Source organism: Miscanthus floridulus, chromosome 11, assembly GCF_019320115.1.
Source record: "Miscanthus floridulus cultivar M001 chromosome 11, ASM1932011v1, whole genome shotgun sequence".
Classification (NCBI taxonomy): domain Eukaryota; kingdom Viridiplantae; phylum Streptophyta; class Magnoliopsida; order Poales; family Poaceae; genus Miscanthus; species Miscanthus floridulus.
The window spans coordinates 67863021-67934726 of record NC_089590.1 but is presented as its reverse complement, the minus strand read 5'-3'; the positions used below and the strand labels follow the sequence as shown (position 1 = coordinate 67934726).

General features: G+C 44.9%; 4 protein-coding genes, 1 long non-coding RNA gene, 1 other non-coding gene and 2 pseudogenes across 11 annotated transcripts; 7 read left to right on the top strand and 1 right to left on the bottom strand.

Moving 5' to 3' along the window:
• Positions 1 to 14434: 14434 nt before the first annotated feature.
• Positions 14435 to 17359, top strand: LOC136492119 (rRNA 2'-O-methyltransferase fibrillarin 1-like). Its single transcript, XM_066488247.1, has 7 exons — positions 14435 to 14738; positions 15069 to 15166; positions 15881 to 15976; positions 16080 to 16157; positions 16240 to 16406; positions 16973 to 17063; positions 17183 to 17359. Exons 1-7 carry the CDS (start codon positions 14435 to 14437, stop codon positions 17357 to 17359), a joined length of 1011 nt encoding a protein of 336 aa, XP_066344344.1.
• On the top strand, positions 15645 to 15719 carry LOC136495071 (small nucleolar RNA snoR60). The gene has a single exon (XR_010768858.1). It is a non-coding gene; the product is annotated as a small nucleolar RNA snoR60 (small nucleolar RNA).
• An 823-nt stretch (positions 17360 to 18182) lies between the features above and the next one.
• On the top strand, positions 18183 to 21044 carry LOC136493317 (uncharacterized). 5 transcript variants are annotated; one of them, XR_010768340.1, is made up of 5 exons: positions 18183 to 19511; positions 19607 to 19780; positions 20180 to 20259; positions 20348 to 20722; positions 20875 to 21044. It is a non-coding gene; the product is annotated as an uncharacterized lncRNA (long non-coding RNA). The 5 variants fall into 5 exon arrangements; XR_010768339.1 differs by having other exon boundaries at positions 19607 to 19871; XR_010768337.1 differs by having other exon boundaries at positions 19607 to 20259; positions 20348 to 20539; positions 20630 to 20722; positions 20875 to 21043.
• Positions 21045 to 30647: 9603 nt separating this feature from the next.
• On the top strand, positions 30648 to 32020 carry LOC136492118 (uncharacterized; annotated as a pseudogene).
• A 1644-nt stretch (positions 32021 to 33664) lies between these two features.
• Positions 33665 to 34162, top strand: LOC136492117 (uncharacterized). The gene has a single exon (XM_066488246.1). It carries the CDS (start codon positions 33665 to 33667, stop codon positions 34160 to 34162), a length of 498 nt encoding a protein of 165 aa, XP_066344343.1.
• A 490-nt stretch (positions 34163 to 34652) lies between these two features.
• On the top strand, positions 34653 to 35503 carry LOC136492116 (uncharacterized; annotated as a pseudogene).
• A 17940-nt stretch (positions 35504 to 53443) lies between these two features.
• LOC136494449 (protein CANDIDATE G-PROTEIN COUPLED RECEPTOR 7-like) lies at positions 53444 to 55122 on the top strand. The gene is made up of 2 exons (XM_066490615.1): positions 53444 to 54378; positions 54496 to 55122. The coding sequence occupies exons 1-2, from the start codon at positions 53527 to 53529 to the stop codon at positions 54994 to 54996; spliced, it is 1353 nt and encodes a 450-aa protein (XP_066346712.1). The 5' UTR covers positions 53444 to 53526; the 3' UTR covers positions 54997 to 55122.
• Positions 55123 to 64531: 9409 nt separating this feature from the next.
• LOC136493538 (E3 ubiquitin-protein ligase WAV3-like) lies at positions 64532 to 69129 on the bottom strand. Of its 2 annotated transcripts, none has more exons than XM_066489636.1 (2): positions 68611 to 69129; positions 64532 to 66632 (listed from the first exon to the last, which is right to left on the bottom strand). In XM_066489636.1, the coding sequence occupies exons 1-2, from the start codon at positions 68848 to 68850 to the stop codon at positions 64782 to 64784; spliced, it is 2091 nt and encodes a 696-aa protein (XP_066345733.1). In that variant the 5' UTR covers positions 68851 to 69129; the 3' UTR covers positions 64532 to 64781. The 2 variants fall into 2 exon arrangements, with proteins under 2 accessions (XP_066345733.1, XP_066345734.1); XM_066489637.1 differs by having other exon boundaries at positions 64532 to 66629.
• Positions 69130 to 71706: the final 2577 nt, after the last annotated feature.

The window sequence follows — 71706 nt, the reverse complement described above, 5'->3', positions numbered from 1 at the left end:
AAACAGCCCCCCGTCCAAGCGAAAAGGACATGCGGGGGACGGACAAAAAAGTCAGGAGGACCCCTGACCACCCTCTCGCTCCGTGCGAAGGCTCTGGGGCTCTTCCTACACCCAAGATAAAGACAAGCGACCCGAGCTCGTTACGGTCCAGGGGTTCGAAGGCTAGGCCCCCAGGGGTTTCGACAGCTGCCCTAGGGCAAAAGAGTCAGGGATGACTACGGGCGAGCCTGTACGAGCATGCCCTGTGTCGTGTCCGAGACCGGCAGGGAGGTCTCCGAATGGGATCCCACCGTAGGGAGGCACCGAGCCACCGAGGCCCAGCGAATGGCCTCGGCACCCACTAGAGAAACCCACCGGTACTCTTGGAGCGCATCTCTGGACCGCTAGCCGACCCCCAGCGAATGGGGTACGGGCCTCCACTCGGACTTACCCGATAATAGCTCACCGGAAATGCCGTCGCTCGCGCCCACCGAGGGTAGCATGGCATCTTCCACCCCTCCTTCCAAGAGAAAAGGAAGCACGAGGGTCGTACAAAAAGCCGGGGGAACCCCTCTCGCTCCAGGCGGAGGCTAAGGGGCTCTTTCCGCAGCATCGTCGAGGCCCTGTGATCCGAACTCGCACCCACGGGCCCGGCAAACACGATGAAAACCCCTCACTCGAGAGAGAAAAAAGCCCCTGAAGAAGTGAAATCACTCCTCCAGGGCCTCGGGGGCTACACCCGGCGGGTGCGCTCGCGCGCACCCACCGAAACCTCGAGTACAAAACACCATCCCAATAGGAACTATCAAGAGCCAATTCTCATCAGAACCTTAGCGGGAGTGCCTCCACTCCCCCCAAGGCTCGGGGGCTACTGTCGGATACCGTGAGAAGGGGTACCCTAAGCGAGAACAAAAAATGACTGCTTAGACTTCGTAAAAGTCGAAACCAGCTAAACACCACTGGCCTCGGCCGATTCTCCGACTCGCCCGAGGCCCCCTCACCGCTGATCTCGGCGATCCCCCACCAAAGGCCTCGGCCGACCCCCTCTCATCGCAGGCCTTGGCCGGGCCACCGACCCTCCGTCTCGCGCGAGGCGGGCTCGGCAGCACTCCGCTGCCTCTTCCTTCACCCGTCCCTCTGACAAAACGTCATGTCGCATTAACTTAGCCAACTGCTGCCCCTGACCTCAGCCGCATGCTCGGCACAGTACAGCAGAATGGCCGACGGGACAGGAGGCAGGACTGGGCAGGGGTTACCCGCCACTGTGCTAACCACTATGCACATGGTTGACGCCCATGCCTCACTGTGCTACCAACTCCTGTTCTGAGAACAACACAGCGTGGGGAGCCATGTCTGGGATACTATGGCCTCGGAATCAGTACCCAGGACCAATAATTCCCTCCAAGGCCTCGGCAGTTTGCTTCAGGGGCTCGGCAGCCTGAGGATCCATGTCCGCCGAGCCCCCCCACGATGGCTCGGCCTCGGCATCTGCAGAGCCACAGCTCCCTACGATGTCATCACACGATGATGGGGTTACCCGCCACTGTGCTAACCACTATGCACATGGTTGACGCCCATGCCTCACTGTGCTGCCAACTCCTGCTCCGAGAACAACGCAGCGTGGGGAGCCACGTCTGGGATACTGTGGCCTCGGAATCAGTACCCAGGACCAATCATTCCCTCCAAGGCCTCGGCAGCTTGCTTCAGGGGCTCGGCAGCCTGAGGATCCATGTCCGCCGAGCCCCCCCACGATGGCTCGGCCTCGGCATCTGCAGAGCCACAGCTCCCTACGACATCATCGCACGATGACCAGCACGTCACCCGCCATGTCCTGCATCAAGCTGTATTGGAGCCCCACGACGCACAAGATCAAGTATGACCGGCGCGTCACTTCTGCACGACAAGGACGGGGCCACTCCATCGACCATACCACTACAGTGACCGGCTACAGGGCTCGGACACGCCACCCCCATTTATAGAGCGCTATGTATGGACATCCCTAGTTCTCCCTTAGAGTATAAAAGGGAGGGACTGGGGCCATTTCTAGGGGGAGGAAAAAGACGAACACACTGATAGAACTACACACTTCTATGCTGCTTGAGAACAACGCCTCAAGCAGCCCGCACCACCCTCGCCGAGACCTGGGGCTAGCTCCCTCTCTCACCTAGCTTGTAACCCCCTACTACGAGCACTCCGGTGCAAGGAACATAAGATCGATCTCTCAGACTGGACGTAGGGCCTCGATTGCCTGAACCAGTATAAACCTTGTGTCTCTTTGCATCACTATCCGGGATTAGGGGTACGCAGCACAAATTCACTCATTGGTTGAGGGACCCCCGGTTCCAAAACACCGACACCCTTGTTCTTTGATGATGATGAGCTAGCCTTGAATGCTATGCTTTTCTTCTTCTTGTCTTCTTCTTCCTTCTTGTCATCCTTGTCATCCCCCTCCCTTTCCACATGGTATGTCTCTTGTGTCATGACATCACCTAGTACTTGGTTAGGGGTAACATCCTTCAATCCTCCTCTTATGATGAGCAATCTCAACAATTCAAATCTTGGAGGTAAGCACATCAAGAATTGATGGGAGACATCATCATCCTTGATCTTTTCTCCCAAAGCCTTCAAGTCATTGACAATTACTTGTAGCCGATGGAACATCTCCAGAATGCTCTCGTCATCCTTCATCTTGAAACATGTCAACTTGTCCTTGAGGATGTACAACTTAGCACTCTTCACCGCCGGTGTGCCCTCATATGTTTCCTCCAATCTTGTCCACACCTCATTAGCTCTTTCACAATCCTTGATTTGCTCAAACACCTTGAAATCAATGGCATTGTATATGGTGTTGAGAGCCATTGTGTTGCATTGCTTGTTAGTCTTGTCTTGGTTGGTGGGATTGTCGGGATTGATGATAGCATAATCATTCTCGGTCACTTCCCATACTTGATCATTGATTGAACCAAGATACATCCTTATCTTTCTCTTCCAATAATCATAGCATGTGCCATCAAAGAATGGTGGTTTGCCCCCCACATGGTTGAACACAACTTGAGCCATAATTTGACACCGAGGTTGTTAAGCCTTCAATCAAACGGTGACCGCGGCTCTGATACCACTTGAAAGGTCCTAATATGGCTAGAGGAGGGGTGAATAGCCTATTTAAAAATCTACAAATTAACTAGAGCAATTTGATTAGTATGACAAATAGCGTAATGCAAACTTGCTCTAGCTCTACAAGGGTTGCAAGCCACCTATCCAACAATTCTAGTTGCAATGATTACTTAGGCACACAAACTTGCTATGTAATTACCCACTAAGAGCTCTCAATCTTGCTACTCTAAAGAGCTCAACTAGATGAATATAAATAATAAAGCAAGCTCTCAATTCTAATTACACTAAAGAGCTTGTATCAACTAGTTTGCAAGAATGTAAATAAGTGAGTAGGGTGATTATACCGATGTGTAGGGGATGAACCAATCACAAGATGAATATATAGCCAATCACCGGGAGAATGCCAAAGACAAGAGACAATCGATTTTCTCCCGAGGTTCACGTGCTTGCCAACACGCTACATCCCTGTTGTATCAACCAACACTTGGTGGTTCAGCGGCTAAGAGGTGTTTCACAAACCTCGTCCACACAATTGGACACCACAAGAACTGACCCACAAGTGAGGTAACTTAATGACACGAGTAATTTACTAGAGTTACCTTTCGGCGCTCCATCGGGGAAGGTACAACTCCCCTCACAATTATCGGAGACGGCCATGAACAATCACCAACTCATGCCGATCCTCCACCGCTGCACCGAGCCATCTAGGTGGTGACAACCACCAAGAGTAACAAGCGAAATCCACAGCGCAACACGAATACCAAGTGCCTCTAGATGCAATCACTCAAGCAATGCACTTGGATCCTCTCCCAATCTCACAAAGATGATGAATCAATGATGGAGATAAGTGGGGGAGGACTTTGGCTAAGCTCACAAGGTTGCTATGTCAATGAAAATGTGCAAGAGTTATTCCTTGAGCCAGCCATGGGGCTATAAATAGAGCCCCCATCAAATAGAGCCGTTATACCCCTTCACTGGGCAAAGCGCGCTCTGATCGGAAGCTCCGGTCATACTGACCGGACCCTGGACACAGCGTTCTGTCCACAGATGTAAGCCACGTGTCATTCTAAGTTAAACTTGAGCCGCCAGATCATAATGGCTATTAACTGACCGAACGCTCCGACAAAACTGACCGGACGCTGAAGCCCTAGCGTCCGGTCGTTTCTAGTAAGCTCCCCGAGGCGTATTTCTTCGACCGAATGCGTCTGGTCCACCTTGACCAGACAAAGACCAGCGTCCAGTGCTAAACCCTAGTCACTGTGTTGCCATGTCAGTTTGACCGGACGCAGAAACCAGCGTCTGGTGCATCTCAGGTCCAGCGTCCGGTGCAATACCCTCAGTACTGAGTTTGACCAGACGCATGCTGCCAGGGTCCGGTGCTTTCAGACCAAGCGTCCGGTCAGTTGACCGATGCCAGCGTCTTCGCGATCAACTCATTTTTACTTCTAACTTCTTCACCCTTGCTCCAATGTGCCAACCACAAGAATTTGCATCCGGCGCAATAGAAAATAGGCATTTCATTTTCCTGAAAGCACTGAATCCCACCGAGAGGGACCCAAACCCATCTCAACCCTACAAACACCACCTCCTTTGTAAATGTGCCAACACCACCAAGTGTATCACCTTGTGCACAAGTGTTAGCATATTTTCACAAACATTTTTAAGGGTGTTAGCACTCCACTAGATCCTAAATGCACATGCAATGAGTTAGAGCATCTAGTGGCACTTTGATAACCGTATTCTGATACGAGTTTCACCCCTCTTAATAGTACGGCTATCAATCCTAAATGTGATCACACTCTCTAAGTGTCTTGATCACCAAAACAAAATAGCTCCTATGGTTTATACCTTTGCCTTGAGCTTTTTGTTTTTCGCTTTCTTCTTTTCCAAGTTTAAGCATTTGACCATCACCATGCCATCACCATTGTCATGATCTTCGCCATTGCTTTATCACTTGGAGTAGTGATACCTATCTCATAATCATCTTGATAAACTAGGTTAGCACTTAGGGTTTCATCAATTAACCAAAACCAAACTAGAGCTTTCAGGGGTCCATCCCCATGGGACATCTTGCTCTAGGTAGTTAAGCCTAATTTAGGGAGCACGAGGCTCTGATACCAATTGAAAGGATCAAGATGCCCAAAAGGGGGTGAATTGGGCTAATTCTAAATTTTTGCAGTAATTAAGCCCTACACTTAGCCTATTTCACCCCTTGTGTCTAGAATGTGTTTCTATTATTCTCCCGTACAAAAGTTTTTCACCCTAGGTTCTAATCCTACTCTAGCATGGAAATTCTAGGAATGTAAAGACATGAAATGAGTTGGTCAAATGTAAATGCTCAAAATAAAGGGAGGAAAAGAAACATGGCGATGTTTTCTCAAGGTATCGGAGAGTCGCCACTCCCCACTAGTCCTAGTTGGAGCACCCGCGCAAGGGTGTAGCTCCCCCTTGATCCACACAAAGATCAAGTGTTTTCTATGGGCTGATTCTTTGACACTCTATTATGGTGAATCGCCCACAACCGCTCACAACATGACTTGGGTCATCCACAAGCTCCACCGGATGATCACCAAGCTCCCAACCACCAAGTCATCTAGGTGATGGCGATCACCAAGAGTAACAAGCACAAACTCTTACTTGACCAAGACAAGCCTAATGAGAAAGGTGGATGCACACTTGCTACTCCCTATGCACTAACGAGGTCCTTAATCTTGGATTATCAAATCTCAATCATCCCACTAGGCTCTTGCTCTCCCTTGCACTCCAAAAGTGTTTCTTAGCTGAACAAATGGGCAAGAGATCTCAAATGGATGAGTGGGATATGTATTTGTACCCCCCCATTCAAAACATAACGGTTGAGGTCCAACTCAGTAAGTATCGGGATGACCGGACGCTCCAGTCAAGGTGATCGGAAGCACCGATCTATGTAATACGTCAGCATGTCACAAAGAGCCATTTGCTCTGACCGGACTCTGCCCTACGTCCAGTCAGCACCCACCGGATGTGTCCAGTCATCAAAAACCCTCTTTGGAACCTTACTATTGTTGACCGGACGCTGACACCTAGAGTCCGATCATTTCTCTGTTCAGCGTCTGGTCCGTGGTCAACAGCCTATCCACGCTGCTATAAATACGACTAGCGTCGCGTCCGGTGAGCACTGGTGTCTAGCGTCCGATCACACTTTGACTGTTGCTGCCGATTAAATGAGCTGACCGGACTCTCCAAGGTGCGTCTGGTCACAACCAAACCAGCGCCCGGTCAGTCATTTGACTCTCCATTTACTTCCAATTCGAAATTCTTTGTGAATGAAGTTGACTTCTATTGATCTTAGGACTATTCATGAGCTACCTAGTGCTAAGTTTAACAAGTGTGCACCACACCTAATCCATTAGACTCACCTAGGTTAAGCTACTAGTCCATACCCCCTTAATAGTACGATCAAAGGAAAAACAAAGTCCTAAACTACTCTAAGTCTCTCCAACACCAAACGACACTCAGAACTAGTCCATCCTTAACCTTGTCATCCATCCTTTGAAAATTGAAATGATTTCCATCAACAGGGGTGTGACAACCATGATTGCCCAATTAATTTCCATTACCATGACATAACTCAAATTGCCTCTGCAAAATACACATTAGTCATAGTAATCTCGTATCATCATTAATCACCAAAACCCAACTAAGGGCCTAGATGCTTTCAGTACCATCGTCGTCCACCACGAACCACCCTGTCACGTCATTGTGGTAGAACCACCCAAATTACATGGCCCACATACACACATCATTGTCCAAAAGACTTCTGACTACTACAGATAAGAGCCAGATAACTCTGGTAGTCTGTCAGGAGTCCTCGGGGAATCCTGAATCGTCCACATTTTACAACTCATACAGGATCAACATGGAGTTACCACAACATTACAACATTTGGTACAAAAATATCTAACATCGGAGTGTGGAAGATTTATAACAATAGTTTGCAACACAAGTTCGAGTAAAAACTTAACTTAAGTTCCAAAAGATGAGTAAGACTACAGAAGCATCTTAGGTGTAGCATCTAAGGTAGGAGAGACAGCCAAATCATGTCGAGCCCACTAACACGACCTCGATTAGCAGCACAAGTCAGATCCTACAACAGGGGTTAACAAACCCTAAGTAATTGAGGGTACTCAACAAGTCTTACCCGACTAAAGAAAAAGTCTCCAAAGGTATGCAGGCTTAAAGGAAAGGTTTGAAGCAAGAGTAACTTTTGTAGAAAAGCTTACTACAAGTGGATCCTTACTTTCAAAGTTTTAGTTGCATATTAAGTTCCTCAGTTGTATCCAGTTTGCACCTGATCTAAATCATTCACTTCATTAAACATCTCATCTCAACTCATATTATACCAGCTCGTATCCAATAGTACCATTATTTCATTAATTAATCTATGGTGTAGGGCAGAGGATTGAGTTTTCTTTTCTGATAAGCAACGGCGATTCGAATCAATTTGGCCTAGCTGGGGTTTCCTTACCACACGACATATGCAGGTCTCGGACCTACATATATCAATCTTCACTCGAATCCTCCAAAATGTGAAAAAGTCTACTCTACCCGAGAATACAGTACTCCACCTCCCTACGCCATCCTAGATGGATCCACAGGATGGGTACAAGCTACTCTTGCCATCTCCCACTCCCAGTGTGCAGTTGTCTTTTCACATAATGGAATAGTCAAGGTATCAGGCTTACTGGAGTATGTGGCTAGTACTAGTAAAGTCTCGATCACACACATGCCTACAACGAATGGTCCTCAATCGACACAAGCGGGACGATGCACAATAGGCTATCCCCACCTCCCTACCCACCAAAGACATATCTCATGCTTCGTACCAGGACATTACCAATATCCCATATGGACACATAACCATGTCCCGCCCCTATCTCAATTTAGATATTTAATATTATCTGGGTAATCTCATGAGCCATCAATAGAGCTGAGAAGATCAAGGTAAAACCTATTTCTCGCGAACGATGAAACCATCATTCGACTTTTACCAAAATCTAAGCATTACTAAGCATTAAAGGTGCCGACCTATTTATACTAGCAAGGTAAAACTAAGGATGCCTGGATATCAAGGTAATCATGCAGCAATGGTATTGACCAACTCCTAATTACTTAATGCACATCTCACAAGACTTAAAGTGTAATAAAGATTTGTAAATGCTAGAGAAGGGTGATATGCACCGGGGCTTGCCTGCGTTGCAGAGAAGGTTAGATTCTAGAGAAAGATCCAGTAGTCAGACTTGGCATCTATACCACTGGTGGATGGACCTTGTCTAAAACTTGATAAACATGAACTTCCCACTCTCGTTCACTACACATAATAAATGATGCGTGTTCAACATGATTAAATGCATGCCATGATGTATAATGAAAGATACACAAAAGCATGGATGAACTTATCAAACTTTAGAAAGTTGAGTACAACTTTCCTTCACCAAAGAGCTAGGGTTATTATCATAAAAGCACTTTAGTTTATTTAACTAACAAGTTAATTAGATGTTATTATGAAAGTAATTACACTAACATGGTCTAGCAAGTGATTAACATTTAACTAACTCATGATCATATAAGGAACTCATAAAACTAAACTAATTATTTAAATAAACCTTTTAATTTATTACCTAAACAAGTTGATTCAAAGCATATCAAACAAGTAATTAACTTGCCAAGGAACAATAGGGGTTTGGGTGTTCTAATGTCCACCAACAATGTTCAAATACCCCAAGTCATATAAACGTTTATACAAATCATTTCGGCATTTATTAAATAAAGAAAAAGGCATTTAAACACGCTTAAATTAATTAACCAAGTTCCAATTAACAAAACAGTACCAAACTTTTTGTGAAGGTGGGTATTAGCATGTAAAGCATACACAAAAAGTTTCATGATTAAAGCCTAATTATTTTAGCCTATAAAAATCATATAAGTTCCATTTTATAATTAAAAGAGGTAATTTTTAAGCATACTAAAACTACTGAAATGACCAATTCATATTTTTCTTGGATAGAGAATATCGTAACAAGGCTACATAGAAAATTTCACATTTTTATCATACTCCAATAATTAGTTATGAAATATACAAGAATCAACACATAAAAGCATTTTCTAGAAAAAGAATAAATCATTTTCTGCGTAAAAACCTTTTCTCACCCCACTCTCCCTTACCCATAGACACTAATAGAGGGGCCAGGGGTCAACCAAACAGTGCCCTGCACGTGGCCATGGGTTCCCAATGGTTGACCGCCGTTTCCTCACCGACGGTGAGGTCACTGGCGACGAGATCTACCCGACGCCTTCCCCTTTGACTCCCGCACACATCCCTGCTATTGGTTGAGCGAAAAGGACACCCCGGTGAGCTCGACGCCAGCCATGGCAGCCCGGCGGCGCCCTAGCGCGGTGGAGGTGACTGTCGGTGAGCTCTCCAGCCATGAGAAGGTAACCCTCGCACTCTCCAAACTCCTGTCATTACATCTAACTACTGGTTGATCAAATTAGGGCTCGCAGCGCCATCGGTCGTGGCCATGGCGGCATGGCGATGCATGGCATGGCGATGCGACGGTGGACCAGCCACTGCCGGCTTTATCTAGTTCGGCTAGGAGTCAGCACACCATGAGGGAGCTCACCGCGTCATGTTCCTGTCAGCGCAAAAACGTGTCGATGCACCAGGCACATAGCAAGCCGAAAGGATCTGCTTGATGGAGCAAGGCTGGAGATCTGCTTGGCTTCAGCGCAGGGCTAGCCGATCCTGCGAATTCCTTCCGAGGCATGCTAGTCAATTGACAAAGAGATAAAGTTTATCAGTAATTTAAGGTGGAACATGCCGGTCTTTGCCCAGACAGTTCCAAGTGTGCCGCTTCAGGAGCAGCCAGACAGTAAAAATCGACTAAACGGCCGATATGCGAAGAAATCGGTTGTTTACGGACTATAAAGCTCATGGATTGTGATTGATTTTATGTTGATAAGTACAATGCACGTGGATATAAGCAAAATCATCAGCTAGGTGGGTATTACCAGTGTAAAGCATTGAGCTGATAAATCTAACGAAAAAGGATATAGCATGCGAACAAATCGACTAGTACAAATGGATCAACAAATGCTCTGAATCTAATCTATTACCATCAACATTGAGGTTCGACCGGATCGATGATAGCTATGATGATAATAACAAACCAAAACCAAAGAATCCGTAAAGCCATCTATACATTGACAGGCTTTTCGAAAGACACGCTATATGTGTGGACGTTCGAGGGAATCAGCTGAAATAGCTTATTCAGGTGAAAAGGGACTACAACATGTGAACAATCGACTATTTAACATGGATAAATCTATGAACTCATTAGACTTAACATGTTATCTCTAATAGTAGGGGTCGACAGGATCGATGGCAGCCATGATAAAGACAACAAATCAAACCTTTAAAGTACACAGATCTATCCACATCTAACAGAATCATAGAGACACACTATAGGCGTTAAAGCATAAGCGATCAGCTATTTAGCCAATGTAGGCATAGCAAACAGTTAAGGTCATGTCTGATCGAGAATAAATCTACCGACTAGCATACTCCGAACTAAAGTGCCATCAGTGGGGATCGACCGGATCGTTATAGCCATAATAGCGAACTATAGACCAGATTTAACTAGCTAGCAAACCTCTTTAAGATTATATGTACCTTAACCGCGTACTATGCATGATCAAGATCCAGGTAGAACAGCCGATAAAACGTAACCCATCACTCATTGTAAGAAATATCGTATTGTAACAAAGCAAACGATGGATTAAAAAGGATGTGAGGCCAATCTAGATCGATCTCGATCGGGCAGATTGATGTTGCTGAAAACTAATAACAATAAGAACATCAGCAAGATCGGTAACTTAATGAATCTACCCGAAGGACGCCACCCTTAGGTAGAGCCGATAACTTAACCTTAATCTAATTCGAGCAGTGGAGGTCGAACTTAATTGATGCAGCCGTACTTGAACTAGATAAGTGTCAATAACTAGCTTATACTAGAGTTCGCAGTGGAGGTCGAACTTAACTGATGCAGCCGTACAAACAAAAGTATAAGCCATGACGATACTTATAGACAAGCCGAAGGTCGGCCGGACCAATGCAGCCCTACTTGTTGAAGAACTCGTCGAGATCTACACTACTCTTACTCCTAAGGGTTGGCATAAAGCCAAAAAGTAACTTGTATTGATTGATTGGATGTATTTTTTTATAATAGCCGGGGTCCAATATTTATACCTGGAGCCTAAGCATGAATCCTACTCAAATACGACTCATTACAATCTTTGGTATAAAAGAAAATATTCCTAACTTAAGATAACTTGGACCCTAATCTTTCCCTTTTTGTAGAGTCCAACATATATTTCCCGACGCCAACCGTAGCTCATTGTCGTTATCTGCTGACGTCATTCAAAGAGAGCCGATTCCAATGCCGCATCTAAATTAGCTGATATCGATCCTTATGCAATCGATTCCTTGATTGACATGATCTTGGAAGCTTCGAGTTCCTGCGTTCTTCTTCCTAAATTTTGGTGTAAGCAGTTCCACATGATGGTTGAAGCAGAGGAGGGGCAAACGTGCCTACCGACGGAAAGGATGACGGTGGCGGAGTGGACATGACGATGAAGCGGCGTTCCGAAGCGTCCGGTGCCCTACAGTTAAAACCGAGAGGCCGATGAGCATCACCGTAAAGCGAGGAAGCCAAAGCAAGATAAAGGAGAGAGGGAGATGCAGCAGAGCGAGCTGGCCACGACGAGGTGGAGCTCGATGGCGCTGCAAACGGCGAGGAAGAAGAAGGTGGCCTCCGGCCAGCACTGGCGGACCTAGACAGCGTGGACGGACTCAACGGGTTCGCAACGACGAGACAAAGCTACGCGCGTGAGGAATTGGGCTGGGGTGGAGTAGACGTGATGAATTACGCCGACGACTGGAGCTCGGCCGATGGCGAAATAGAGAGAGAAAAGGGAGGAGGCAGCGACCGAGGCAGCTTAAGTTGACGCGGACGACGGTTCCGGGCACGCCAGCAGCTGCTGGCCATGCCACGCTGGCAGTTGCGTGCCCGCACACGAAGAAGCGGCAAAACAGGGGCGGCTGCCGTCGGCGGCAAGCAGGCAACCTGCTGCCGGTGATGAAGCCCTATTCCATTCGTCAGACTGAACCCAGCCCGTTCCCCTCGCTCGTTCTCTTCATTTTGCATAAGAGCTTCAAAAACTGTTTTAGTAAAACTTTTGATTTGATCAAAAATCTACAACTTTGCTTTAAGTTTCAACATCCAAAGATCAAAGAATTTTGAGATTAGGAGTTTTGAAAACAGATACATTGAAACTGAAAAACGAGATTCAGTTAGGGTTTTGGAAACAATTTTGATTAGCAATCTTTGGCATTTAATTAGTGATCAACCATTAATCAAACATTACAACCAATTGCACAGTATCATAGCTTAAACATAGCATCAAGCAATGGAACAAGAGTTGAATAAATTTTATTTATGAAAATTCACTTGATAATTCACCAAAGTTTGAATATAAATATTGATTTCCAGGGACTTAGGCAGAAATTGACTAAGTATCAAATTCAACATTGGGTCCAATCTTTGGGTTCAATTTTAAACATATTTGACTTGTAAACATCATCAACCTTTGATTTCATATGATAGCACACACTTTGCACTACAATGTTTATTTTAACAAAATTTTAATTGTTTAAGCAAATTATCATATATAAATTCACAAAGACTCTTAATTGAAATCAAGGATAACATTTCATGCAACATATAAAACATAACATATGCAACATATGGATGCTATAATTTGAAACATAAAATGGACAAGTGACATGTTACTTGGTGATTATGCTTGATGATGCTCATGATCAAGTTTTAATATCTTTTTAACATCTGGGATGTTACTGGCACGGTAGGGTCTCACAAGAACTCCGTCGCCGTGGTTGCGCCCGCGCCCGTGGCGGCCTCCTTCTCCCCCTCTCTCCGCCGCCATCATGGCCATGGGCGTCCCCGCCCTGATCTGGTCCGGCCGCCTCCACCGCCTCTAGAACCCTAACGCGCCCTCCTGCCGCCCCCACCGCCTGGCCAGCATGCCTCCCCTGAGTCCCTCCTAAGCCCACCGGAGTTGGGGAAGAAGAGGGCGGATAGACCGGAGATGGAGAAGAATAAGAGGGAGAGAAATCGAATGTTGAGAGGAAGAGGAACATTGTAGTGTCATTTAGCATTACTCAATAATAATATAATATATCTGTCATTCTCTACAACTCGAGCTCCCACTAGTACTAGTCCGCAGATCACTTCCGGCCGCGAAAGGTAGATCGGTTTCCTGGTTTGATCGTGTTTTTTTTATTAAGGTTTGATCGTGTTATTGGGCAGGTATGTGATTGGTATGCTCGATCTTGCCAAGACATGCCAACGATCGAACCGGTCATTAATCAATTCGGACGGGATACTACAGTTACAACATTTGCTGCCCGGTCTCAAGTTTAACATTTATCAATGTTCCGGCAGTATCAAAGCGGTAAGAAAATACGTCTTCGATAGGAATCTAGGCCTTACAAAGGGGAGCTAAAGAAACACACAAATGCATGGTTGGCATTCGCCGTGAAGGCACCAAGTCCTTGGGGGCAATTCTTGCTAGCTAGGCGACGTGAAAATAAAAAACAAACTAGTGGTATCTGTTCCATCTTGTACGCAGCAGCCTGATCCCTCCACGAGTACAGGGCATCCTTCAGAACCTTAAGCGTAAAGTGAAGCAAGAATCATGGTGTCGCCTGTCGCGAGATGTCTAAACAGTGAAACATGCTTGATTGCACGAACCTCACAGTTCATCCACAAGCACAAAGAAGTTTTTTTTTTTTTTGAGAATAGCACAAAGAACAAGTTGCCCCAAGCGTCAATTGCCTTTCAGCGAGGAAATGCTATCCTTGTACTTACCAACCATGCTAAGCACACGTCCACAAGAGAATATGTACCTCAAGGCCCAAAAGGAAAATAATAATGGATCCACACCAAATGTAGGCCCAAAAAAATGTCTGCCGCCTCATATAAAAAGGATAGTCAATCTCTATCTCTACAACTAAAACATTTGTAACTATTCCGTCCACATCTGCGACACCAAACCCGCTCACCTCGTCGGTCTAACCCCTGCGATCCTCACGGTAGATAAGGAAACCGCCATCCCTGCGATCGTCCGGCCGCCTGCCCGCACGCCTGGCTCACCTCCGCTGTGCACGCGCCGCACCCGCTGCGCCCACAGCGGCTGCGCCCACGCGCCCACGAAGGCCACGATGACTGCGCTGCCGCCCTCGCTGGGATCCATCTCCCCTCCGTCCTCGCTCTGCCCTCGCGCTTCTCATGTCTACGTTGTCGCCCGTGCCATTGTCCTCGCCCGCACCGTCGCCCTCGCCGTGAGAAATTGGGCCGGGGCGCCAGCGACGAATCCTATCCCTATCTCCTTCGTGCAAGGAGCGCACCGCGCCGTCGTCCTCACCGCGGGAGATTGGGTCGGGCGCCTATCCGTGCCACCACACGTCGCCAACCCCGTCGTGCCCATGCTGCTGCGCCGCCGTCGCAAGGCCATCCCCGACCTGTGTTGGCGCCTCGCCCATCCTCGATCCGCGCTCGACATTCCATGCTTCTAGGATGGAGCACTGAGAAGAAGAAGGTGCCGCCGTCGCACGCCAGGTGCTCAGGTCTTCGTTGGACCCTTCGTCGGCGACGAGCACCCAACAGGTATGCTCACCCTTCTCCTCTCTTTATGCTGTGCGAGACCGAGCACCCGAACCCTGTCCTCATTTATATTTAGATCTGATCTAATTACAAATGTATACATGTATCCCTTTCAAAGATATCAGAGGTACATGTGCACGCTCAATGTCCTTTACCGGATCTGCACCTGTGATTCTGTGTGCTTTGATTTAGTGGACTTGAATATGATCGAAAGAGCGTGCCTGTGCAAAATGATTTGCTGTGTCCGAAGGAGAAATGGAAAACTGAGAAAAATGGCTAGAGAAAATGTGGCAAGTCCATGTTGCTTTATAATTGTAATAACCATACGTTATTCTTCTGATATATTAAATATCCTAAAATTCCATTGTTCTTATCCTTTTATTCTTATTTATCTATAGGTGCCCAATTTTAACTAGATTGTGCTGCAATGTCTATGTATATTTGAAATGTAAATTCTCATTGTAATAGGGCAGCGTCAGGATAGCAATATGTGCAAAGAGACAGTGAGGAGTGAGGAGTGAGGAGCCACCTACTGTTACATGAAATATATTGGTGTTTCCTATTTTCTCCTTTTATTATTGGATAGATATTGCTTGTGTGTACTACGAATGAGCTAGATATTACTTGTGTGTACTACGAATGAGCTGACCTGTTTTACATAGTCGACCGCTGCGTTTTCAATAATTCTGTATATTGTCAAAGGTCAACTCTTCTGTTTTTGTGTTATGTGTTTCTATTATCTTGCGACAACATTCTAGGTTTGGAGCTCTGTAAATGATAATCTTACTCGGATTCCCCTTCAGGACATCTAAATGGATGATGCAAATTCGAGTTTCTGATGCCCTCATGCCCAAATGATATGTAGATTGTTTAGTTTCCCTTTCTATTTCTAGGATAAATTACTAGTCTAAATAATTGTAATGTCGTAGTTTCTTAAACTCATCCATTGGGATTCGGTTGTAGGACTGATTTATTTCTACTGTTTGATTGTTTGGGCATTGTAGAATGACGATGGAACAAAGGTTGAATACAGGCTTTGGAACCCCTTCCGTTCCAAGTTGGCTGCTGCTGTGCTTGGTGGCATTGACAACATCTGGATTGTAAGTTGATTTGCTTATCTTGAATGTGCAAAAGTTCTATTTGATTTCTTGTAAGTAAGAATATGTGGCGATGTTATAGCTGACAATTTGTTAATACGTTTAGGCTCCTGGTACTCGGGTGTTGTATCTTGGTGCTGCTTCTAGCACAACTGTTTCTCATGTGTCTGATATTGTAGGACCGGTGAGCTCTCTATCACAAAAGTCTCTTACTGATTCTTGGCTTTGTTTAGTGTGTTGTCTTAAGAATTTGGATGCTGTTGCAGGATGGACCGGTCTATGCTGTTGAGTTCTCTCACAGGAGTGGAAGAGACCTTGTCTACATGGCAAAGAAGAGAACCAATGTGATCCCCATTATTGAGGATGCCAGGCACTCGGCAAGGTACCAGATGCTGGTTGGCATGGTTGATGTTATCTTCTATGAGGTAGCACATTACTTTTTATTGATTATTGATACATGTTTCTTGATAATCTTATTTGCTATGTTTGTCAACTTGGATTCATTATTTGGAACCGGTAATGCCCTTCTATGTTAGAATCTTGAATCGTCTTTGTTTTTCACACATTTGTTATTGATCATAAGTTTCATTTCATGTTTGTTGTCCTCTGGTGCCAACTTTGTTGATTTTCTCAATTTATACGATTCCAACTGTGTATATGATATTTAGGAATCACCTGTCTTTGCCCTGTCTGGACCATTGTAGTTTAGAATAGTTCGTTGCTTGATGGGTTTATAATACTAAGTTTCAGTTTTGTTTTTGACATAGAACAGTAACATTGGCAGCACTACCTTGATTTGGTCATGCAACTGTGCATTGTTTGGTGCTGTTCAATATGCAGTTTGAACGAATTTGGGGATCCATGGTTATATACTTATATACATATGATTTCTCTTTGCTTCGTATTCATACACATACACTAGAAATTTCGCAATGTGAGGCAACCCTTTCTGTTGGGGGAAGGGAAATTGTAACACATGGTTTACTGCTTCTAAACGATGCGTGATTGTGTCATCCTGCAGGCTAGGATCTTAGCCCTTAATGCTTCATACTTTTTGAAGCATGGTGGCCAATTTGTCATTGAAATTAAGGTACTTTGCAGCTACACAACCAGGAGTTGGCTTTTTCTCATGTTAATTCTGTATCATCGGTTTTAGATACATAATCATGGTCCGCATTGATCTAAACAAGAACAAAATATTTTGCTCAGGCGAATTGTATTGACTCCACCCTGCCGGCTGAGGCCGTGTTTGCTGCTGAAGTGGAGAAGCTCAAGGCGGATCAGTTCAAGCCTGCCGAGCAGGTGACCTTGAAGCCCTACGAGCGTGACCATGCCTGTGTTGTGGGTGGCTACAGGATGCCCAAGAAGCAGAAGGCTACCTCTTAGAGCGGAATCGGTGCTTGTCTTGCCTACCAAAGATGCTATGTTGTATTGGGGTGAAAGAAACTTTGAAGTTTTAGGGTTTTATATAGCATCTACTATCTTGACAGACCTGCAGTGATGCTGGTTTAGACACAATTGTATCGGCCGTGAGGACCTGATGCAGTGTTGCTGGTTTAACAGTAGTTTTTTTGTTGATGCTAAACGTTTGAGCGATCAGCTTGGATTTGTTGCCCTTTGGTTTCCTTGTTACGGACTGAGTTATCTTTCCGGTATGGGCATAACTTGGGATCCGGGTCACAATCCTTAGCCTGCTCGAGGATTAAGAGTTGCCACAATGGCTCTTTTTAATCAAGAAGAAGGCACTAAACTCCACTCTAGCCAAGTCGGCGACGGTACTAACATTCGAGCTGGAGTCACATAAGCTCTATATAACAAACAATGTGCCACCTTGTTGAAATATCGCGCTCGCAACATCAACAAAGCATAACAATTTTTTTTAATTCGGTTCATAAAGTACCTTTACCAATGAAGATTTTTTTCAGAAAAAACAAAAAAGTTTGGTAAAACAATATTCTTAGAAAAGGTAGTAGAGAGAGAGAGAGAGAGAGAGAGATGGAGAGCTCAGAGAAGCTAAACAACAGCTTTATTTTAGAAAAAAATATCAACACCTGTCTAGAAAAACGGTTTTTTGCAAAGGTAGAGCAAAAGCAAAAACTGCCCGCCAGCTGTTGTTGGTATTATTCGGCCTCCATCCGGAAAATCAATGGGCTCAACCCGGTAAGGTTGCAAGGATATGTCGTTCTGTCCGGGTGGGGGGTGAAAAAAAACGTCTCCGCACGCAACGCCAACAATGCCAGCTTGGATTTGGATTGCTTTCCCCACCTCCGTCTCCCTCTCCTCCCGATGACCTCCACGACCGCGACTCCACCGCCTCCTGAGAGCAAGCAACCGCCCCCGTCCCCTCCCTCCTCGCTGGTACGCGCGCCTCCTCTCCGATCTCCGCACTTGTGTAATCGCGGATCGCAATCTCCAGCAATCACGCTGCTGTGGAAACGAATAGGAAACCAACCGATCGTCTCCTCCAATCACGTCCCCACACCATCGACGCTCCCTTCAAATCGCCGATCGCGCCCTCTCCCTGATCCCCTCGCTCGCCCACGCCACAGCTCGTTCGTTCGCTCGATCCCCCGCGACGCCGCTGCCGACACTCCTCGCTGATCGAAGGCCGCGCCGTGCCGGTCTGCGGTCCTAGACTCCCAGGTCAAGCGCCGTCCGCCGCCGCTGGAGTCGACCGCGCTCGTTCTTCTTCAAGGAAACACCGTCGCCCTGATCTCCATCATCAAGGTCTAGGACCTTTCATCGCTGGGCTGGCCAAAGAAACGCGAGAAAAAAGAACGGCCCAGGAAGCCCACGTGCGGTTGCGCGCTCCCCCTCACCCCGCGCTCGCTCCCTCTCTTGGCGTGGACTGGGCTACCCGCCGCCCACCTACGCCTGTTACCGAGGTCTTCGTCACTCCCTTCACCGGCAGCGGGCACCCTCCAGGTATTCCCTTCCCTTCGTGCCGTGCCAAACCGAGCACCCAAATCTGTCCTTTACTGGGTCTGCCTCTGAGTCCCTGACCACAGAGGCTTCCAGCAGACACGTAGGTCAGGTGTTTGTCGAAATTCCCGAGAGAAATGCTCTTGCAGTTTTTACCGTGCTCCTTATTCCATTTCATGCTTCTTTTTTCTTCCATGAATGATACCCGACCTGGATCGATCGATGTGTTGAATTAATGTGGCACTGTAGTGAGTCCCTCCCTGAATATATATGGTGAGTCGGGGGGCAGTCGTGATTTCTCAGGCCTATGGCTAGGACAGCACAATTTGCATTTGATGTGGGATGCATCGTTTGCACGTTGATTATTTGTCCATGAAAATATGTATGGTTGTTTATAGTATATAAGAGAACGAACGATTTTTGGAATGTCGTATATGTTTACAGGTTCTGCAGGTTCATTTAGTTCTGACAGAGTTTCACTGGGAGCTCATCACAAGTTCAATCTGTAATGTCGTTGCCACTTGCGCACCCTGTAACTATAAGTATCCAGTCTATGTAAAGAAAAACAATTGTAAACATTCTCTTGGAGAGGTGATCCTCTGCTTTTTAACTACAGGTATGATAACTTCAAAGGGACACAGATTGTATATTGTATTTTTCAATTTATAACCGTCTTGATAAATAGAAACTTACTATACTTCATCTCTGTAGATTAAATTCTAAGTGTCTTGTCAACCTGGTTGATTCCTCAGTACTATCAAATGAGGAAGACGCTGAGTCACATTGAAAGGGGAGTCCACCTTCGAGGCATTCTAGGAGAAGAGTCACGAAAGTCAACGGTACCGCTGTTGTTAACCATGCCTTCCAACAAATTTGAGTAGGATGGTATGTAGGGCACAATCAACGGAATCTGCACCTAGAACATGATAGCATTCCAATTTTAGAGGCTTTGCAGACGTGTTTAAAATGTGTAGAGGTACAATATTAAACCTATGAGTATTAGACAATTCTCAGACTGATCACATGTACATATGAGTGCATAGATACATGCATAACATATTATTTCTAATTTAGCAAAATAGGGTATATCATCATTTTGTTTTTCGTTTGAGAAAATATGTCATCATTTTGTTTAACTTGCTAGCATGAAATAATTTATAGCCGCTTTGGTTTCACAGTTTATTGTTTACAACGGTAAGAACGATCACATTTTTAGAAGATCGTTATTTCTATATCTAAAAGACTTTTCTTTTTTTAAAAAAAATTGTCTTCATGTATTTTTAGACCTCTTTCCTGCATGGAGCCTAATGAAAATCACAGTTGTCGCATGCCATTGAGAGACTTGTCAAACCAGATAAATGAAGGTAAATACTGATGTCGATGTGTATATGTATGTGAAAATTTTAACATATGATAATTAATGGTGTTAAGTCTGTCTTCTAAAAAAAGCAGGTGTTGAAAGTGGATCTAATCCACTTACACAAGTCTCCGATCCTCAGGAACTTAAAATGCAAAGGGACAGAGCAAGGCTTACGGAGCGTCGTGCGGCAATTACCGAAGAACAACGGAGCAAAATTAATAGAAAGCGACGTGAAGCATATCACAAGAAAAAGGCCAATTCTAAAAACGATAAACTATCTATAGGTGACATTCTTAGCTTTATTATGTCACACTACCTGTAATGCCTGTGTGTGTAATATTAATAATCTAAAATAGCGTGCAACTTGTTTGTAGATGGTGACGTTGCAACCGACATTGAAAACACAGTTGACACCGAGAATAATGATGGGCTCCATATTAACCAGTCGTATCAACCTGTGCAAATTGGTAAGGAGAACACAATATATATATATATATATATATATACACACACATATACATACTAGCCATTGCTGCCCGCGCTTCGCTGCGGGTGATTTGCTTGGTATAGAAAAAGACTCATATGTCTAATATGTTTTCTCATCTTGTTGGTACATAAGGTTGGTCTCAATGTTACATGGTGCCTATTCTAGGAACCCCACGGCAAATGCCGCGAGCGCTAAGCACAAATAACTGGTCATCTTGGAAGAATTGATTCATTCATTATTATTGTGTAAAAGGAGCATCAGAACAACAAACACATAAATATATATTCGTTAATCGAAATACTAATTAATGTTCAAAGTATTACAAAATATATATTCCGCTTAGAGGTTACCCTCACTTGCATCGATTTTTTTCTGATAATATCGATTTGGCATGGACTGGGTCTTGTGATTTGCAGCATGATCTTCCACAAGCTTTCACCAAAACTGATGACAATGTATCCTTTAATTTGGACAGTCCAAACTACAACAATATAGTAACCCTGATAGAATTCACTCGTTTAATTCTACACTGGGGTTGCGGCAGAGAGAACGAACTGGATTAGCTCCAGCTTCTTTGCATGTACCATCATTCAAATATGCTGAGTACTTTGGGGTATGACAAGCATCCTGAAGGACCCAATGCCAAATATACGAAGGGCCTATTCTCAAAGGTCTTCAGGGGTGATAGAGAAATTAAATGTTGTCCTTGCACGCACACCCACCCACATATATCTCATCTGCTTCAAATATGATCGATGATGGGGCACGGTTACTATTACCCCAAATTGAATATGAAGATGTTGTCGTGGCAGTATATGATGATGAGCCCACCAGTACTATATCACATGGCATGACATCAGAAGAATATGTACAACAAGTAACACACGGACTGAATTCCAGTTTGAGTTTTTCTCATCTGCCAAATACTATTGAGATCAGTAGCCATGGACTTGAGGCGTCGTCACCCTCTCAACAAGACCATTTGCATTCCAAAGGAACTCATTTTAAGTTTTCCTTTGATGATGACTCACCGATTTCTCCAGGTAAAACAAAGTTCTCTGTGATCTGCTATTTTGAAAAACATTTTTCTGCGCTTAGAAAGAAATGTTGTCCCAAAGATATTGATTACATACGTTCTCTAAGTCGCTGCAAGAGATGGAATGCGCAGAGTGGAAAAAGCAATGTTTACTTTGCAAAGACGATGGATGAAAGGTTCATAATCAAACAAGTCACGAGAACAGAGCTGGAGTCTTTTGTAGAATTGACAGTTTTGACAGATAGGTTCTATGAAAGGCACATTAGCAGACCGTCAAAGCAAGATTACATAGTAGGCATACGGATGCAACCAAAATTAAACACATAGAAAATAAGGCAAGGCAAAAAACAGATAACTATTCGAAGTAATTCTGGCCATCTCCAGTTATGAACAAATTATTTACACCAAATGTAAATCGAATCTACACCTAAACTAAAATAGTAAAAATAATATAATAAGATGTAATATGCTATGCATATATAGGAGCGAGTTGAGGTGATGTGATGGCCACGAGTCCCTGCAGAAAGCGACATGCACCTGACCAAACCCTAAGATTTTAAAATAGCTTCATCACTTGTATCAGGTAGTTTCCGTGCAACTGCGAGGCACTGCCAACAAAAAACATAGTTATACATTGCAAGTTATATCCAAGACATCCCTAATAAAGTAAGAAACAACTTTCTCTTTCCAAAGAGAAGAGACTGTATAGACCTACCTCATAAGGCTCTAGTAGTTTTCCATCCACTGTCTTGTTTATGACCTTTGGAGGTCCAATCATAAATTCATATCCTTCTCTCCGCCTACAAACCTCACATTGTTCTTAAGACAACCAAAAGTCACTGAATTAATGAAACTACCAAATTTAAGTTCTTACATATTCTCTATCAATATTGTGAGATGTAGTGTGCCTCTTCCACTAACAAGAAATGTATCAGCAGTTTCCCCATCTTCTACTTTCATAGCCAAATTCCTTTCGAGCTCGCGATACAATCTGTCACAGAGATTTCGGCTAGTAACGTATTTCCCCTATAATAAAGGGAATGAGAAGAAACAAATTTGTCAGTATTCTAGAAAGAGAATAAACCAAACTATTGCATTATATTTAACATGGTATAGTATTTCACAAGTGATGTAAGGACACTATCATAGAGGGCAATCATTTACACAATTCATTAGGACATAGAAGAAATTTAGCTTAACAATAACAACTTTCGATTATTAGGTTCCTTATTGTAGTTAACAAAAACTATTGAAGCATAACAATGCCAAAGTACTTTTATGGCAAGCGTACAAAATACCATTTTAACGTGAAAACTGAGAAAACCTTCTATCTGTAATTATGGCTTCTAGAAGGTTGACTGCATGAATCTAGAACAACGAATACAGAGTACAAGAGATCATATGGAGTAATGAGGGTACATTTTATGGATTTCCCAACTCTTTGACACAGAAGACCATGTTAGGAAGTGATATAACATATTTTTTGTTACCGTGGAGGATAGACATACCTCCCGTCCAACAAAAAGGTGATGTATTGATGGACAAAGATATTCTGACTGTTGGCTCCTCCACTTTGATAGTGGGCAATGGTGTTCCTGTAATTTTATCAGCTATAGTTTCCCCAATCTGGATAGTTCAAAGCATATAGAATCATGTTATAAGTATAAATATGAACTGGAAGATTGAATAATGCATATGAATGCACAGACACCTACCATGATACCATCCATTCCACATACATCACAAATGTCACCAGCACTAACAGATTCAACGGGGACGCGGCTGAAGTTCTGATAAACAAAAAGGTCACCTACTTTACTAACCCTGCAAACATCATCTGGTGTACAAACCTGAAAAATATCTTAATCAATAGAAACTCTACTGCAATAATACAATAACAGGTGAAGAAAGTTTAGCAGCAAGGCCCTCTAGTGTGCTATTACTGATATTTCTTGACTGTTCAATACCATTTTGATGTAAACTGGGATGGACTTCGTGTACAGTACTTCCAAGATTGACCCCAAGGACTCCACATAAGGAATGCATTTCATTTATATACTCTAGAACCTTGCAAAGACACTCAGACAGGAAAAATGCAAACAGGGATCATAACTGCATATAACAGACTCTTCATAAACTGCACCCATAACATTCAGAAGATATATTTTTCTGAGTGAAATGTGACAACTTATAGATGACCAAGCATTCTTTAGCATCTGTATTAGCTCTTTCTTCTTCTGTAATGTATGCAGAAGAAGCACCTGTACTAACTCTATCAAACAGGAGCCATGCAATTAGCAATACTAATACCAAAATATTCAGGAAAACACATTTGGGAAAAGAAACTTCAAGAAAGCAGACAGGTAGACTCAGGTTGTATACCTTATCTTTCTGAAGACTTAATAGACTTTGGAGCCAATAGATAAAATAAAAACTTGACCAACAAGGAGGAACCATGTGGCACTATATATAAGAAGAAATATGTAACCGAGTTTGAGTCGAAGAGGACCCAAACCTGGGTGGTGCAGGGTTAAGCCACACCTTCCACGGATTGAGGTAGACTCAGATCCTTCAATAGATGAAATACATATAACGAGAAACTGAATCTGAAGACCCAATATATCACAATACTTTCATTTATAAAACATAAAAATATAAAAAAACCTAACCCCAAGGGAAGACTGCCCCAATGGCATTGTTTGAGAGGTAGAAACCATAATCACTTTGGGCCAGCAAAGGGCCCCGAAGGCTGCATACAGCGAGGGGCATTTTTTAGTGCAGCATCCGGGCACAAACTCGACCAAGGAGCACTACTATTGGGCACATCTAACCACCGCCCACCACACATATTTGCGCACCCACATGCAAGTCTGGGAGCCAAACTCACAACCGGTTCGTTGCACAACAGTGGACCACCAAGCTATCAGTTCGTTCACATAGAACACAATAATTTCTGACTGTATCATAACATGTGCTCACATGCATGTTGGGATTATAAGGATAAAATTCGAAATAGAATGCACCAAATGAGCTTCTAAAATGTAAGATAAAGAGATGTGGAGGCTGCTCAGGCCTCAATTAATCCCAGCAGTTCCTTTTATCTTATATATGATTTGCTTTACTCATAGACTTCCTCAAGAATTTTGAGATGAATCATAAGGCGCCAGTCTCAAATAGAGAAGGCAAAACTCAGGTACTCATAAAAAATGCTATACATTTTATTATATTGGAAATGAAATTTACCAGCATTGTGGCATCGACTCAGTAATACTTTATCCAACATATATGTAGTAAAGAACCATATAACACCTCATTGTAAATGGTTATTTTCACTCAGCAGGAATTTCAATCTCTCCTTTGGTTGAGCCTGCCTGTGATACTACCACGTTTTATATAACTTTCTAACTGGAATGTTCATGTTCACATTATTATGCCAAAACATGCACAAGCAGAGCAGATCTATACCTTGGCCTCCATGCCACACTGAAGTTCTCCTGCATGTAGCCGTCCAATTGATATTCTTCCTTTGTGCTCATCATATTAAGTATTAGGTACCTTCATAGAAGCCAGCAATTAAGCATTGATATGGAGGCAATGAAAGATAAGTGCAGATATAGGCTGTGAACACCAAAACATGTTGAGAAGCCAGAAAGCCGTCTCAACAGAAAAATTTTCATGATAAAACAATTGGAGCTTTATAAGCATGAAGCCTGGAAGAAGAACAAAATAGATAAGGCATCCATATTATGTGGTCGGTGAGTTTCGTGCTCAAATTAGCAATGGCACCCTTTTAGTAGAAATGAGTGAGTGTCCATGTGACACTAGTTTGGGAGAGATCAGCTGTGAACATGAATCGAGATTGGATACTTAGAAATCCAAGAGTAATAAAAAATAGTAATACAACTATTTGTTGATTATGAATGTCGGAAGTAATTAATTTTCAATAAAGTTTTCACTTTTAGTGGATGCCAGATATCAGACATCAACAAGAAACACCTATAAATTAATTTTCCAAGACATGTCTTTCAGCATTTTAGGATAACGTTGTTGCTCATATTTGATCCGTATGAAGTAGGGCTGTGGAGGCTGTCGGGATCACAACTTGAATAGGCATTTAATCGAACACTTAAACTATAGGCAGCAGAAATCTAGTATACAGAGCAACAAACCATAGCACAGGTTTCGTACCCAAAGGTGAGGAAGGCAGATGGAGTTGTCCCCCAAGATCAACAAGAATCCCCAGCAAAGCAATCTTGCTTATCCTCTGTGTCCCCTTTCTGAAACCAACACAATTTGACATTCCAATTCCGGTCGTCTGCTGGAGAGGGGATGGGCTGCAACGCCTAATGAGGAGCAAGAGAAGAGGAGGATGTGGGAACTCACCTGGGATTCAGAGCCAAGGAGCATCAGCACCGGCGTAGCTACCGTCGCGAGTGTAGCATGGAGGAGAGACGAAACCATAAGCTGAGCAAGCCCAAGTGCTGTGGAAATCCTAGGCATGTCCACCGGATGTCCTCAGAGCAGGCTCCTGGACCGGAACCAAAGCCAAATCACGAATAAAAATTGTGCGGATGCAATAAAAGCTTTTCCCAATTTCAGATGACACCTGACAATCAAATAGCACGCCAGTAGTGCATTAAAGATTGAGAAGCATCACATACTGAATCATCAGTTCATAGTAGATGCGCTTCAATTCTAGTAGGGATGGAATGTCTGTAGGAGCATCCTGAACAATATTGTCCCCTTCCTTTGGTTTTTTCCCTTCAATGGGTTTGCTTCAAATACTCTAGCACTAATTTTCCTTGATAAAATTTGTGCTCTGACATAATCTTGCCGATCTAGGCATAGCCGGACCTGTGACAACAATAATAGAAAGTTTTGCCTGAATCAGCATTTTAGTAAGAATACAAAGTACTTAACATAATAGGTTGCCATAATACCTGGTCAAGAATAAAAGCAATTTTTCCTGTCTTGGCCATGGAACCAAATGTTTCGACCTGATAAACAACTTGGTAGTAACAGTCATGGATGGTCAGAACTCAGAACCGACAAATAGTACTAAAGAATGACAGAAACATTGTCACATAATATGGAAGTACATGTCCTCAATTCTAGTGCAATGCAAACTTACAGCAACTTCTTGCATCAAATTAGCAGCCTCGTCAATCTGTCCCTGCTCCTCTTTGATTTTAGTAAGTCTTTTGATCAATCTTGCTCTCTCTATCTCAACATAAATCTGCAGATGAACAACTGTCAGATTACACACATAAAAACAATGAATCTTAAAAGGAATAAAAAATCATCAAGATGGAAAATTCTCACTTTGCCAGCAGAGACGTTGCTCAGTGTTTTGATTAGCTCGATGACTGTGTCAATGTCTAGTGTCAAATCAATGTAGTCCATTGCTTTCTAAACCATAGCAGTTATGGCCTACGATAAACAGAAGTGACAGGCCTTGTTTAGATTGAGGTTAGGAATCAGTATTTGGCACTGTAGCACTTTCGTTTGTATTTGACAATTATTGTCCAATCATGGCCTAACTAGGCTCAAAAGATTCGTCTCGTAATTTACAATCAAACTATGTAATTAGTTATTTTTTTATCTACATTTAATACTCCATGCATGTGTCCAAAGATTTGATGTGATGGAGAGAGAGTGAAAAAACTTGCAATCTAAACAAGGCCTAAGTGTATAGTAAACAAAACAGTAGCAAGTGACATACATGGTTAGCGTTCCTTTCTATATGCTTATCAATTTATAGGTAAACAAATAGACAAAGATGACTTATGAATCTGCAAAAACAAGATAAATAGTTAGAGTAATGCTTTGGTACAGCATAGGCTCCCATTTGAAAGCAAGTAATAAAGAACTACTTATATTATACTTAATAGATTGATCTAAAGTGTTCTGGTCATGGGCAAAACATTGCTCAAGATGATTGTGAATAAGACTCAAGAACTGGCAACTGTATGTCCAAGCAACTAAAGGTCAAAGCAAAATGTTGCAGATAAAGATTTCACATTGTGGTTGTTCAACAATGGATAGGAACAATGCAAACTCCAGAAGTGCAATTATTCGCTGATGCTAAGAAAATAAGTACCCTAACGAACAACCAAATGGATAACAGTTCAAGCGAATTGCATTAGCATACATCTAGACATCACTATGACCATGGATGAGAGCATTCAGATTGCACACATAATGCAATCTAAGAAATGTAAAGCAAAAAATAGTAAGCACATCATGCGCATGCTTCATAGTCAATGCGGAAGAATGGTGAGTGGCGTTGCATTTAAAGGAAAACCAGTCAGCATTGTTAAGTAGAACTAAATCATCAAAAAACAAAAACACAAAATGTTCTAAAAATCAATGGCCGCTGCAAGCAGAAAGAATGTATAAAAGTAAGATATCATGTATTTCTAGCTTTCTTAATAATTACAACTGCATGAAATATTTATTGGATGGATAAACCATACTCCCGCCAACCACTATATTAGTTTAAACAGGCAACTTCGATTCAAAAAGCTTTCTCAAGTACAGTTTCTTTTAATAGACAAGAGTTCAACAGATGTTTTGGGGTCAATACCTCGAACCGACACCAAAAGTACAACAAAGTTACAGTAGTAAAATACTTCAGTAGCACGTTATGCGGTGAAAATTTGAAGCCTAAAGGCCGCTCTGCCTTCGTATAAGCAAACTAATTACTAAAGCACCTCCAAAGGGTCTCATACACATATACTAATTACAGAAACCAATCGAAGATGTAAGAGCAAGGCGGTGAATACTCGAGACCCGAACCTGCTTAAGTTGGCCTCTCCTCTTGGAGAGGAGAACGGTCTGGTCGTTGAGCGTCTTCCACGCGCCGACCTTGTAGCAGAGCTCGATGATGTTGATGACGGCCTTCCGCGTGCTGGCGACATCGCTGGCCAGCCTCATCTGCTTCTCGACGTTCAGGAGTGACTCTATCGCCGCATCGAGGTTGGTGTTCCATACCTTTGTTGCCATAGCGTTGGTGGCCGCCGCCGCCTGCGCGCGGGCCTTCATCAGCGGCAGCCCGTGTCGGGGTAGGAGAGGAAGAGGGTGAGGTACCGCTAGATCCAGGCGCCGAGTTTCATCACTGCCACCGCCGACGGCGAGGAAGAGGCAGCTAGGGTTTCGTCGACCACACACGGACCGGCGGGATGAGGCAGCACCGGGGGAGAGCAGGGGCTCAGACGTGGCCACGTCCACCGGTGTTGGACGGCGCACCATGGCACCGTGCCAGGGACCCCACCATGCCGTGCACAGGGTGCGGGGAGCCTTGGCAGTGGCAACGAGGAGCGAGGGAGAGAGCGAGAGCGCGGAGAGGAGAGAGAGAGGAGGGGAGGAGCGGAGCTGCTACCGCCTACCATTTAGCCATTTACACAAGAGAGAAAGAGGAAGAGCACCATTTGACATGAGAGGTCTAGGATGGAGCCCAGCTCTGCAAAGCAAGCCAGGCCCGACACGGGTATTCGGATGCGTGTCGACCATCATGCTAGTTAGGCACCGACCATGCATGTCGAGAATCCATCGTCCCATGCTACGCGCCAATGTCCATTTGCATGCCGCGTACAATCAGAGGAAGCCGTACTTCATTTAATGTGTGTAGTTGCTTCATCTATCTACTGTAGAATGCACGGATGAAGGCCGGTTGTGATGCGCCTCATCTAAGCCGTGGAATTTTGATCTAACGCACCAAATAAAAAGGACTTACATGGACACCCTAGAAGGCCGCCGATTTGGCGTGCCTTCATATCTTTAATATATATATATGGTGTTGTCTAGGATAATGGTGTCACCTCATAATAATGAACAAAAAATCTTATGTAGGTGAATGCTCGATGATGAGTGTAGATAACAGTAGCATCATTGACTTAAATAAAACACCATGTACAAAAGACTGTGTGGACACCAATTTGAGTCATGATTGTGGTACCCCTACTACTTCTGATAAATCCTGTCAATAGTACTTTAGGGAACGATATGTAAATATGGCACTAAAACAGAGGGAAGCTAGACGCGAACAACAACAAAAAAGTTATAGGGTGCCTAGGCGAAAGGAGGTCAGAGTAGCAGGTAATAAAAGACGAAGGGAGGTGCAAAAGGACACCCTACACTAGGATTCTATCGCCATGGAGAACCCATTATTTGTTCCTGAGCTTGTGTGGCTCACTGTAAGCGCATCTGGAGCTCATGGATCCATGGTGAAATCCAATGATTGGGTTATCCCAGAGTCCTATGCAACACCGCTTTATTGGTGTCCACCTCAAGAGGAGGCCGATGATGAAGGATGTGATGAGTTGTTGTCTGGCCATATGACACAAAGATCACATGTTCCATCTAGACAAAGACATGCGTTGTTAACGCGTCATAACACGATGTTTGAGCGTCGCATTGGTTTGAACACAAGAGCATCTAATAAAGATGGTGACTGCATGGCTGAAGACCGAGTGGCTACTAACACACCCTTGCCTCAATCAGTCATGACCAACAAAGGTATATACTGATGCCTCGTTATCCTATTTAGGGGACCTATATACCATATTATACCTAACCGATCCATGGTAATTCCGTGATTAACAGAAAGGGCAGGACCCAACATTTAGGCTACATCATCCACACTGATGGCACCATTGTTTGATGATTGTGAATGCATGGCTAAAGAATACCCAAATGTTAACACACCCTTGCCTCAATCAGTCCTGACCAACAACAATAAATACTAATGCCTCATGACCCCATTTAGGTGACCTATATTATATACCATATTATACCTAACTCAACCTTAGTCATTACATGATTATCAAAAAGGATAGGACCTAGCCCTCAGCCAGCATCAGATGCACCGATGACACCATTATTTGATGACAGTGGTAATTTACACTATTTTGTAACATTCTTTAAACTATTTGAACTCCTTTGTTTATTTTTACCCATAGTTCTACTAACTCACATATCTTTGACGGCCATAGATGATGATGAGGGAGATATATTTGAAGAGGATGACAAAGAGGATGAGGGATACCTGTTTGTTGGGCAAGGTATTTGTATGAAAGACCAAATATAAATAAAATTTTCCACTACTTTATCTAAACTATTATGGCTTAAATGTTATTTTAGAAGAGAAAGATGATGATGATGTCCAAGACAATGACCTTGAGGAAGACACGACTTCTATCCCTGAAGTACCTGACCGATACGATGAGGTGTATAGTAACATGCCTACACATACCCATATGTTAAGACCTGTTGCAAATTGCGAGCATTGCGATGCAAAAAGGTTTGAGCATGAACCACGTGGGTTCTGTTGTCGCGATGGAAAGGTTGAGCTCAATGAACTAAACGTACCTAATGAGCTTATGAGGCTTTGGTCAAGTAATGACGCAGATGCTAGGCACTTTTGTAACAACATTAGGTTTTTCAATGGTCATTTCTCGTTTACTTCTCTATATTGTCGCCTTGATAGCGCTACTGCAAGCTGGAAGAATAGTGGCATATACACCTTTCGTGCACATGGCCAGATCTATCACAACATAAGGTCATTTGGTAGAGAAGAGGGTAAGGAGCCAAGACATCTCGAGCTTTACTTCTACGACGATGATCCAAGCCTTGAGCACCGCTATCGACGATGTCATGAAGAGAAGTGCCAAAAAAGACAAGGAAGACATTAAGAGGCTTGTGGCCATCCTTCATGACAACCCATACTCACAACATCTTAGGAGTGTGGGCCAGGCTCACCACCTCGAGGACTATCATGTCACACTAAACCTTAACTAGAGGTTGGACCAGAGAACATACAATGTACCATCAACTTCAAATGTGGCTGTTGTTTGGATCGAGGGAAGTGAACTCCTTGGTCAGTTCTAGAATAGTGTTTTCCTACATGGGAAAGATAGAAGCAGACACGGCATCCGCTCATATCATGGATGTTACGATGCTCTTTCATACCCTCTATTCTTCCCTAAGGGTGAGCTTGGGTGGCAAATGGATATTCCGAAGAAAGGAGTTAGTATGGAAGAAGTCATCGAGTATCGTGCCCTATAGAAGGCTCATAGTGGGTCAGAAGAAGAAATAGGTTTGTTATTCTTCTTATTTAAATACTTTGCATACATGTACTTCAGTGGCTATTCTATAAACAACTCTAATTCATGGCTATTTTTTGTAGACTCCCCTGGTAGACTATGTGTGTCTATGTGTGACTACTACTGCTTCAAGTTTTAGATGCGTCCAAAAATATTTAACCCCATACTGTACGGCAAACATGTATTCCAGCAGTTTGCAGTCGACATGTACATCAAGATCGAGAGTTCTCGATTAGATTATATACGCAACCATCAAGATGATATTAGGGCCGACCTCTACCAAGGATTGGTTGATAGCCTACATGCCGGTGAAGGTAGAGTAGAAGCTGTTGGAAAATGGACAGTGATGCCTTCATCATTTATTGGACGCCCACGTGACATGAGGTGTCGGTACATGGATGCCATGGCTCTGGTATGGAGGTTTGGTAAATTGGACATCTTCCTGACTATGACATGTAACCCAAACTAGGATGAGATCAAGCATGAACTCTACCCTGGCCAGACACCATAGGATCGTCTAGATCTCGTCGTTTGGGTCTTTAGAGCAAAACTACAAGAGCTGAAGGATAGACTACTAAAAAGGATATCCTTGGAAAGGTGTGAGCACATGTTTATGTTGTGGAGTTCTAGAAGAGGGGTCTGCCGCATGCACATTTTTTGCTAATCATGGATAGAAAGTACAAGATCACATGTCTAGAGCAGTATGATTGCCTCATCTCAGCTGAGCTCCTGAACAAGAAGAAGAACCTAGTCTTGTACAAGATGGTTACCAAACATATGATGCATGGCCCTTGCGGACTGCTTAATTGCGATTGTCCATGCACAAAGGGTTGTGATTCCTACAAGAACTGTTACCCTAGACCTTTCTGTGATGTCACAGTACAAGGCAAGGATTCATATCCAATTTACAGATGGCGTGAAGATGGTTAAAAAGAAAAAGTTTGTGGACACAAGCTTAACAACAGATGGGTCATGCCTTACAACCTGTATCACCTCTGTCTATTCAACTGCCACATCAATGTTGAGGCATGTGGGAGCATCAAGGCAGTCAAGTATCTATTTAAGTACATTTACAAGGGTCATGACTGAGCATCTGTGGCTATGATAGTGGCTGGCAAGGAGGATAGTGAAGGGAACATTTATGAAATCAAGCAGTACAGAGATGCTAGATGGGTAACCCCCCAGAAGCCTTGTGGAGGATATACGGGTTTGATTTGAGTGATAGGTACCCTTCTGTTTTGTCCTTACAGCTACATCTTCTAGACATGCACATTGTGTCATTTCATCGGCGCCAGGGGATTCGACGAGTGCTTGATCATCCAGGTGCTAACAAGTCAATGCTTACAGTGTACTTCGAGAAGAACAGGACAGATGAAATAGCTTGAGGTATATTATATCAGGACTTTCCTGAGTTCTATACGTGGCAAGCATAGGGCAAAGTTTGGCAAAATAGGGTACGTCATGATACATTACGACAGATTGGAAGAATCGTGTCTGCCAATCCAACTGAGGGGGAGCGCTACTATCTTAGGGTTCTCCTAAACCACATGGCAGGTGCAACCTCATTTGAGTGTCTAAGGACCATGGATGGCAAAATCCTACTGACCTTCTGTGAAGCTGCAGAAAGAAGGGGCTTAATCGAAGAGGACAATACGTTGAACGAGAGTCTTGTTAAGGCAACCGGGTGGATGATGCCATATGCGCTACGAAGGCTCTTTGCAACAATATTGGTATTTTCTGAGCTAGTGATGTGTTTGGACTATGGGAGAAACACAAGGAGGCAATGTCGGAGGACTACAGGCGCAATAATCAATCCACCTTGATGGTGGAGCAGATGGTCCTCATGGATATTCAAAAATTGCTGCAATCAATGCAGAAGGATATAAAGATGTACCCACTTCCTAATATTGATGACATATATGATGCCTCTCGTGATATTCCTAGAGAGATTTTTGAGGAGGCTAGCATTGAGGCTAACGAGGATGATGTGGCTCTGTTAGACACCCTTAACAAGGAGCAGCAGGCTACATATGATGATATCATGTCCTCGATTGATACTGAGGACAGGGGTCTCTTCATTGTGGATGGTCCTAGCGGGACCAAAAAGACTTATCTGTACAGAGCACTTCTCGTTACTATATGTAGTCAGAAAAAGATTGTAGTGGCAATAGCTACATCTAGTGTTGTGACCTCAATAATGCCTGGTGGCAGAACCGCCCACTCGCGCTTCAAGATTCCCCTCACCATCAGTAATGGGGCCTTTTGCACCTTCACGAAATAGAGTGGTACTGCCAAGCTGCTTCGAGACGCATCCCTTATTATTTGGGACGAGATGACAATGATAAAGAGGCAAGATGTTGAGGCACTAGACAACAGCCTTCGTGATATAATGGACCGACCAAAGTTACCATTTGGGGGGAAGACCGTGGTGTTCGGTGGAGATTTCAGTTCTTCCCGTTGTTCGGAGAGAGTCAAGGGCTCAGGTAGTTGGTGCCTCACTATGGATGTCGTACCTTTGGGATTCCATGCGCCATCTAAAACTGGTGCGTAACATGAGGGCAAAGGGCGACCCATGGTTTGCAGAATACTTGTTGTGCGTCGGTGGAGGTTCTGAGGAGGCGACTGTTGATGATGAAATCTGTCTTCCTCATGATATATGTGTTCTGCACACTGGGGAAGATAGTGATCTTGATACTCTAATTGATTGCATATTCCCTAACCTCAATGCAAATATGTCAAGCAAAGATTATATCACCTCTTGAGCGATATTATCTACATGGAACGAATGTGTTGATATGATTAATATGAAGATGATAGGTCATTTCCATGGGGATGAGATGGTGTACCATAGCTTTGACTGTGCGGTGGACGATCCGCACAACTACTACCCTAAGGAATTCCTTAACACTTTAACACCTAATGGTCTACCTCCACATGTGTCGAAGCTAAAGATTGGTTGTCCAGTCATATTGCTTAGGAACATTGACCCTGCGAATGGACTTTGTAATGGTACCAGGCTTGTCATACGGGGGTTCCAAAAGAATACCATAGACAGAAATTGTGTTGGGACAGCACGCTGGAAAGCGGGTTTTTCTGCCTCGAATACCCTTATGTCCGTCGGACGATGAGATGTTCCCTTTTCAATTTAAGCGAAAGCAGTTCCCTATTCAGCTCAACTTCGCAATGACTATTAACAAGGCACAGAGGCAGACTATCCCTAACATCGGGGTATACTTGCTAGAACTAGTGTTCTCGCATGGCCAATTATATGTGGCGCTATCAAGAGCTACAGCAAGATTGAACATTAGGATCTTGGCTGTGCCGGCTGCTGAGAAGGACATGAACAAGGGAAAAGGGAAAGGGAAGGGGAAGAAGAGACCGACAAAGGATATATACACAAAGAATATTGTATATAAAGAGATTCTAACTCTATGAAAGAGGTAATGCATTACACATCGATACATATTTTTTCAAGATATATCAATAGTACTTTAACTTTAAAAATTAACAAACAACTTATGTGCAGGATACTTCTAACTACAGCTTCAGCCATCTACATGCTTCAGCTGGAAGAAGTCAGACATCGCATCTTGAACTTAAAAATCTTCTAGATTGTCTTTGATTGGTGACCAGCTGCAGCTTGGTATTCGTGCAAAGCACGTTCTCTTAGTCGGACTATTGAGAGATTAGATTCTTAATTGTAGAATAGATTATAAAACATGTATTGTGAAACACAAACTTGTTATAATTATCTTTTCATAGCATTTGATTCTTAAAGAAGTGCAAGCTTATCTTTCGTGTATCGTAGGCATCAAGTGATGCGATAATTGAAGTTGATGTTTTAGTTTTGCATTCAAATTTAGAGTTATATTTTAACTATCTATCTTTCATGAAGACTTATGTAATATTGATTGGAACATTATGATTGTGGTTTTAGATAACAGTATAACACACGCTTATATATATGTTATCGTGGTATTATGTGTTCCCGTTGCAACGCACGGGCATTTACCTAGTTCTCGAAAAAAATCTAAAAAAGATAGTCCGGCCCCCTAAAACAAGCCCACTAGTAAACCGTCACCGAAATTCTTAATGCATCATAGGTTAGATAGAGCATCTCAAGAATCTCTTTAAATCTAATTCCCACATATATTCTCATATAATGTCATCTTAACAAAAAAATCCACCCTAAATGTTTCTCTCTCCCAACAGTTTTCCCATCACCCCAAATTTTAAATTGATTCAAAGATATTGCTTCTTTCAATTATATATATCTCACATGCATAAAAACAAAACAAACATGCATGAATAATTGAGAAAAAATTATAAGATTGATCCAGGGGTTCTGAAAGAGGACGTGCTTGGTACTCCATCCGTTTTAAATTATAAGTTGCTTTGACTTTTTTGGTCCATCTATTTTGCTATGTATCTAGACATATTATTATATTTAGATACATAGCAAAATAGATATACCAAAAAAGTCAAAGTGACTTATAATTTGGAACGGAGGGAGTATATAACACCTAGGAAATCTATCTGGCCCACATAACAATCACATGCATCCAAATGTTGTTGTCTATCATCAGATCTTAGTGCCTCTGATCTAGATAGCTTTCTCAAGACTTCAATCAAACAGGTCCTAATAAGTGCACAAAAATATGGATGTGGAAGACGACACCAACCCAATATACGCCATGCTCCACTATATGTATAGATCCTATTTTGGCATTGCATGTGTCTAGCACTTATGTTGATTGCCTCTTAGGTTTCAAACGAGCCGGTGTCTCAAACGTCATGGAATCAACTAGTCATGCGTTCAACACAAAATAGAGCACAAAATAATAATGTAAACAAGTAATTGCACAATTATGAGCAATAAAACACCAGAAACATGAACAAAGAAAATGTAAAATCTAAATAGAACATCAATAGATAGATAATATTATTAGAAAAATAAATTGAAACTCCCTCCGTCCAAAAAAAACTTGTCAAACTATCTAAAGTTTGACTAAATTAACATAATAATAATAATAATAATAATAATAATAATAATAATAATAATAATAATAATAATAATAATAATAATAATAATAATAATAATAATAATAATAATAATAATATAACAACAACAAGAAGAAGAATAATAATAATAATAATAATAATATCATATTATTATTATTAGATTATTCATGGAGCATATTTTTATAGCACACCTATTTTGTATCATAAATGCTAATAATTTTCTCTATAAATTTAGTCAACCTTTAGAAAGTTTGACTTAAGATAAAAACTAAAATATTAAGTTTTTGGGACAGAGGGAGTACTATTTTCACTTGTTTCTTTACAACAAGTTAATATAATTTTTTAAAAATTAAACCAGATTTTATTATTTTTTAGAAAATAAAAAGGCGCGACGCCGCTGGCAAAGATGGAGGGCATGGCAAGGATGCCTATCATTGATGCGAAAGCGAGATGTATACCACACCAGGTTTGGCTTCTCTAGGGCGGTTGCTAGTCCGTTACCAGGCCGAGCCTTGTACCATCTCCCAGCTTCACTGCAGTCCAAAACACATATAGAAGGAGGAATGTGCTCAAATGGCAACACGGGCTGCCAATTAAGTCTACTAAGTACAATCTAATGTATAGCCCAATGCAAGATAGGTCAAGGCTGTGTTTGGATCTTATTTTGGATTATAGATAAGAAATGAGGGGTATCAGATCTCATTCTTATAGTAATTATTGTTTTGCATAATGAAAATCTTCAAATAGTAGGTTTATGGTACATAGTTGGATTCTAGAATATAAGCCCTGTTTGGGGGAGCGGTTGCTCAGCTCCTGAGCAAGATAAGCAAATAATCCCACCCAAACGCCTAGGGATGGGGCTGGTCATGAACACGCATCCGTGACTCCCGGCCGCCCGCAACGTTGCTCGAATCGTGAGCCCAGCTCTGCAATTTGGAAAATGCAGACGTGTTTTGTCTCCCGGCTACTCCCTCTCGACCCGAGCGCTTGGACTCCCTCCCATGCACTCCTATCCCTAACGCCGACTCTCCCCTCCCCACCGATGCCTACCTCTCTACCACCGCTTCCCATCTTCCCCTTCAGGCCATCCGTCGCCTCCTCTGGACAGATCCGCTGGCGGCTTATCTCCCCTCCCCTTCATTGGATTGAAGGAAGGGCGCCGATGTCCCTCCCCTCCCCTACACCGGCTCACCTCCCCACCCCTCGCCTCCCCTCCATCGGATCTCAAGGAAGGGCGTCGGTGGCCCTCTGATCCCCTCCCCTCCACTAGATCTCTAGCAAGGGCACCGACTCCCCTCCCCTCCCCTCACCAAAGCTCTAGCAAGGGCGCTGGCTTCCCTCCCCTCCACTGGATCTCTAGCAAGGGCTCCGGATCTCTGACCTCGACGTCCTCGACAGCCTCCACCAAGCTGCCCACTGCCTGCTGTCCTCCCATCCCCGCCGTCGGCTGCCCTCTAGCAAGGTGAGCACGCAAGCTCTTCTGGTAGATGCAGAGCACCTACATGTCCATTTGATGTCTTTTTTATACATAGCACAAGTAGGCAGTAATGTTGGTAGAAATCTAAATTTGTTGCACTTTATAGATGAAAAAAACCAGGAAAGCCTCAAGCAAAATGGGATCCTTTTGTCACCAAAGTTTTCAATGAAATATGCGTAGAAGAAGTGCTTGCCCATAACAGGCCATACAATTGCTTGAATAGTGTGGGTTATGCTAATTTGGTGAAGAAGTTCTTTGAGCGAACAAAGAGGCCATATGACAAAGAGCAAATGAAGAACAGATGGGATGCACTGAAGAAGAAATATACAAAGTGGAAGACCTTGAACATGAGAGCCACTGGTTTGGGAAGGGATCCTGTTACCGGATGTATTTCTGCAAGTGATGCATGGTGGGAAGAGCAAAATGCGGTGAGTAGTCATCATTTTGTATTTCAGTACTTGAGATGTCATCCTCTAATTGTCCGCATTTAATGTTTCAGTCTATGCCATGTTGTATAACTTTCAAAAGTGCATTTCTTGATAACAAGGACATGATGCGGATAATGTTTGATGCTATTAGTGTGACTAATGACACCTCATATGTTCCTGGAAGTGGTCATGATGATGGAGAGGGTGAGGAGCATGAGGCCAGTCATGGTGATGATGGCAGTGAGAGAGTCAAAGGGAGTGGTTCACCACAGGTCACACCAAATGCTAATAAGAGGCCAGCACAAGGTTCCCCCTTTGGAAAGAAAAAAAACAAGACATATAGAGATACTTATGAAGAGGTTGGTCAACACATATGAGAAGAAGGCTCAAAGCAGTAAAAAATTCAGCAACTTCTCATGTGGTTGATCATGTTAGAGACGAGATTTGGGCTATGTTGGAGCAAGTCATTAGCGATGGAACTGAAGAAGGGAGTGACGAACACTACTATGCCACCCAACTTCTTAAGAAAAAGGAAAACCGTGCCTTTGAAGACACCTAATGGGAGGCTTAATTGGTTGAGGAGGGCATGGGAGGATCGGAACAATTAGTGTTGTTACGTAGTTAAATAATTGTTGAGTTCCAGACATTATTATTTAATATTTTATGTAATGGACACATTATTTGATGTTTTATGTTATGACTCTGCTTGTGCAAATAATTATTTGGTGCATATGTTGCCTTTGTTTCTTTGCTCATGCTTCATAATGTATACTTATTTTAGGTGTTGAAATCAAGATGAGTACCTCCAATGTTGGAAATCAGGATGAGTCAGATAGTGATGAGGATTTCATGGTTGCATATATTGCATTGGAATTGATGGGCTCAAGTACTAGATCTGCTCATGACACTTGGGTATTTTTGGATACTTTAGTCACCTACAAGGATAAATTTTCATATCCACCTGAAGGCAAGTACTACCTTGTTGATTCTGGATATCCTAATAGAAAAGGATATCTAGCACCTTACAAGGGACAAAGGTATCATGTGCCCGAATATCAACATGGTCGGCATCTAAGGGATAGAGGGAGGTGTTCAACTATGCTCATGCATCCCTCCGAAATGTGATTGAGCGGTCATTTCACTAGTATAGAGACGGCCTTTACTCCCGGTGGGGAACCCCCTCTAGTCCTGGTTCCCCACCCGGGAGCAAGCATCCGGGACTAAAGGGGGGTCCTTTAGTCCCGGGTCAGGAACCGGTACTAAAGGGGACCTTTAGTCCCGGTGGGTAACACCAACCAGGACTAAAGGTGCCTCCTGACATGCCATGAGGCCGGCACCCTTTAGTCCCGGTTGATAATACGAACCGGGACTAAAGGTTTTTTTCTTTTTTCTTTTCTTTTCATTTTTTTGTTTTCTTTTCAAAATAGGTTTTCGAAGTCGTATTGTACGCTACTAATAATACATTTATATGCGTGTATAGTATGTTTCGGTTCAAGCACAATGAACGTATTAAATCACACAATTCAAGCATAGAAAAAAATATATATATGCATGCATGCATCATATATATATTTACATCCATGCATGCATATGTGTATTTTACATTATATTATTTTATGTGCATATATTACAAAAGATTGCATTACAGTTGTTGTGATATAACAAGTTTCTCTCGGATCCTCTAGGTTAGCTTACATGGCAGTGTTGGGTTGAAGTAGAACTCGTCCTTGGAATCGATGACCTGGTCATTAAAAAATCCGGCTATAGACTCTTGAATTGCTTTGATTTAGTCTTGTCGTATGACCTTTTCCTCCAACCATCGAGCCTATAGGTTTGAATTAAAGGAAAATAAATTAATATATGTACATACATATATATAAAGACATAGTAACACAATCAGTAATAATAATTAAATGAATATATAGTGTATTTTTAACGTACTTTGAGTCTCTCTGTAGGAGTTCTTTGGGAGACCTCCTTGATAAACTTGCAAACATAATAACCACAGTAGTTGTTCCCCTGTTCCTGCCTCAGACACCACTTTACGAGAAAAAGATTTGTCATCCAATCTGGTGATCCGGTGAAAGCTATATGTTTAATTAATAAAGATGATGCGATTTAGGGGACTTACTTTCAAAGGGATTACATTCAGTGGCGCTTTGCATTTTCCCATGTGTTGCTTCTCAATAAAGGTTTTCCAAACACTGCCCAATAAAAAATTTGCCACGTCATCAGATATAGTTAATCATCATATTTGTGTGTATATAGTTGCTAGAGATACCAAAATTACCTCTAGATAATATCTATCATATCTTGGTAGTCTTGTTGTGGTTTTCTCATTGAGTCATAGATTATCAAGTGACTTTTCACCAGATCGATGTCCATCAATATCCAGTGATTGCTGCATATGTTTATAGGATATAATGCATAACACTCATTAATTAACTAGAATCAACATATGAGCCATTAAGGATGATCGACATTATTAACACTCACTTGAAGTTGTAGGGAAAGAGTATATCCTTCTTGTGGTATTGGTTCACTAAGAAGTTCATGAGGTTACTCTCTAACTCAGACTTCCAATTAGGCTTTGGAGTAACTGGGTCTTTGAATACTATATGGGGATCAACAAAACCAATTTCATTACAGCCTTCCTTTCTGCGCTCTGTCATTGTAAATCTGCATATATAGTACTTGTTAGGATAATTTATATGCATATACACACATATGATGAGTTTAATAATAGATCGAAAGAATTATTACTTACAAGCAATAGCAACTAATGATAACTTTGTCCAGAGAGGTCAGGTGGCATAGTTGATGAAATTCTACAAAGTCAACATACATAACATCATCGCCACGGAACCAATGTTCGTCTCTAATTCTGACACCAACGTAGAAGTCTCCACCGGTAGACACCTGCATGTACCACTTGTTTAGCAGGTACATTTGCGTCCCCAGATCACCTAAGGCTTGAGGGTTGTATAGACTCTGGCCTGGTACAAATTTTTTCTTCCAAATATCAACCTCCGCTGCACTCTCAATGTTTCCATCACCAAACATCTGGTAAAGGTCGAGACCAGTCTCTTCAATAAATTCACCAAGGTGATCCAAATCGACATCCGGAGGTATGTTTGCCTGATACATTAATCCTAAATTCGAACCATATTCATTACCAACAACTAGTGGGGGGACTGATTGGTGCGATTGTTGTCTGAGTTGTGCAACTCCTTTCCCTGCCTGCTTCTTTTTCTGTGATGCCTCAGTTGACTTGGTGAGAGTGCAGTCATAGTCCGTTAACATTGATTTGGACGGCTTACGAGATTCCCGCTGTTGTTGCTGGTAAGAAGCCACCTTTTTTCTTAGAATATCTGGAGCTATGAAGAAGTACGGTTTCTCCAGGTTTCTCCTTGCTTCTTGATCCTTTTTAAGTTTGTCATAGAATCTGGATATATCTTTTTTATATGCATCAGTTACTTCTTCCTTCTCTTCAGATATTATTTTGGGAATAGCCCTTGGTTTCACAGTGGCTTTCTTTGCCAGCGAGGACTGGTTCTTTGTTTGCGGGGCTGGCCTCTTGCTAGTACTTGGCTTCTTGGTAGGCGGGGGCGGCGGAGGCATTGGAGACCTCCTTGGAGGTGGTGGCAGCGGCGTTGGTGACCTCCTTGGAGGTGGCAGCTATGGCGTTGGAGACCTCCTTGGAGATGGTGTGGATGCAGCCTTGCCTTCCAACACATTGTCATCGTATAGAGCACTATGATGATCTGGCGATTGAACAATTGGATTTAGGCTGGGGGAGGATCTGCTACAAAAAAAGGAATGACATATTATTATGAGCAGATTATTAATTATTTAAGCCAATATAAATTAATGATGTAGTGTTTTCATCCGCACCTATGGTGAGGTAGTTCAGGAGGAGGTGGAGGCGACTTCTCGGGAATGATGATGTAGCACTTGCGCCATAGAATGAATGTCTTCTCTGCTTCTCATAGAGTCTTCTCGCCATCACCTCCAGGAATGTCAAGAGGCAAATCACTAAAACCTTTTTTAGCTTTATCTACCAAGATGGTAGCATATCCTTCTTGGATTATATTCCCATGAATCCTTGGTGTCTTGGTTCGATCGATAGGATTAACAAGACCGATAGCCACCTTGATTGTGGAATTCCCCTTCGGAATGTGTAGCTCACACAATGTACAAGCTTTAGTGACGTCATTCACAGGGAAGCGCAGTCCTATGTCCCCTTGATTTGGTATCTCCATGGAAGCACAGCTACTTTTCAACTGAACAGATTGGCTAATGTTGATTCCTGGCTCTGATGCCTGCTTGCTTGCACTCACTGCTATTTGCACTTGCCTTCTGATTTCCTCCTGCATTCTCGCTTCAAGGTTTTTTTCCTGTTCCTGTGCTTCACGCACCGCTTCCTCCAACCTCTAGAGCCATTGTGCCTCTTCTTCCTTCTTTCTCTGGCGGCTTCTATAGGAAGGTCTGTCCTGAGGGAATCCATGCTCCCACGAGACACTTCCTTTGCCTCTAGTTCGGCCACCGTGTTCAATAGTCCCGATGGCATATGTCTGTTCATCCTTCTCTCTGTTGGACCTGAATGCACCACTAGCAGTAGCTCTCTGAGCATAAAACAATCTTTCTGCTGCTTCTTGCAGTCTTGCACCATAAACGCACTTCCCTGTCTGCTGGTCCAGTGTTCCCCCATGAGCGAAAAAACCAATTCTTTGCACGCTCTCCCCACTCGAGTGATTCTAGTGTGATACCCTTGGCAAGAAGGTCTGCTTCCATTTTGTTCCACTTCTTAATGGCAGTCGGGTAGCCACCTGATCCCAAGTTATAGTGGTATGTCTTCTGTTGGGCATTATGTTGGTTCTTTATCACCTGACTCACACCCTCTTCCGATGTCTTATACTGTACAAACTCATCCCAATAGGGCCTCTGCTTTGAGATCGGGCCTGGGACAGTGAAATCTGGTGCTATGTTCTTCTTGACATACGTCGTGTATAGGTGTTTCTTCCAAGTCTGAAACTGGGTGGCCATCTTCTTCATTGCCTAATCCCTAACTCGCTCCTTCAATTCATCACCATCTATTATATCATCATAACCATCTGTTTGGAGCGTGAAATGTTCCAAGACATTATTCCAAATTAACATCTTGTCATGATCGGAGACAAAACTGATATGAGGAGCATTGGTCTTCTTCCATTCGTAGGTACTGATTGGGAGCCGGTCCCATACAAGGTAACCACAGTGGTGCATGAAACTCCGAGATGATGAAGCGGCCCTCCAATGGCTTTTTGGGACCTCAAACATTTTTACTCTTCGTTGTAGTTGTTGATGTCGATCCAGAGGGCTACAAAACATAAACATTATTTTTAATGTCATGAGCACACATAAGACATATGATAATATAAATAGCTAATAATAAAAAATATATACTTGGCCAATATGTTGTTGCTCATTTTGTTCAAGAGCTAAGTACTAACTCTCATCATCTGCATCCTCTTGCACATTATTTTTAGCACCATCATCGCTGACAACTTGAGTGCCAATGTTGATCAAATTCATCATCAACTCCTCCTCATCCATGTTTCTCGGGTCGGCCATCTAGCTTCAAAAAACAAAACCAATATATAGTACGTCAAATCTTTGCTTACATGCATAAAATCTATGAACAATATGCATTATTAAATCTTGCCCCTCGGTCACGGACGCAATTCGCCACACTAGGGCGAACTACATCAGTACTAGGGCGAATTAGGGCTATACATAAATGGCCGAGGGCGAATTGCGTCGGTGACTAGGGCGAACCACATCGGTGACATCAACAACGCGGTTCGCCCTAGTCACCGACGCAATTCGCCCTAGTGTGATTGTTTAGCGTTAACGATAACGATAATACGAATGTTGATCGACTAGGCTGTGAGAGAGGGCGGTGTGATGAGAGTGGCGGTGCTCCACTCCGTCGTATATATGTTTGTACACATGGGTGAATGAGGGCGGTGGTGCTCCACCGTATACATAGAAACTCATGAGCGAACGAGGGCGGCGATGCTCCGTGACGTATATATACATGCATATGAATACAAATGATGTATATATACGTGTCGGCACGGTGGCCGGTGTGCTAACGACGACGATGTGAGGTGGGTCGGCGTGTTGACGATGACGACGTGAGGTGGGCCAAGGCGGTGTCGGTGCAGTGGAGGGCATCGTCGACGCGGAGTGGCCCGGGCCGGGGCTACGATCAATGCGCTGGAGGGTGTGGCCCGCGCATCGGGCCAGGGCTGTGATCAAAAGGAGTATATTATATATCATGCATGCATGTCCACATGTTTTTTTCTTTTTGCAAAACACAGTACAAACGTCAAGCAAGGACTAGCATTAGCAAGCAGCCAAGCACGGCTCCTCTCCCTGGCCGTCTCGTGCTGCTGCTACTACTATCGTCGCCATAGCCGTCGCAGAGCACCACCACACCTCTAGCCTCGCTGCTGTCCTAAATCCCTATGGAGTAACCACGCAGGAGCTGCGTGCTGCGTGTCGGTGTGAGTGAGCGAGGAGCTGTACGCCTAAACCCGCACCTACCCAGAGACCCGTTGCTGTGAAGCCATCGCCTCCATGAATCTGATGACCGATGGCGGCCTTGCTTCGTTCTCGTCGTCCTCCGGTCTGGATCTGGGCCATAGGGCCGGTGTAGAATGGAGTCCTCTCCATAGCCTCCATGCCGAATATTAGCTAGGAGTACTCACAAATCAATTCGATAGTGTCAAGCTCGACTCCACCTAGGGAGGAGCCCAATCCAAGATTCCAATGCCCGCCAGCCTCGCGAGCTCATCCTGCCGGTGTTAGATTAAGAGGGGAGCACCAGCGTCGACTACTACGTACTCACAAATCACATCGCAGGCGTGCTGCACCGCTAATGGAGTCCTTCGGCTTACCTTCGTATATACACTCCATTCGGCTTACCTCGTATATAAAAATTTATTTGCCGTTGAAGGACTCCATTAGGTAGTAGTCGACGGCGACGACGGCGGTGGAGGACTCCATTAGGCACGAGGTCATCGGTGGTGGAGGGCAGCACGAGGCGAGGCATGGGCTCCGGTGTCATGGCGGCGAGCTGATGCGCAGGCGAAGACGAATCGGCGGCGGTGCGAGGAAGAAGAGAGAAAGGGCGGCGGTGTTCGACGAGGAAGAAGAGGAGGGGATCGATCTGCGCCAGGCACTGGGGGTTATATACCAGGGAGATTTACTCCCGGTGCCAGCCACCAGCTGGGAGTAAAGGTCCTTTGCTCCCTGTGCGTGTTACCAACCGGGAGTAAAGGTATACCTTTACTCCCGGTTGGTAACACGCACCGGGAGCAAAGGTTTTTTTGGCGGGCCACGAAACTGCAGCCCACCTTTACTCCCGGGTGGGCTTCCCACCCGGGAGTAAAGGTGGGCTGCAGTTTCGTTTCCCGACTGTTTTGAGTAATTTTTTTAATAGAAATGCAATAGTCTTGTTAAATACATAGTAAATTAAATAAAAGGCATAAAATTATTTTGTTAAAAATATGGATTTTCTTTTTCTTTATTGCACATAGAAAAAATCTATAACCTAACTTTTTTATTTTTTGTTATAATTATAAAACATAATGTAACTAATATTTATTATTTCGTTAATGCAAAATGTAGTGTTTAATTAAAATTATTAAAACTATTGGTTTTGGACAGGAAATTTGTTTCCACATCATTTTAACGTTAATATTTTAATTTTTCATCACTCAATATCCTAATTTAACTTTTCGAGAGAGAAATCCCACCAAATCAAACATTGATTTAATTTGAAACACGACATAATAAACATCTGAATTCACAATTATTACATAATATCTCAAACACACACTACATTAAATCACTATATCATCAAGTGGGCACAGCAGTGAACTTCTTCTTTATGTATGTCCCTTGGTTATGATCGCGTCGTAACCATGGAGTGTCCTCATCATTTACCAAGATGCTAGGGTCTTTGTTCACTTTGAAGGGCGGAATTCGGTCATCCTTTTCATAATCTTCTGACATGTCCGACTTGTCCTCAATTCCCACGATGACTCTTTTCCCTGAAAGAACTATGTGGCACTTTGGCTCTTTGGTTGAGTCATTATCGTTTTTCCCTCTTTTTGGTTTGGTAGACATATCATTGACATAGAACACCTGATTCACATCCTTGGCAAGGATGAATGGTTCGTCTTTGTACCTAATATTACTAAGGTCTACTGTTGTCATTCCATACTCGTTGTCTACTGTTACCCCGCCTCCGGTCACCTTGACCCATTGGCACTTGAACAATGGGATCTTCAAAGTAGGTGCATATTCTAGTTCCCATATTTCATCTATGTGGCCATAATATGTCTGCTTATTCCCATTTGGGTCTGTGGCATCTATGCGGACACCACTATTTTGGTTGGTACTCCTTTTATCTTAGGCTACTGTGTAGAATATGTTCCCGTTTATCTCGTACCCTTTGTATGTGACGATATGCCATGATGGTTACATAGCCAATAAATACAGTTGCTCATGGATGCTCTCATCATCTTGACATTTTTTTCGCAACCAACCGCCGAAAGTTTCCATGTGCTTACGTGTAATCCAAGCTTAAGGCTTCCCTAGAAACTCGGATCGTAAGAGATCCTTGCGTGTCTCAATATACGGATCTACCAAAGAGGAGTTCTATAGAACTATGTAGTGCGCTTTATTGAAATAATCATCCTCCATACCAATATATGTTTTTCTCCCTAGTGTCCCCTTTCCGCTTAGTCTCCCCTCATGTCTCGATTCAGGAACACCAATCGAGTCAAGGTCAGGAATAAAGTCAACATAGAACTCAATGACCTCTTCTATTCCATAGCCCTTGGCGATGCTTCCTTCTGGGTGAGCACGGTTGTGAACATATTTTTTCAGGACTCCCATGAATCTCTCTAAGGGGAACATGTTGTGTAGGAACACAGGACCAAGAATGAAAATCTCCTTGACTAGGTGAACTAGGAGGTGTGTCATGGTATCAAAGAAGGAAGGAGGGAACACCAACTCAAAGATGACGAGACATTGAACCACATCATTCTATAGTTTAGCTAGATCAGTTGGATCAATTGCCTTTTGAGAAATTGCATTGAGGAATGCACATAGCTTCATGGTGGCTAGACGTACATTTGGAGGTAGAATTTCTCTTAATGCAACTGGAAGTAATTGTGTCATAAGAACATGACGGTCATGGGACTTTAAGTTATAGAATTTCTTCTCTGGCACATTTATAATACCCTTTATATTCGAGGAGAATCCAGATGGTACCTTGATGTTGTTTAAGCATTCAAACATGATTTCCTTCTCCTCTTTGCTTAGAGTGTAGCTGGCAGGACATAAGTAATGGCGTCCATCATCTATCTTCTCTGGATGCAGGTTGTCTTTTTCTCTCAAACAACGCAGGTCCTGTCGTGCTTCAAATGTGTCCTTAGGCTTTCCATACACACCCATGAAGCCTAGCAGGTTCACACAAAGATTCTTCGTCAGGTGCATCACGTCGATCGAGCTGCGGACCTCTAGGACTTGCCAATAGGGTAGCTCCCAAAATATGGACTTCTTCTTCCACATGAGTGCGTGACCGTTAGCGTCGTTCGGAACAGGTTGGCTGCCATGTCCTTTTCCAAAGACGACTTTCACATCATTGACCATATCGAGTACATCCTCACCGGTTCAGTTGCGAGGCTTGGTCAGGTGGTCTGCCTTCCCTTTAAAATGCTTGCCTTTCTTTCTTACGGGGTTATTTGCAGGAAGAAATCGACGATGGCCAAGGTACACGACCTTTTGACATTTTTTTAAGAATACACATCTAATATCACCGAAGCAGTGTGTGCATGCATTATATCCCTTGTTTGACTATCCTGAAAGATTACTTAGAGCATGCCAATCATTGATTGTTATGAACAACAATGCTCGTAGATCAAAGTGTTCCTGTTTATACTCATCCCATACACGTACACCTTTTTTATTCCACAAAATGAGAAGTTCATCAATAAGTGGTCTTAGGTACACATCGATGTCATTGCTAGGTTGCTTCGGGCCTTGGATGAGCACAGGCATCATAATGAACTTCCACTTCATGCATAACCAAGGAGGAAGGTTGTAGATACTTAGAGTAATAGGCCAAGTGCTATGACTACTGTTCTGCTCTCCAAAAGGATTGATACCATCTGTACTTAAAGCAAACCTTAAGTTTCTTGCGTCATTTGCAAACTCTGGGAATTCTCTGTCGATTGCTCTCCACTGGGACTCATCAGTAGGGTGTCTCAACATATTGTCTACCTTATGGTCTTCTTTGTGCAATCACAACAATTTTGCATGTTCTTTGTTTCTGAACAGACGTTTCAAGCGTGGTATTATAGGAGCATATCACATAACCTTGGCAGGGATTTTCTTCCACGGACGTTCGCCCTCAACATCACTAGGGTCATCTCGCCTGATCTTATACCGCGATGCATGGCATACCGGGCATGCATCCAATTTCTCGTACTCTTTGCCACGGTAGAGGATGCAATCATTAGGACATGCATGTATCTTCTCGATTTTTAGCCCCATAGGACAGACAACTTGTTTTGCTTCGTAGGTAGTGGCGGGCAATTCATTGTCCTTCGGAAGTATCTTCTTTTGGATTTTTAGTAACTCTCCAAATCCCTTGTTAGATACACCATTCTTTGTTTTCCATTGCAGCAATTTTAATGTGGTTCCCAACTTTTTCTGCCCTGCATCACATGTTGGGTACAACAATTTCCTGTGATCTTCTAGCATCTGCTCGAACTTGATCTCCTCCTTTTCACTTTCACATTCTCTTTGTGCATCATGAATGACCTAACAAAGATCATCAGTAGACTCATCTTTTACGGCTACCTCTTCTTCAGCTTCTCCCATTGCAGTATCATTGAAGCACGCACCATCAGGAATCATATCATTGTCGTCCCATTGTTCTTCTTCACCTTCTTCCATTACAACGCCGGTTTCTCCGTGCTTCGTCCAACAAATATAGTTTGGCATAAAACCCAACTTGAACATGTGTGAATGAAGAGTCCTTGAGCAAGGTTATTCCACCGTATTCTTACATATGGCACATGGGCAGCACATGAAACCATCGCGTTTGTTTGCCTCGGCCGTACGTAACAAAGAATACACGTTGTCCATGAACTCTTGGGAGCGACAATCAGCATTGTACATCCAATGCCGACTTATCTGCATTACATGACATAAATACCGTATTAAAACCTAGAATATAATTAGTTAATTATACAACATACATACCACCACAAAAGCTATAAATTTAAGAAATCATCGCTACAATGTAGACAATCCCAACTACCACTAAAAACACTAAAGCTAAAATGCACTTCAGCAGCACAAGGATTTCGCGACCAATCCCAACTAAAACAGATAGATCCCCCGTTTGTTCAACATCTTTGGGTTTCTTCGGCTGGATCACTGCCTCATTAGCCGCCATATCTGCCTGTTGTGCAAGATATTTTTGCACGAGTTCAACATACTCTTTCTCCTAGTAGAAGCCTAAACATCCAGTGTCATCCCACTGAAATTAAAACAGAAAATTAGAACTTTAATCACAACCATCATGAAAATAGGTATAAACTAACCATAGTCATTAAATACGATAAAATAACTCACATTGCGATCCGGACACTTGTAGAAAATGCGACCCTTGTTGGGACCCTCCTTCTTCACTCGGTACTCCATCACAATCTTCGTCTCATCACAACACTTGTCGCATGCAATGAGTGGGAGTAAAGATGGCAACGGGGAACCGATCCCCGATTCCCCGCGGGGAATTCTTCCATTAGGGGATGGGGATGGAGGAAAATTTATCCCCACGGGGATGGATTTGGTAGAAAAGTGGTCCCCGTAGGGGATGGCGGGGACGGGGATGGTTCGCTGATCCCCGACCCCGATCCCCGTCGACCCGCCCCGCGAAGAAGGCTGTGAGTTGTAAAACGAAACGATCTCATTTCATATTGATTCAAGATGCGTCTGTGTGTTGCTAGAACTATGTTGCTAGATTAATTAGACTAATGAGTATCCCAGAATTTATGAATATGTGATCTTTTATGAATCTATGAACCTTTGCTGCTAGATTTATGCAAGTGTGAATCTGTGAACGTTGCAAGATTTATGCATGTGTGTGTTGCTGTATGCGGGGACGGGGATCCCCGCGGGGACAAAATCCCCGCCGGGGATCGGGGATGGTGGAAGAAGGCTCCCCGTGGTTGTTCGCGGGGACGGGGATGGGGAAAATTCCCCCCCGCGGGGACGGGGATGGTGGCTTATTCCCCGACGGGGAATTCCCCGTTGCCATCCTTAAGTGGGAGGCCCGGCCTAAGTCGCTTTGGAAACCCATGAGATGCCGAGGACCCGGAAGCAGTTGCCATCTACTCTCTATACTCATTTTTTAATACACTATAAATTTCTCATTTTATAAACAAATAAAATTAAAAAAACTCTAAAATTCTCTATATCTCTAAACAATGAAGTGTGCTATGCATGCTACAAATGAACAGTGAATACTAGTTTTTAATAGCTACTTTAACCTTCCTTCATGTACATATGCAAGCTTGAAGTTTAAAGGTTTCCAGAGCGTTTAACACTACTCTGCTTGCCGAGAAAGTTGCTAGTGTTGTGTCGTTGGCATTTTTCATGGCCGTGGCCATGGTCATTGTGTTCTCGTCTTTTACTGCGGCAGGTAAGTAATTCACATGATATTTCTGCAAATTAACAGAAGAATGGGAGTGTACACACATAACAATCGATTATCATTTATATTTATATATATACTACGTTTGGGTACGATGATTGACAGACTACTGTGATGATATCGGGACGTGTGAATAAATAACCATCCGTACTAGTTGACCTTGCTTACGTGATCATCTCAGCGAGCATTTCTCCACCGGACAGCACCGTACTTGGCCACAGAAGAGCTCCGATTCTACGAGGAAGGGAACACGGTCTTCCACGACCGTTGCCGCTCTTCCTCATAGAATCAAAGCTCCTCCTTGACGTCCGTTACCGCTCGGCAGAGAACATGCTCGCCGAAATGAACACGGTCCGCAAGTTCAACTAGCTACTTTAACCTTCGTTCATGTAAATATGCAAGCTTGAAGTGATTTTGAGCTCAAATTGCTTACAAATGAAAAAAACCACAATAAAGAACCATATATATATAGTGAACAAAATGAGATAAGACAATGGTGAAAAATGAGAGTATGAGATTGGTAACCTTTACAACTGAAGAATCGATGGAGGAATCGAAGAATGGATGGAGGAACAATGGAGGGAGGAAGCAAGAACACTAGTGCAGTGAGCTTCAAAATGTGCTGAGCTCGGGCTTGGGGAGAAAGAAGGAGACGGACAGGATATAAAGGGGGGATCTTTAGTCCCGGTTGGTGGCTTCAACCGGGACTAAAGGTCCCTCCCAACGGCTACTGTGCCAGACAGAGGTGGCAGGGACCTTTAGTCCCGGTTGGAGCCACCAACCGGGAAGGTCCATGCCACCTCTGTCTGGCGCAGTAGCCGTTGGGAGGGACCTTTAGTCCCGGTTGGATCCACCAACCGGGACTAAAGGTATCTCTAGTCCCGGGCGCAAAAAAATGTCGGGACTAGAGCCCATTTTGGTCGAGGGTCAAAGGTCTGTTCTCTACTAGTGTTTGGAGTTCTCAAGATGAAGTGGCGCATTCTCTTGCAGTTACCTAGCTATCCAATTGAGAAGCAATCAATGATTATCGTTGATTGCACAGCTCTCCATAATTTCATTAGAGACAATGTCATAAACGATGAACATTTTGAAACCTTTGTGGAAGATATTCGTGGTGTTGGGTCCCAAGTTGCTATAGCTGATGGTACTGTTTCGGCGGATGATACGGATATGGGTGCTTTCCGTGATGATATTGTTTCTGCTTTGGTTGGGTGATTCATTGTTAGGAACTTGAGTATTTTGTAGCAATTACATTAATCAAATGGGCATTATTTTGGACTATTATTGTACAATGGATCTCAATAGAACCATATTTCTATCTCAAACTTTACAAATATTGTCATCATTGCTTTCATATCATTGTAATGAACCAAAACAGGTATCATCAGCCTCAGGGGTATATAGGTCATTTTACATTTAGGATAGACAATCTACCAGAAATAATCAGGACAGCCAAACGCCCATCCTATTCAGACAACAAATTCTCCAGATCGTGACTTATCACGTAAGCCTGCTCAGCTTATAAGCGAGGCTCGGAAACACTGAACCAAACAGGGCCTAAGTGTTTGGATATTATTCTCATTTTTCTATCTCGTTCTTATTTTGTTTAGAAGATCGGCCTAAATTTGTTGATTTCAGTATAGTTGGATATAGTCGAGCACTGAAAATGAGAAGTGCTACAAGTGTAAGGTCGATCGGTTCTACTAGAGTTCTGGGTGCTTATGCATGCGATCTTCTCTAGGCTCTCATGGCCATCCCTAAAACACGCCATGCTCGTCGACTGTCCCCTCCCTCTCCGTTCGTGTCTTCGTGCACAGCTCATGCATGCCACAATTCTATCTATGCCAAGAGCAGGCAAGGGCATTCCTCACCCACGGCCGCGGGCGAATTGAATGGCGTGACGCGAACCCAACTTATTACGTACGTGACGACCAATGCAGCTCGATAGATTATTCATGGCCGCCTCCGTGGTCCTCGCCGTCGTTGTTTCCCTCGCCGCCGTCCTCCCTATCGCTCGCGCAGAGATCAAGACGACGCCCATTGTCTCCGACTCGCGCTCCGTCATCCTGTTCGAGGAGTTCGGCTTCAGGCGCGGCGGCCACGCCACTGTCTCAGCCACCGGCATCTCATGGAGGGTCCCCGAGGGTTCCCAGCTGCAGGCCGTGGACAGGACACTCATGGGCTTCTTCCTCATCTCCAATTCCCACTTCTACAAGATCAACAATGAGTCCGACTACGCCGAGGCCACCGGCGGCGCCTTCTGCCCGCTCACGAGCAAGTACGTGCAGCGGCTCTTCCTGTTCAAGGAGGTGGCGCCCGACGGCACGGGGCGGGGCTCCCTGACCATCGACTCCGACGACCAGTACACGGTGCTGTTCAGCAGCTGCCAGGAGGGCGTGGAGGTCACCATGGAGGTGCGCACCGAGATGTACAACCTGCGGCGCTCTGGCGCCCGGGAGTACCTCCCCGTCGGCCTGCTGCCGCTGCCGTGGATCTTCGCGGCCGCGGCCGCGGTGCACTTCGCGTTCCTGGGCACCTGGGTGCTGGTCTGCGTCAAGCACCGCAGGACCGCGGAGCGCATCCACGCCGTGATGGGCGCGCTGCTGCTGTTCAAGGCGCTCAAGCTCGCGTGCGCCGCCGAGGACCAGTGGTACGTGGAGCGCACCGGCACGGCGCACGGGTGGGACGTCGCCTTCTACGTGTTCGGCTTCTTCAAGGGCATCCTTCTCTTCACCGTCATCGTGCTCATCGGCACCGGCTGGTCCTTCTTGAAACCTTACCTCCAGGTGCATGAGCATGCATGCGTCGTCGTCGTCTGATCCTCCGTCCGATCGATCCGTGCTGCATCTAGCTGCATGCATGCAACGACCAAAAAACGATAGATCATACGTGCGTGCGTGCAGGAGCGCGAGAAGAACGTGCTGATGATCATCATACCACTGCAAGTGATCGAGAACATCGCGTCGGCGGTGATCGGGGAGACGGGGCCGGCGGGGAGGGACTGGCTGGCGTGGAACCAGATCTTCCTCCTGGTGGACGTCATCTGCTGCTGCGCGGTCTTCTTCCCCATCATCTGGTCCATCCGCAACCTGCGGGAGGCGTCCAAGACCGACGGCAAGGCGGCGCGGAACCTCCAGAAGCTCACGCTCTTCAAGCAGTTCTACCTGGTGGTGGTGTGCTACCTCTACTTCACGCGGATCGCCGCGTCGGCCGTCGCCGCCGTGCTCAGCTACAAGTACCAGTGGGCCGTCAATGTCTCCATCGAGACGGCGAGCCTGGCCTTCTATGTGTTCGTGTTCTACAACTTCCAGCCCGTGGAGAAGAATCCCTACCTGTACGTCGGTGACGATGAAGAGGAAGCCGCGGGTGGGCAGCTTGAGATGGAGAGCACCTTTGAGATCTGATGAGATATGTAGCATGTACGTGATCAATGTCTAATCTCTCCAAGTTTTGTATAGTTCTATATATATACAGTACTACGAACAACCTGGTATGATTTTGATACTTTTCCAGTCGCCTAAAATGTACTAATCTTTTCAGTCATATATAAGATTAATTAATTAGGAATTAATAAGTTCTGGAGCCTGGTCTGTTTATTTGTCTTTGGCGTTCTTTTCTTAGAATGATCCAAGCTTATACTACTTTCACCCCTAATTTCGATACCGCACAACATATTAGACTGACTTCTTGAGCCAAATTCTACCTCCAACACATCTGCACAACAACCGCCTTAAAAAAAAGCGTCGAGCAGATTCAATTACACTTTCACCCATACATGTGCCTAGATAGAAAATCATCATAGGTCACATAATTAGGTTCCTTGCAGTGCAACATGTCCACCTGTATTTAACTCCTTTGTTTGGTACGGTGCTTGTATTATTTTAGATTTAGGCCCTGTTCGCTTCTCTTATAGTCCATACTTTTCAGCTTGTTTTTTTCAGCCGGAACAGTATTTTTCTTTCACAATAAATTAGCCGGAACAATATTTCGGTTTATTTTTCCAGCGAAGCGAACGGGGCCTTATTCTAATATTTAACAGTTTTGTGCTTTCAGTGGTAGACAATATTTTTTTCAACAACGAAATATATCTGGTGACTTCGTCAATCTTAGGCTTTGGTAGTGTAGTCTTTCAGAGGTACTCGTAGAGTAAGGTTTACATGTGTGCGTTCATAGTATGTGATTGTGCGTACATGTGGTGACTTCGTCAATCTTGATATCTGTCAGCGTAATCTTTCGGAGGTGCTCGTAGAGATAAAGTGCATTATGATGTAATAATTAAAAAAAAGTTCTATACAGCAAATCTAAATCCAAATTGGACACGGCGAAAACAGAGTCCACCGCGCTCACGGGCACCTAGCGACAGAGTCCATGATGTGCACGAACTGGCCGGGCGGCGGCGTCCGATCCTTTTCCTTTTATATGTAGCACGTAGCAGAGGCTACGAGGACAAGCGCGCATAAGCATAGCTCCCATCTGAAACCACGTTGACGTGGTAGTCTCTTTTATCCTCCCTCAGCAGTCAGCACCTTGACGCCGGCCGCCGCCAGTGCTCCGCTCTTGTCCTCTCTAGTTCTCTACCATGGGTCAACAAGAAAAACCCAGGGACTACGAGGAAACGATCGCGATGCTGGTTTGCGCCGCCGTGGCCATGCTCATGGTTGCCGGCTTTGTTTGGCTCATGGTGCATATCGCGCGTTTTCCTCCCTTGAGACACCCAGATTACATGGTGTCCATCACCGGCGTCGACGGCCTGAACCTGGGGGCGACGAGCGGCGGCGTGCCGACGACGCTGTCGCCAGTGTTCAACCTCACGGTCCGCATCGACAACCCCGGCAACGTCAACCCGTGGGACAGCACGTGCGTCTGGGGGCTATCCACGGTTGTGGTGTCGTACGGGGACGCGTTCCTCGGCAGGGGCTCCGTGCCGCCGTTCTGCGCCGAGGAGAACGAGGTGCAGGAGCGCATGGCCACCGCGTGGGGAGAGGACGTGGTGCTGCCGCGGTTCCTGCGGGAACGCCTGAGCGGCGAGCTGGAGCGGGGCGAGGCGTCGCTGGACGTCCAGGTGACCATGCCGGCGGGCTGTTCCCAGTGCACCGATGAGGTGCTTGTTTGCAACAATGTCAAGATCGGAGGGAGTTCTCCGTCTCCGTGCCGCGTGGAGGAAGTCTATCCACGGCCCCGGCCAGGGCCAGCCGCCGCAGAATCCACCAGTAGTTAAACATATATATAGTATATAGGGGTGAAAATGGTACGGATATTTTCCGACCGTATTCGTGACCGAATCCGTTTAGAGGGGTTCAGATCTGTCCATATTCGAGTCCGGGTATTCAACATCTGACACCGTATCCGTATCCGAATACTCAAATTGCATATTTATGATGTCGATATTAAATCATATCATATCCGACATAGTTGACACTATCCGTATTTGAATCCGAATCCGGACAGAAATATAAAAACAAATGTAATATCAGTGATATCCGTCCGTATCTGATCTGTTTTCATCCCTAATAGTATATATATACTTTTCAATTTGTGATGCAATTGTTTACCTAAATTCGTAGTATTTATATATATTGTACTTTGTACTTTCTAATATTAAAAAGCCAAAAACTCTCTCCACGCTCATTGTTTACCTAGATAGTACGACTTGTCTTCGATTTGTGGTGGTGCCGGTAGGGATGAAAACGGATCGATACCGACGGATATCACCGATATTATATTTGTTTTCATATTTCTGTTTGGATTCGGATTCGAATACGGATAGTGTCAACTATGTCGGATAGGATACGATTGGATATCGATATCATAAATATGCGATTTGAGTATTCAGATACGGATACGGTATCGGATGTTGGATATCCGGACTCGGATACAGACAGATCTCAACCTCTCTAAACGGATTTGGTTTCGAATACGGTCGGAAAATCAAGTATCTGCCGTTCTGAACTGTTACCTAATTCTTTCTTATCTATCTATGAGCTGCCTAACGTTACAAATTACTTAGTTCAACCTGTGCTGTCAGCTAGTAAGCAATTTCTAGTATAATAGCATGTTTGAATCTATTAGCACTAAAAATTAGCAACTAAAATTAGTACTAATGGATCTAAACAAACCTGCTAATTATTTGTTGGAGGACTGTTGACTATTAGTTCCATTAGCAGGTTTGAAGTTGCTAATATATAAGTGTTAATAGTTCATATACACATTTAACTCATTATCTAATCACCTATTAGCATGTGGTTCCAAAAAGCCCCCTGCTAAAAATTAGCTAGCTAAAAAATTAGCAGCTAAGTGTTAGGTATTAGCTAGCTAATTTTTAGTGTCAATGGATCCAAACATACCCGGCTTTGATATTAGGGATTTTTTTGAAAGATTCGGTTTCCCGGCTTTGATTTATAATAAGAAAAGAGACATCAGGGATATAATGGTATTTTAGCAGGTGCTTAAATTCTCTAGTTTTAATCAGTTGAGGCATAGCAGCCATTGGATGGGGATCCAATGCACATAAATCTTCTTGATGTTGTTCATCTTCAACCCTCAGAGTCTCAGACAGAGAACTTCGCTACCTTCCTCTCTCACCTTGACGTAGTGACGTGCCCACCTCCCTTCTCACGTCTCCAGTGCAGGATCACTAAGTAGGCTCATGTTCATCACATATTTTCACAAAGCCATATATGTTCCACATATTTTCAGAACATCATATATGTTCCTTAGTTTTTCTTTTTTTTTGAGCATTATATATGTTCCTTAGTTTAGCATTGCAATAGGTTCAATTGTCAGCTAGTTTCAGCCCTGCTCAGGTGACGGTTAAAATAAACAAGAGAAATATAGTTGCCAAGCATTAGACAACTTGCAAGCAATGTTAAACCTCCTGGATTCAAGGATTTGCCGTCCTCGTTTTCCCTTAATTGTGTTTGAGCATGTTAGATTTTTTTACAAGAATTGATCAAATTCAAAGGAGATTCACAAGAGATTAGAAATTGCAATGTTTATTAATATATAAATTAATCCTACTTTGAGATTTTTTACTTTTACGACTAGGTCCAAACCTCCATCCGGGAGTTAGCATACGGTTGGTATTACTAGTTTTAGAACTGGAAGTGACACTGGTTTCTGAAGAAGAAGAAGAAGATCTTACATTGTTTTGATGCAAATATACACATGCATGCAGTCGGACTTTCCATCGAGGGCGCGACACCAAGCAACCCTTTATCTTCAAATCAATCCAACTGAATTCACATATCCAAACAGACTTTATACAAACCAATGCAGATCCAAACGCTAGTGACAATGTTGCTGTATTTACGCAGATCAAACAAACACACTGTCTCAATTTGCAGACAAGTGAATAAAAAAAATCCACACACCGATGGCAATTCCACATCCCCTACTGTTATTTTATTTGTCATTAAATCTGAAGCAACGAATCAAATTAGGAGACGGAGTGGAGCGATGTAGATTTGGTTGTAATCGTGAACTAGGCGAGCTGCAGCTCGAGACGGCGGGCTTCGGCTTCAGAACCTGGATTGCCTCTATTTTCACCGTTATAATAATTTAGTTACCAGATAGTTATTCCGTGCGTATTAGTTGCAACCATGGTTGTATGCTGACCCGGCCCATCTCAGTCAGGCGGCAGCGTTGCTGCGTCGGAGTGTCGGACACGTTTGGGGTACGCGATCCTGTACGGTCACGCACAGGTCGATTTCTAGCCCGTGTCGGTGAAGGGCACACGAGCGGGACGGGCAACGCGATCCCTCGTATATCCAGCAGCAAGCAGTAGCCATGGAGTCCCCGACACAACAATTCTGGAGATGGCCGCTACGCCGTCGTTTGTCCCCCCTCAAGACATGTCAGCAGCAGCCAGCGTCGTCGAGAGCGGAACCCCGTCCACCGAAAAATATGCGGGCTGGTTTGTCTGCTTTCTGTCGCCGCGGTCGTGGTAACCGGCTGCGTTCTCCTGGGTGTTTTCCTCAGTCGTGAGTTCCCAACGGGGGACCCCGTGTTCTCGGTGGCCATCACGGGCGTCGCGGGCCTGGACCCGGCTCGGGGCCTCTCGGCGGCGGGCGACACGCTCTCCCCGGCGTTCAACCTCACGCTCCACATCGACAACACGCGCAACTCCCAGTACCGCGCGTGCGTCCCGGAGCTCTCGACCGCGGCGGTGTCGTACGGGGACGCGGTCCTGGCCAACGGCACCGTGCCGCCCCTGTGCAGCAAGGAGAAGCGCGAGAGCGAGCGCGTGGCGGCTAGGGCATGGGGCGACGCCGTGGCGGTGCCGCGGCTCCTGCGGGACCAGATGGCCGGCGAGCTGGCCGTGGGGGAGGCGTCGGTGGACGTCAAGGTGACCATGCCGAGGTACTCTGCACTGGGGACGCGCGGCGACGCGGTGCTCTCCTGCAAGGCCAAGATCGGAGTCGGAGCGGCGCCGTCGCCGCCCTGTCGGCTGGATTACGTCAAAACAAGCGACGACGACCAGAGGAAGAGGGAGGAGTATCCACCACCGGTTATATTCATGTGGCCGCCCATTTATATGTATACATGAATAGTTTACCTTGTACATACACTTTTTTTTTTTTTTTGCGAGGATGTACATACACTACATAAATATAAAGAGGTTCAATACTTGTTCCTTGGGAGTGAATGCATAGATATAGGTATTGTATGTACAAACTACAAAGATTAGTGTGTACGGAGGTTGGAACGCCTTCGTGCTAAGCAACGGGTTGGGATTTTCGACTCCCGCCTCACATATGCAAGAATCGGATGTTCCGGTACACACTGGATTTGCGCTGGACATGGGCTGGGTTCGGACTAACCGGGCCTAGACGTTACCCAGGTAGAAAATAATTAAGAAAAAGAAAAATTGGCTTCGTAGCATCAAAAAATCACGAAGATTCAGAAAATACCACTCAAATATTACGGCCACATGAAATATCACCGAAAGAATCATCTGTTATCCGAAACTATCATTCTGTCACGGTTTGGTAAAACGACGTGAGTCCACCGTTGCTTCTCCCTTCTTTCCACGTGAGCACTGGTGGAAGTCTCATCCCCTTCGTCTTTCTCAGCTCCGGCATAGGTGGATCCACTGTAGGATGGAGTCCTGGCGGATCAGCACAGCCTCTGGCGGGGGGGAGAGCTTCAATGTCTTGTAGCTTAGGCGGTAAAGCTGACGTGCCTTGGCTATAGACTCGCTGTAGCCCTCATCGGCGGGCACCTGCGCCTCTTCGCGCGCCCGGCATCAAGGGCAAGGACACTGCGATGTCCTCTTGGTCGTACCCGGGGTGGCAAGCCGAAGCCGTACGTAGCAGTCCATGCTCCGCCCCAAGTTCTGCGTCAATGGACTCGATGGGAAGGATCTCATCCTTCTCAGTAGTACTAGTACACATGCATCTAGGCACATCTAGCTCTTTCTTGCATGCATGGAACTATGGAATGTAGCTAGCTGATCTGACCCACGAGGCCATGAGCGGACACGACTTTGCAGCTGCACACATGGTCGGGCCGGCGGCGTTCTTCTTAGCCTTCTTCCTCTAGGAAGAACTCTACAACTTCCTGCGGCACCATGTGAGCTTTGCAGAGGCGGCGGCGGCACGTGCACAAACTCGACCAATCGGGAGGCGACGGTGGCGCACGCGCAAACTCTGCCAGGGAGGCGGCGACATACTGGGGAGCTCGGCCGGGGTGGCAGAGTCACGCGTGCGCGCGAGCTCTGCAGAGGCGGCGGCGCGCGGCACGCGGGCAAACTTGACCAGCCTGGAGGCAACGGTGGCGCATACACAAACTCTGCCAGGGAGGCGGCAGCGCACGAGGGAGTTCGCCCGGGGCGGCGGAGGCACACGTGCAAACTCTGTCGTGGCGGCGGCGGCGCACATGTGAGCTAAGTTGAGGAGGAGGAGGGGCTCGCGTGTGAGCTCTATCCATGTCCGGCTCATGTAGGTGGGAGTTGGATTTTTTTGGTGCCTTTAGAAGTTTAGATGGACAGAAATCGACGGTGCTGACGTTGTTACCTTCAAATACGACGGAATGCTACTTTTAGATAACAGTTTTATCTTTTAGTGGTATTTTACATAACGGAGTTTTTTTTTGTGGTATTTTCCGGATCTCGTGATCTTTCGATGCTATGAAATCAATTTTTCCGTTTTTGGTTTATATATATATATATATATATATATATATATATATATATATATATATATATATATATGTGTGTGTCATTTGTGTTAGAAAAAATATCAAGCAGTACGTGTCATCGTCACCGCTGCGAGGACACATATATGTACGTATACAAGGATTAGAAATGGACAATTCTATATGTCATTTGTGTTAGAAAAAATATCAAGCAGTACGTGTCATCGTCACCGCTGCGAGGACACATATATGTACGTATACAAGGATTAGAAATGGACAATTCTATGACTTGAAGTCAGGATAAATCTCTACCAAAAGCCGAAATCTATCCTTAAAAATAAAAAGGCAAAATTTCTAGCTTTTTTTTTCGTCCAGTCCATTCTACTCTAGCCCAACTACCCAGACCACTACTCTACCCCTTTGCGCCGTGCCGGCCGCAGGCCATGCTCTGCTGTTTAAAAATGCTGCTATGTTGTTTTAAAGTGCTCTGTCTCCTAACTCTTCCGTTCGTACAACCTCAAAGTCCCAAACGGCATGATAAACGTGGATTCAACTACAAATCAAATACAACTTCCAGATTAGGAAATCATATACTCCTTTGATTTTCATGCTGTGGTGTTTGATCGGTGATTTTCCAGATCCGGAAGTAGCATACTACACCAGACCAACCACAAATCAAATACAACTTTCAAATCAGAAAATCAAAGGACACCCACACCAGATCAACCACAAATAGTGTAACATCCTCACCTAAATGAGCCGAGGTCGGCCGAATTAAATAGTGCTAGGTCACTGGGGGCTGTAGATGACGGGTACTGTAGTCGCGAGCACCGTTGCGCCGAGTTAGACAGGGCCACAATCGGGTTAGTGCAGCTCGGATACTGTATACGTGAGCTATTGTAGCATCGCGGAGAGCACTGTTCATCCTACGTTTAATACCCTAGGAACTTAGGACGGTCAAACGTGTTTAAACAGTCGGAGTGTAAATAGCCAGACTAAAAACACGCAGTATTCTTCGATTAACCATTTTACGCGAAGCAGGAACGAAAGCACATGTTGTCATAGATGGAACCCACCCTAGAGTGGGCTTGTGCCGTGTGCCGAACTGGGGTGTTATGGTTCGAATCGAATCATAGACAGATCGAGTTCATCGAATCTTCGTGAGCTCGCATCATCATCGTATACAGATCTGAGTTCAAACAGCACGTGATCCAAATCACCGATGTTGCCGCAGGCCGCCCGCGCTGGGTCAGGCCCAGGCGGCGGGGAACCGGTGCTCGGGTGTGCGGCGGTTTTTCTCCTTTCTTCAGGATTTTTCTCCAAACCAACTCCAATCCAAATCAAACTTTAATCCAAATCGAGTACAATTAGACAATAGACTGAACCATATAATCTGTCACCGTGCACATCGGATTATTGATCGGCACGGGACTCTCTGGTCTCTAATAACTTGTTAAAGCTGTCCCGTGCAGACTAGCTAGGGATACATTCCGGACCTGTGTGTTGTGTTTATTAGTCAGATTAACGTACATGAGCAAGTATGATGATCAATACAAAATCTGTATTTTGGATAAAAATATTTTCTTAATTTTGGTCTTTGTATATGACTTCGTACCCACGCGAAAAGTTTCCAATATACTTCAATCTGTTTCCGTTCGCTCATCCGGCATGGGAGGCTGCTGCTGACCTGACCTACGCGCCCCGTCGCTCCCTCGCTTCGCATGCAAGGCGGCGGCCCGCGGCCGGCGAGCGAATGCAACCAGAACTGGAGAAGGTATCTGCGTATAGGTAGTCGAGGTCTTCGGCAGGGATCAACGAGCGCACGCCGTGGTCGTGCACTCGTGCAGTGCTGCTCTGCCTCCTCTCTTTGGTGGTCGCCGTCGTGGCGTATAACCTTCTCGCCGCGGTGGGCGGAGGCTAGAATAGCGGCCTCTGGACGCCTCCCCAAGGGCCACCCCGATCTCCCCTAGGCATGTGCTCAATGCCACCGTCCACAACGGCGACCCGGAACGAGAGGTTCGGGGTCGACGATGCCTGCATGTGCAGGCACTCGAACGCGAGCACGGCAGCACGCAGCCGTGCAGTATAGGAGGGCGCGTGTGGTCCTGAGGGGCGGGACCGGCTTGCCGCGGAGCTACCGCGGTACTTGTGGTCGACCTTCTGGTGAGTAGTGGTGACCACGCCGACGCCGAGTGCATCCCCCTCGCCTGCTCGGTCTGGGAAGCGAGTAAGCAACTGCTTCTTGCGAAAGTTGGCGCGCGCTTGGCGGACCCGGAGTCCCATGAGTCTATAGCGAGAGTACGTATAGCTGCTGGCCGCAGATGTACGCGCATAGTTCTCCTGTTCATGTTTACATGCTGGTGCCATTCTAAGCAAAGTTTGGCTAAATTTTACTTGCGAGGTTACTCATGCTTTCATGTCATATTCATGCGAAATTCCTGCCTGCAAATTATAGTGATTTACCTTAAATTACCATCACTGATTAAGGCAGCATACATACAAGAACTTAATTATATTGAGAGCACACTGACACGAATCTGGGAAGGAGAAACAGAGGATACGCATTTGGGTTTCCATTCTTCGTACCAGTCCAATGCTCCCTTGTAGGCTTGCACGCATCACCAAAGATCAATTGAAATTATTCATGACTTAAATTCCATGATTCGAGGAAATTAAATGGAATGGGCCTGTAGGCCCCGTTTGGCTTATCCCATATTCAGCTTGTTCGGCTTGTTTTTTCAGTTCGAACACTGTTTTTCTCTCACAACAATTCAGCCAGAACAGTGTTTGACTTGTCAGCCAGTTTCAGCCAATATTTCCATCCTTTTTTTCCCCCACATATCATCACGTTGGGGGAATATAGTTCTAGCTATCACAATAAAGTACTTGCCGCACCTCAATTTCCGCGGTATTACCTCACTAGGACTCAAATAAACTTATCAGCGAAAGAATAACTAGGCACTACTAAAGCGCCAGCAATCATGCTAAGACTAATGAAAGCTAAGATTAAACTTTCGCCATCATCCGAACATGACACTGCCGAGATGATGGTGATTTACCTTCCCTGGACTTGTGGCCTTCGGCCCTGAGGCAGAGAGCTGAAATTCTGGGAATGCTCCAGCATCTGAACCATGGATGGCGTTTGATATGAGTGAACAAGAGTGGTGCTATCTGTAGAGTCTCCGCGAGCTGTTGCTCTCTGCCATGAATGAGAGCTCAATCCAGACAGCATATATGCCCTCCCTGAAGCCTCATAAAGTTGGCGGTTCGCCATCCTCTCCTGAATCTCTCTTAGCTCTGCGTCAAGGGCCATGCATAGACGGTCCCGATTCTGGCTTGCAACAGACTGTGATAGTGCCCTCCGGCAGTCCTCAAGAATAGTGACGGCCTCAGAGAGAGCACCCCTCTCGGCAGCAGCCCGTGCAGACTCGATAGAATTGGCAGCTCGTATACGGTTCCTCTCTCGGTCAACTTCAATAGAAACCGGTACAGATACAGTAGATGTTGGCCTGTTGATCTTTACCTCGTCACCTTGAATCTTGATAGTCTCATTGGTCACAGGATCTTTGTAAGCACAAGCAACTCTTAACAGTGAAGTCTGTTCACAAGATTCTGGAATGGCCACTGACAGCAAAATGTCTTTCTCCTCATCAGCATATAAGTGAGCAATATCAACAGATCCATTTCGTCCATCTCTTGCTACCTTACTTGGATAGCTGCCACATTTGATGGAACAAAGTTGAACACCAGGATCAACGCACTCCATACTGAGACGCATCTCCTGAACAGCAACACTAAGAAGCCCACCAATACATTGAGCAAACGCATCTTGCATCACACCTTCATCCTCAATAAAAGAAAAGGTGCCACCAGAAGCTTCAGAAATCGAATGCAGTGTATCTGAATCATGGTCTGCTCCAAATCCAAAAGTGTGCAGGGGTACCATATGGAGATCATTTAGAATAGAAGATGGAACAAGTGACCTACGACCTGCTGATGTGCCTTGGAAATTTGAGGAAATGTTGTAGGTATCTTGACCATCTGACAGAAGAATGATACTGCATACAGAATTCTTATAGTTGCGGTCCTCAATTACCTTCACAGCTTTCTTTAGTGCATCAGCAATGTTCGTACCACCACCACTGCCAAGTGAGCTTATTGCCTGCAAGGCCTGCTGCCTACCATGATGTGACATCCGTTGGAGGGGGAACAGTCTTCGAGCAGTAGATGAAAAGGCAATGACTGAAAGGCGATCAGATGGCCGAAGGTGCTGAATAACAAAACCCATTGCTTGCTTCAGGAGTGCCAATTTTGTGCCTGCCATACTGCCACTAACATCGAGGACAGTAACAAGATCAATAGGAACTCGTCTTGACGACCTCATAGAGCTTGCATTGACCAAACTGCCTGTGATGTCATCTGAGCTAGAAGTGGGGGCCTTCACATGGATCAGAATATCAAATCCATCTAGACATGATGCTTGTGAAACAACTTGGAATTCTGGGTATGAGCTGATCTCAGCAGTTTTACTAGATCCAGAATTAAGATTGTCAAAAGCCTCTATGCGCTGCAAAGGTTCATCATCATTGTAGTCTGCTGGCTCAGAAGTATGTAACCGACGGACCTCTCGCCGCCGGTTTGAAACTTGCCGGTGAAGAGCCAAATGGGGATCTTGTTGGGGTGATCGAATATGGTCACCTCCAACTCTTCCATGAGGACTAGTAGAAGATAGTGAGCGACAGGGTATCTCTTTCCATTTCGCTCGACAAACTGGGCAGACATAGTTTCCATGTTTTACATTAGACGAGATACACTGAAAATGGAACATGTGAGAACACTCTGCAGTGAAAAGGGCTTGTCCATGGCCAGATCTCATGCTAGCAAAGCATATTGCACATTTCCCCTGCTGAAGGACAAACCAAAGAAAAAAAAATAAGCTTAATTGCTTTGAATTATACAAAAAGAACTACTACTACTTTGAATAGCATGTATTAACACGTTACATGAACGGATACTTTTAAATTATACTACCTAATTCTCTGCCTGACCTGGTTACAACATAGAGCTAGGCCAGTACAGATCTTTACTACACTACATAAGCCTCTAATAAAATTTTATTCATCCAACCTCAACTCCGAAATAACACGTGTACCTTAAACCTTCATTTATGTGGCCCTAAATGTCATTTTTGGAGTTCACGTTTAGGTAGCATGTGCACCATTGCCCCAATATAAATTATTTGCTGAATAACAAATATGTGCATACATTTTTTACTAATACCTTTGGTATTACACTAGTCCAAGCACCATAGCAGCTCTAATAGTCAAATATCATCTTATAAGTTCAAGATAAGCAGATAGCAAACAATCAACATCACGATGTGGCAATGGCAGGGCAGCAGAACATTGAAACTAGCACTTCCTTTTGGCATGTGTCCACCGAAATCAATTGAGGATTTGAGGTAATGCATCAGTCATTGTCTATTGGTCAGCACAAAAAGTAAGGATGAGCTATTATACCCAGAAACCTTGAATTGAGATAAATTGATATTCCCATACCAAGCACACCCTTTGACCAGTAGTTAAACACTCATCAAGCCAGCAAAGGAGCACAAATAACCATACACGTGTTGTAATACTGATTTAGTTCATCATTCATTTTATGGATACTGTACTCGTCAAGTTATCATCACAACATGTTTGAACACAATAAATCCTGATTTTATTTGTTGAATTTGGTCAGAGCTACTTAGTCCTGTGAAGTAAAGTCAATTAGAAGGTTTATCCTTCAAAAATTCAACTTAATACCTAATACTTCCTCTTTACTGTTTCTACTCTTTTGTACCAGGTTGGTGCATGCATGGAACCCATGAATGTAAAGGTAGTGAGGCAATCCATGTGAAGTTACTTGTCAAATTGGTACCATTGAGACAAAAAGGCCACATAAAAATAGAAAGTAGCAGTCAGCAATCAGTTGGGCAATTTGCACCCACTATAATGGATAGCAGCTGTCAAGTTGGAACATCTGCCGTAAAGAAAGAAAGCTGGTGGTAGGAGGAAAGAGCGGGGTTTGCTACACGTGACCACCACGGGTTGGTGATGAGCGACAAGCAAGCTTTTTCCTTTCCTTATCAAGAAGGAGAGCAAGTGAAGTACAGATACGATGGATGGGATAGAGAACCGGCTTGCATTAAGCAGTTATCTAAGGAAAGCCATTGACTAAAAAAGTGATGTCAGAGGATACCGAGCAGACCACAGCTGGCGTAATATCTCCTATGAATCTCTCGACATGAATGACATTATTGAGCGATGAAGCATTGACTAACGGAGACATTACAGAACGAACAACAGCTGGCACGCAAGGTCCTGTGAATCTCTAGGATTGAACTTATGTTAAGAAAATACAGGAATTCAAATTTTTCTTCTTCGTTTTGGACAGTAATTGGGTGATTGTCTTTCTGACGGGAGAGAATAAAATGGGGTGCAAAACAGTAATGCAAAATGATGTAGTATGGTTGATAATCTTATTAGAAATTTAGAAGCGCACAAGCACAACCAGCGAGCGTAAATTCTACTCATGCCGTGCCGAAGAAGCGCACAAAGTCTCCACGCAAAAATCTAAAACAGCTAGTGAAACACAATTTTCGCACTGAGAATGCATCTTATCCGTGCTAACACCCAACACGGAGATCGCCAATAAAAACACCCAACACGGAGGGTGCGTCATACTACCAATAGCATGCGCATTTGACTTCCCAAATAACTAAACGCAGGGCAGAACTTACCACCACGCCCAAATTCCCGATCAAACCAAGCATTTATCGATTGATGAAACCCCCAATCCCAATCCCGAAAACCTCAAAAACGCTCATATCTCGATCTCACCTTGGAGGAGTGCGTGGAGGAGGACCTGCCCCCGGACTTGGACTGGCGGTGCGCACCCACCGGCGTGCTCGGCCCCGACGACTCGCCCGCCGCCGGCGCCACCACCTCCACCGCGGCATCCCGCCGACAACCGCCCGCGCCCGACGGCGCCCGCGGGACGTTTCCACCTCCCGCCGCGGACGCGTGCACGTCGAGGCGGAGGCCCAGCGCCTTCCTGACCTTCCTCCACGCTCCCTCCATCGCTGCAAAGCACAAACCACCTACCCGCCTCCTCCCACTCCCAGCCAACCGGCTCGCAGACTTCGTGGGGCTCTTACACCGCCACCCCGCCTACGGGTTATACGGCGATGATGACTGCCGATAGGAGTGCGGGGAGGGAGAGGGAGCGGCGGAGGGTTTTGGAGGGGAGCAGAACCGACAAGGGAGGTAGTGGAGCTGTGGAGCGTTTCGGGTGCGGGTGCGGCCTGCGCTGCGGCTCGTGTATTGGTTTGACTCGTCTCTCTCGTGGCCGCGGGAGGGAGGAAGCGTACAAGGAGTAGTAACGGAACCAGCTGGGCGTTTGAATTATGAGACGTGTTGTTAGCGTGAAGAAGGGTGGGTTGGTTGGTTGGCGGTGCCGGCGGCGGTGATGGGCCCGCCTATCTGGAAACCATGGGCCTCTTTTAGCCATCCTGGCTGGGCCGGTGAATTTTTTTCCCCTCCCCGGCCTAACAACCCTTCGCTTCAATCAGAATCCAAATCTTGGATATATTTTCAAACTTGAGTGTACAGTTAGTAAAACAGCCAGCGTGATATGTATAACCTACAGGCATGGTTGCTTGTGCTCTGATGGCCAAATGGCGATTTTCTTGCCAGGTTTGTACGACCGAGGAAATAGAAAACTAAGCAGGCCAGTGCATTGTACACTCGTGGAAGCAGCAGCAGGATACATGTACGTGTATCTCTGGTCAGAATATGCCGAAAACTTAGTCCCGTTGCTGATGATATACGCCGAATAGATAAGCGCGGCAGGTCGGCACTCGCGATCTCTTGTAATCTGATACTCCTCACAAGAATAGTATCGAGACTTGAGACTGACAGACACAGGCTGGCTGCTCCCCTGCTCGTCAGTTGTCACCCTGCCGACGCAGGAAAGGAAAATGGGAAGAGAACAGGCCAGGCCAACCTGTGTCTGTCAGTCTGAAAGTGGACGAGATTTATGTTTCCTGTCGTCGCGCCGGTGGTTGGGATGCCCTGCTCTGCGCACCTGCAAGTTGCCTCGTCGCCGATATTATTATACGGGTACATCAGTACGTGCAGGTGAGCGGAGCATATATCCATCGGTGGTCGGTGAAACCGCCGCAAAAAATACTCCTACCCAAGAGCCGTTGGGCTGTCTTCTTCAGGCTTGTTCAGCCAGCACAGCACAGGTGAGGTGACCTGATCCTGAGCGCGACGAGCAAATCCTCTGTTCGTTTTACTGAAAAGCCAGGCTGAAAAATATTGTTGGCTGATTTATTGTAAGAGAAAAATATTGTACCATAACTAACGAGTGTCAGGAAGAATAAGGGTAGCACTGTAGCGCATACGACAAGGGCAGAAGCATAGAAAGCCATGCAACCCGAGCCTGTCAGTCTGGCCCAAGGCCCGGTTTTTTGGCCCGGCCCGGCACGGAGGCAAGCAGGCCCGGGCTGGCCCGGCCCGGAGCAGCAGGCCATGCCTGGGCCTGACCCCAGGCACGTGGGCCGGCATGGCACGGCCTGCCAGCGGCCCGCAACCCCCCCCCCCCCCCCCCGCGCGGCCGCGCCGCCCCGCCCCCACGTATAAGCGGCTCCCCCCCCCCCCCGCTCCCAACCCTAACCCTCCAGTCTCCACTCTCCTCGCCCGCTCCGCAGTCAGCAGTCCGCCTCGCTCCTCGTCCGCTCCGCCCTCCGCTCCAAACCCTAACCCTAATCCCCAGTTCCCCACTCTCTCGCCGCGCGCGCAGGTGCGCAGCCGAGCCCCCGCTCGCCCAGTCACCTCAGCCTCGCTGGCAACCGGCTCCGCAATCCGCTCCCAACCCTAACCCTAATCCTCACTCGCTCGCCGGCTCGCATCCACAATCTAGTGAATCTGAGCTCTCTCTCATGAACTACTGATCTCATCCGTCGTCCCCGACTCCGGTGACCTCGATCCGCCTCTCCTCCCTTCTCCCTCTCTCCTCCCCTCTCCCTCTCTCTTCTCTCGCTCTCGGTGAACTATGTGAGTTCGTGACCGTGTTCCCGTCCGTCCCTCCTCCGACGTTCGCCATAGTTTCTAATCGGTCTCTCTCCTTTGGGTGGCCCTCGTCATCTCCGACACCGGGCTCCGGTTGCGTAGGTACTCCGCTAACCCTAACCCTAACCCTAGATCTGTCTAATGTCTTCTCCACTTCTTGTGTCTCTTCTACGTCTTCCACTAACTCTGGATCAGTACCTCTATGGCTCTATCTCTCTGACTCTGTTTTTCTCCTCCGTGCAGGTCGGTTGCCGATGCCTCGTCGTCCTCTTCTTGTGGCATAGACCGGGCACGGTGGCCACGCGCGCACCGTTGAGGAACGGTGCTAGAGATAAGCCGTCCGTGGTCAAGGTCGCCATGGAGGATGACGATGATGTCGTCTATCCACTCACTGGCAACGATGACCTGATCGCGATAAGGCTGCTCCTAGAGCACGACGACGACATATGTGACGACGCTGCTACGTTGTTGGGTATCGATGTCGGTAGTGGCTCAGCTCTGATCGATTTGGACGGTGGCGACGGTGGTGGAGGGGCAGAGCCGGTGTCGTCGGCGACGATGACAGGGACACCGATCGGCTCCAATAGCACAGATGGTACTTCATGCCTTGGTAAGCGTAAATTTGGTGTCTGGATTGATTTTGATGAGATCTATGAGACTCTGAATGGTCAAAAGGTTAGAACTGCTGCTATCTGTAAAATGTGTAAGAGTAGATTGTCTGCTAGATCTGCTGCTGGCACTGGCCATTTGATTAGGCATCAGAAATCTTGTACGAAAAAGGTTGATCATGCTGCTAGGGTTTAGTCTAGGCTTTCTTATAATCCTGATGGATCTGTGCATAACTGGGACTACAATCCTGTT

Coding starts and splice junctions, on each gene's coding strand:
- LOC136492117 (XM_066488246.1), top strand. CDS start 33,665: ATGTCGGAGGACTACAGGCGCAATAATCAATCCACCTTGATGGTGGAG.
- LOC136494449 (XM_066490615.1), top strand. CDS start 53,527: ATGCAGCTCGATAGATTATTCATGGCCGCCTCCGTGGTCCTCGCCGTC. Junction 54,379..54,495: donor TCTTGAAACCTTACCTCCAG/GTGCATGAGCAT, acceptor GCGTGCGTGCAG/GAGCGCGAGAAGAACGTGCT.
- LOC136492119 (XM_066488247.1), top strand. CDS start 14,435: ATGACTGCGCTGCCGCCCTCGCTGGGATCCATCTCCCCTCCGTCCTCG. Junction 14,739..15,068: donor CAAGGCCATCCCCGACCTGT/GTTGGCGCCTCG, acceptor GCTTTGATTTAG/TGGACTTGAATATGATCGAA. Junction 16,158..16,239: donor TGTCTGATATTGTAGGACCG/GTGAGCTCTCTA, acceptor ATGCTGTTGCAG/GATGGACCGGTCTATGCTGT.
- LOC136493538 (XM_066489636.1), bottom strand. CDS start 68,850: ATGGAGGGAGCGTGGAGGAAGGTCAGGAAGGCGCTGGGCCTCCGCCTC. Junction 66,633..68,610: donor CCTCCACGCACTCCTCCAAG/GTGAGATCGAGA, acceptor TTTGTCCTTCAG/CAGGGGAAATGTGCAATATG.